Genomic DNA, 72,089 nt, shown 5'->3' with positions numbered 1-72,089 from the left:
CTACTTTGAGATTCACTTATGACAATGACCCATGTAGTGATCTCAATGCGGGTCCATCCAATACTTTGTTCTCTAACAAGTATTTATGATTATTGAATTATATCAACATATACATAATCATCTCATGATTATCAATCAATAATCATATCAGTTATATTTTATTATTATCAACATAATAATAAGTAACCAGGGATGATAATCATTATTATGTAGCATGCAAACAAATAATAATGATAAAACCTCTTTTATTAATAACCAAAACGACATACAAAAAGGTCCAAGATAATGGCCTAGGGCATATATACTAACAATCTCCCACTTGCACTAGGCCTAATCATACAAGTATTTAATACCCATAGACCTAGTGTGCTGATCATGCTTGACCTGTGAGAGAGGCTTGGTCAGTGGATCTGCAATGTTGTCATTTGTGTCTACTTTGCATATTTTGATATCTCCTCTATCAATGATCTCTCGAATAAGGTGATATCGCCTGAGTATATGTTTAGATCTCTGGTGAGATCTGGGCTCCTTTGCCTGTGCTATGGCACCGTTATTATCACAATAAAGGTCCATAGGTTTTGCAATGCTGGGAACCATTCCCAACTCTGAGATGAATTCCTTCAATCAGACTGCCTTTTTAGCTGCATCTGATGCTGCTATATACTCAGCTTCTATTGTAGAATCTACTACAGTGCTCTGTTTGAAACTTTTCCAACTATAAACTCCACCATTTAAATTGAATACGAATCCTAACTGCGATCTGAAGTCATCTATGTCGGTTTGGAAACTAGCATCCGTGTAACCACTTACAACTAGCTCGTCTTCCAATCCTCCATAAACTAGGAATGCATCCTTAGTCCTTCTAAGGTACTTTAGGATATTCTTAACAGCTGTCCAGTGACTTTCACCGGGATTTACTTGATATCTGCTTGTTGTGCTCAAGGCATATGGACGTCTGGTCTAGTACATAGCATGGCATACATGATAGATCCAATAGCAGAAGCATAAGGAATCTTATTCATTCGTTCTCACTCATCAGATGTCATAGGACATTGATTCTTGCTGAGATGAATACCATGAGACATGGGCAAGAATCCTCTTTTGGAATCTTACATGCTGAACCTTTTCAGCACTTTGTCAATATAAGTACTTTGACTTAGACCAATTATCCTTTTAGATCTATTCCTATAGATCTTAATACCAAGGATATATGCGGCCTCACCTAAGTCCTTCATTGAAAAAGAATTTCCTAATCAAGTCTTAACCTTTTGCAAGGTAGGGATATCATTTCCAATGAGTAATATGTCATCCACATATATGACTAGAAACACAACTGCACTCCCACTAACCATCTTGTAAACACAAGGTTCATCTTCATTTTTGTTGAATCCAAAGTCCCTGACTGTCTCATCAAAACGAAGATTCCAGCTCCGAGGAGCTTGCTTCAATCCATAAATGGATCTCTGAAGCTTACAAATCTTTCCAGAATTCTCAGGGATTACAAAACCCTCAAGTTGTGTCATGTATACATCCTCGAGCAAAAGTTCACGACTGTCAGTCATGAGAAATCCATATCTCTCAGGCTGATGACGTGTCCTATCAGATCTGCATGGGACTTGTGTCACCCTTTCAGTTTCCACAGCTATTTGTGGTTCTGGAAGTGGTTCTACTGGCGGTTCAATGCTCTCTTGTGGTGCTTGAGTTTCTTCAAGTCGCACTGTACTCCCACTGAATCTCTGAGAGATAAATTCCTTTTCCAAAAAGGTACCATTTCGAGCAACAAACACTTTGTTCTCTGAGGGAATATAGAAATAGTATCCTTTGGTTTCCTTAGGATACCCCACAAAATTGCACTTGATAGATTTTGGAGCTAGCTTATCTGAAATTGGGCGTTTCACATAAGCTTCAAAACCCTAAATCTTAAGGTAAGACAAACTAGGCATTTTCCTAGTCCATAACTCATATGGTGTCTTTTCAACCGCTTTTGATGGTACTCGGTTTAGAATGAATGCAGCTGTTTCCAAGGCATAACCCCAAAATGATAAAGGGAGATTTAATTGACTCATCATAGATCGAACCATATCTAATAAAGTTCGATTTCTCCTTTCAGAAACACCATTCCATTGTGGAGTTCCTGGAGGATTCAATTATGAAACAATTCCACAGTTTCGAAGATGTTCATCAAACTCTTGGCTCAAATATTCACCACCTCGATCAGATCGAAGCACTTTAATATTTCTACCAAGTTAATTTTGTACTTCATTTTGAAAAGTTCTAAACATTTCAAAAAATTCATACTTATGCTTCATTAGGTAGACATAGTCATACCTACTGAAATCATCAGTGAATGTAATGAAGTACTGATAAACTCCCCTGGCACTAATGCTTAGTTGGCCACATACATCTGTATGTACTAAGCCCAATACGTCTGAAGCCCTTTGACCTTGTCCAGTAAAAGGGTCCTTTGTCATCTTACCAAGCAAACAAGATTCACAATTTTCAAATGATCAAAATCAAATGAATCTGATAAACCATCCTTATGGAGTTTAGATATGCGATTCTCATTTATATGGCTAAGACGACAGTGCCATAAATATGTTGGGTTTAACTCATTTGGCTTAGTTTTCTTAGAAGTTATGTTATAGATATTGTTGTCTCTAGAATCATCTAGATCAAGGACATAAAGGCCATCATATGAATTTGCAATACAATAAAGCAAATCATCTTTATTGATGGAGCATTTCTTATTCTTAATAAGAAATGAAAAACCTTCATCGTCCAAAACAGAAACTGAAATAATATTCCTACTCAAATTAGGAACATAAAAGTAATTGTTCAAAACTAACAAAATCCCATTGGGCAACACAAGTTCATATGTTCCTACAGCTATGGCAGCAACTCTTGCTCCATTGCCTACACGTAGGTCCACATCGCCCTTTTTCAGTTTTCTACTCCTTTTGAGACCCTTCACATTTGTACAAATGTGAGAGCCACATCCGGTATCTAATACCCATGAAGTAGAAATAGATAAATTAATATCTATAACATAAATACCTGAAGTCGTAGTCTCACTACTCTTCTTCTTCTTGTACTCGTCCAAATAGAGTTTGCAATTTCTCTTCCAATGCCCTGGTTCCTTACAATGGAAGCAGATTCCTTTCTTAGGAACTATTTCCTTAGGAACTTTTACCTTGGATTGCCATTTAGGCTTGCCTCGTCCCTTAGGTCCATTACCACCTTTAGACTTGAGCTTCCCCTTATTTTCATGGGCTTACCCTTATTGACATTCAAAATTTGGGTAGGCCTTTTCTTGACATTTACCTCAGCTGTCTTTAGCATCCCATGCAGCTTAAGAATGGATTTCTCCATATTGTTCATGTTATAGTTCATGACAAATTGAGAAAAACTACTGGGTAAAGAATGTAGGATCAGATCCGTAGAGAGTTCTAAACTCAGAGGGTAGCCAAGTCTAGCAAGGTGATCAATGTAGCCTTTCATCTTCAAAACATGAGCACTAACTGAATCACCTTCAGCCATTTTGCAATCATGCAATGCAATGGTGGTTACCTATCCTGCCTAGCTTGTTGTTGGAAAGCCTGTTTGAGATGGACACTCATCTCATAGGCCTCAAGATGCTCCAGATCCTTCTGAAGTTCTGGGCACATAGTTACTAATATAAGACATCCAATGTCATTAGAATCATCCATAAGCTTCTCATACTTGTTCTTAACAGCATTAGTAGCATCAGCAGGAGGTGGTTCTGGGATAGCTTCATCAAGCACATAGGACTTTTTCTCTTGCTTGAGAACAATTCTCAAGTTTCTAAACCAGTCAACAAAATTAGTCCCATTTTCTTTTAGTTTATCCTTCTCAAGGATGGATCGCAGTGATAAGATGAAATTGTTATTAGCAGCCATAATTATCTACAAAAAATATGCAAACATAATTAATTTAGTAAATTAATATTGAAGTGATAATAATCTCCCACTAAAATACAACCCTCAAAATAATAATAATATTTTAGTGGGCTAACATCCATTTTCACCTAATTCTAAGTCAGTTTTGGCATGACGCTTAGAATTAAGTTATTTAGGTAGGTAACCCCTTATCAATTACATCTAATATAACTCTTAGATTATGAGGTGTTAACATCATATGTCAAATGCATGTTATACCCCATCTAATGCCTTAGGCCCAAAACTGTTTTGATAGCCTAATTAAGCTCAACCAAAATTAAATAAATGAGTAACTATTACTCATCCTATCTTACTAGGATAACCTAATGCACTTTACTTTGACAAAACCTGCATTTTGGTGATCTTAGTCTTGATAGGTATTTAATATATGGGTGGCATTAAAACTTAAAATTTTAGAGTGAGGGTTCAACTTTTAATTTTAATTATTTTGTCTTGCATATATATATTATAGCATCCTATATGCATATATATATATATATAGACAATAATACATAGTATCTCATACTAATATATGATAAAATAATAAAATATAGTAATTTAAATCTAATTTAAAGACTAAAAAGAAAATAATTTTAAAATTTATTTTCTTATAAATTTTTTTTTTATTTCAGAGGCAGAATCGTAATTTGGGCATCATCTTCTTCCTCGGGAAGAACCCTAGCCGCCACCCCCACTGTCGCGCAACCCGCCGACGCGCGACCCACCGGCGCGCGGCCCCCTGGTGCGCGACACGCCGGCGCACGAAGCGCGCCACGCCAGTGTGCGACCCACCGTCGCGTGACTCCTCGGGGGCGCCACTCACGGGCGCGCGACCCTCTGAGCGCGCGACACTCCCGGGTCGGCCTTGAAGCCCCTGTCCATCACATGCAGAACCGCCGGCGATGACCATCAGGCCAGCTCTCAAGAAGGTGACGCCGCCGACCATCGCATGGCGACAGCGCATTGCCGATTAGCGGGACGCGACGATCGGCAACACCATTGCCGATAGAATTCATGAAGGGAATCACGTTCCATCAGGCGCGCGACCCACAGGGATGCACGATCCACCGGGGCGCGAGACCCACCGGGCGCGCGACCCACGGGGCACGCGATCCACCGGGACGATGGTGGACGTGGCCCTGCAGTTGTGTTCTTCATCAACACGATTTGCAGAAATTTTTCCCTTTTTGTTTTTAATTAATTTAATTTTACTAACAAAAATTAAAATTATCTAAATGATCTAATCATTCAGCCGTAATTATCATGCCATTTTAATAAACATATATCACATATATAATATCAATCATGACATAATTAATTTAAACGAAAAGTACAGGTTGGCTCTGATACCACTGTTAGTGAAATCCCGAGATTGTTGCAACCCAAAGACACAGCGGAAAAATAAAATTTCTCTGATTTCCTTTCCCAGAATCCGAGTGCTTCGTTTAATTCTAAAGATGGATATGAGACTAACATGTTAATCTCGTTGAGAATATACAATGTTGGACTGATGGTGCTGCTTTTTCAAACGAACACCCTCTATGGTATCCACACGAACGTCTTCTATCTTTCTAGAGTGCTAGCTCTCTCAAAGATGGATAGATTATGTGCTCCGCAATCTGCAACTATTAGACTGAGTTTTCTCAAAACGTCGTCGTCCCCACAATTCGTAGTAGGAGTATTTATATATTTCAGTATTTTGTTTTCCACCAACTCTTTTCCTAAAAGAGTTGTGCTCAGAACCCACTATCACAATTTCGCAGATAATCAAATATCTTATGTGATAGAATCTTTTATCTGTAACACTAACAGATAGACCGCAGATCTTTTAAATATTATTATCTCATAATAATAAATAATTAATAATAATAACACTTTATTATTATTAACTATATTAATAATTAATATCAATAATAATAACACTTTATTATTATTATTAATTATATTAATGATTAATAATAATAACACTTTATTATTATTAATTATATTAATGGGCTTTCGACTTTTAACCTATTAATATGACATAGCACATCAACAACGTTCTTTTGTGTGTGACCCAATAGGCTCACATTAGTTGGCAATAGACCCAGTCCCATAAGGCCCATAAGTCATAAGTGGCCTCTAAAAAGACATTATGACTACCCAACTAATATGAGGATCAATAGTCCAATAAAGCCTAATAAATAGAACATGAATTAATCCATTTGTCACACGATATCTAGTTTGAATATAAGTCATGGTCAATGTCAAACTTATAATGTTCAAACTTATGATTTCTCGATCTCCAAATAGACTGATAAATTCAAATGATATTGATCACACTATCAATTCATTTGAGCACAGCCATGCATTTCTCAGTCTCACTTATCAAGGGGCCCAGAAGATATCTCTCTCATAGAGAGGGACAAATCATATCTTGATTGTTCATTATCCTCTACATAATTTCTATTATGCTCAATCATAACCTTTATGATTATCCGATTAAAGACAACGTTTGGTTATGTCAAAACATAATAGTCCTTATGTTGAAAACTATGACAATCTCAAGTCAAAGGATTAAGATATAACTACTTTGAGATTCACTTATGACAATGACCCATGTAGTGATCTCAATGCGGGTCCATCTAATACTTTGTTCTCTAACAAGTATTTATGATTATTGAATTATATCAACATATACATAATCATCTAATGATTATCAATCAATAATCATACCAGTTATATTTTATTATTATCAACATAATAATAAGTAACCAGGGATGATAATCATTATTATGTAACATGCAAACAAATAATAATGATAAAAACCTCTTTTATTAATAACCAAAACGACATACAAAAAGGTCCAAGATAATGGCCTAGGGCATATACACTAACATTTGGAACCCGAAGATTGTGCCACCTGTTGTTTAACTGTTCCCTGGATGATGGCACTAGCCTCCATCTTTCTGGCTGCATCCGCTATGGTGTGGAAACTCTCCCTCTCTGCTGCTAGGATCAAGGAGGAATACCTAGACTGAAGTCTCATGGTATACCTCCTGGCTTTCTTCTGATCTATATCATATGCTTGCCCCACATGCTGAAGCAACTCAAGAAACTTATATGTGTACTCATCTACACTCATGTCCTCCGTCTGCTTTAGCTGCTCAAATTCAACAACTTTCAGCTCTCTAGAACTGTCTGGAAACGCCCATCCAGCAAACTTATTTGCAAACTCCTCCCAGGATAGGCTGTCTAACCTTGGGTCCACATAATTTTTAAACCATTATCGTGCTTTCTTGCATTTCAATGTGAACCCTGCCATCTGAATGGCTCTACTTTCATTTGCCCCCAGCTCATCTATTATCATTTTTACCGTTTTGAGGTACTCAAACGGATCATCACCTGTCTTGAACTTGGGAGCATCCAGCTTTAGGTAATCTGTCATCTTTACCTTGCTCCACACAGATGAGCTAGGTTTAGGCGTTTGGATTTCAGGGGCTACAGGTTTTGTCGGTGGAGGAGGAGGTGCAGCATTCCCTGGGTTAGGGTTTGCTGTATTTGGGTAGAAGGGTGAGGGTGGATACATAGGGTACTGTGGGTATGGTGGGTAAAAAGGAGGATAAGGCATGAAGGAGGGATATGGGTTAAAGCTGGAGTAATCCGATGTACCCCCCATCGGATACCCTGGGCCCTGTGGAAAGGGTTGGATACTGTGGTGGGTAAGCAAAACCTGAGGCTTGAGTGCCTCCTTGTGACTCTCCCATATCCTTTTCTGACATACTCATGCCCAGACTACTATCTCTTCTCTGATCATCCTCCTCTGATTCCCTCACATCGGCTGACATTCCACCCTGAACTGATCTCCTCCTGCTCACATCAAAAGACCTTCTAGGGTCCCTTGATGTTCCTTCTCTGCTTGATCTATAAGACCTTGCTCTTTGCAGAGCAAGGGGAAGGGCATCCATGCCCTCATTCTCAAGTGGAGCTCCTGTCAATCTAGCGGATCGACGTGAGCCACGCATCCTGCTTCTGAAAAACAACATACATCATATAGCATTAGCATCATATGGTTCATATGGAAACACATGAACCTACATCACATACATCACATCATTAATGCACATGCATATAATCATGGCATTTCACATCATCATCAAGACAGGACTCTACATCCTATCCTAGTGGACATGATTTTTCCCTATTATGCTTGCCCTTCTATAATATCTATGAGCCCGACACTCTCTAGGTCCGACCATGTGAAACCTAGGGCTCTGATACCACTCTGTAACGATCCGAAAATCGGACTGCTACCGGCGCTAGGATCCAGATCGACTTAAGGTCGCCGAGACCCGTAGCAAGCCTACTATACATCCTGTACACCTGGTGAAATCCCATACATGATCATACATTTCCATAAAAACTTAAACTTTTTGTATACCAAGATTGACTTGTACATGCACCATAACTGCAAACATAAAACCCCTTACTGGAGCCCTCATCAAATGCTCCAGTTGGTTCAACATTTCATACATCAAACTTGGTTCAACATATATCATCATTAAAAACATTTCATAAAGATCATGTACAAAAGGGATTTACAACCAACATTAGGGCCAAGCACAATACTAATCCTCATTACATTACTTTACACTACATCATTTTACATATCATGTCCACTACTAGACTATTACATAACATAGCCATAGCCATTACCCTTACTGACTCCCTGAGCTATCTCTGATCCTGCAAACCTGGGGGTTAGGGGAAAGGGGTGAGCTACTAAAGCCCAGTGAGCAGAACAGTAAAAACAGTTCATTAAACATATGCCATCATGAAATGCATCACTTCACAAACAATTCACATCAAGGATGGACTTGTCACCAATGGCCCTCTACATAATCCAATGTGCCCGGCCCACAACGGGAGCTCCTCAGGACTTTCGCTTAACATATCATAACATAATATATCCATCTGTGCCAGGGGCGTAGAATGGGCCTCGACCTAGACTTCCATACCATACCATATCATATCATATCATATCAAGGGCCAATGGGTCATCCAACATCCATCCACATCAACATCATATTATGCAATGCGTCATATTCGTGAATTCTAATGCAATACAACCTATTACATACATGGCATTCATGATGCATGAACATGCTTAAAAGTTTAATTGTTTTAAAATAAAAAGAGTTGTGTTCTACTTACCTCTGGCTGACTCTGAAACAGCTAACACTGCTGGCCTCCTCGGTTCCTCAGGTCCGATCCTACACAGGTGGACTCAAATGAGGGACCAAACATACTCTAACATGACTCCAAACATCTCCCCAAAAACCCTCTAAAACATCATAAAACATGCATTGAAAACAGGCAAAGGAAGGCTGGTCAGGGGACTTTCGGCGGCAGGTTCGGCGGCCGAAGGTCCCTACAGATCCGAAAGTCAGGCACTTTCGGGGGCAGGGTTCGGCGGCCGAAAGACTTCACAGACCCGAAAGTCACTAACCTTCGGAGGCAGGTTCGGCGGCCGAAACTCCTCTCCAGAGCCGAAAGTCCAACTTTCGGGTGCGAGTTTAGGCAGCTAAAACTGCCTCCTCTAGCAGGTTCGACGGCCGAACCTTGCTTCGGTGGCCGAACCGGGATCCTCCTGGGTGGCAGAACCCGATTCTACCATCCCACATCCAGCCATCCAAACTTCCCAACACACATCCACCTATTCTAAAACATGCATAAACACATTTTCAAGCATATAGGGGCATAAAACTAGCCTATACCTCAACAAACATCACATTTAACATACATTTATCATTAAGCTAACATAAACACTAACATTTTAGATCTACTCTACTACATGCATCATATACACTTAACCCCTTTTAAAACTTACTTAAAATATATAAAAAGATGAGGATCTACACTTGCCTCTTGAAGATCGAAGGTAGGCGTGACCCAACTTGGAGATGAGGAGAAAATGAGCTCCGAAGGTCTCCACGCTCCAAAACTTTGATCTAAGCTTAAAATCTTCAAAAACAAGTTAAAACTCATAAAAACTCTGAGAGATTTGAAGGAAAACATAAAATCAACCATAGAGGGTCAAGAACTCACCTTTGCCCGAAAATGGAGAGAAAAACTCGTCCATTTTCGGATAGGGGGCCTTTTATAGGTGGTTGGCCAAACCACCTTCGGGGGTCAAAGGTGCTTCCACAAGAGCACCATGTTCGGTGGCCGAACATGAGGTTCGGAGGGCGAACATGAGGTTCGGCGGCCGAACCTGGGCTTTTCCCTCCTTGGTCTTTTCTTTCAAAACTCAATTTCTTTCTTCATTAAAACCATAAAAACATATAAAAATATTTTAGAAAATTTTTATTTTACCCTTCTAGAAGGCTCCGACGTCCGAGAAATTCCGGATTTCAACGGAGATTCCGCCGGAAGGTAGGAATTCCGATGCCGGGGTTTAGCCGGGTATTACATACGCCAGAACTACCAATCGGGTGTTAACCTCATTTCACAAAAAAGGCTTCAAGTCATTTGTTATTGCTCTTACAATCACTTCCAGAAATTCAAAACTTTTTTAGAAGGAAGAAGGCCCATTGTAGACGGGCAAGACTTTTTGACGAACGGCAAAGGCAGGATGGACTACAAATAGAGCGATTGAAGTCCGCAAGGGGAAAAATGATCGGAAGCTTGTCAGGACTGGTCAGGACAATAAAATGCTCGGAAGCTAGTCAGGGCTAGAGAATGTCCGGAAGCTTGACAAGGTGAGAAAATGCTCGAAAGCTAATCAGGAATAGAGAATGTCCAAAAGCTCGATAGGACTAGAGAATGCCCAGAAGCTCAGTAGAGCTGAAAAATGCCTGGAAGATCACCATGGCCATTGGGACAAGAAAGTCTGAAAAACTCGCTAAGGTATTACTATATCGCTCGGATCAATTTTGGCTAGGCGTTGGATAAGATCTTAGATCGGGCTGGTCAGTAGAGCGAGTAAGAAGAAAGCAAAGACAGTGCGCACTCAGCCCGGATAGAAGACTGACTTAGTTTGATGGACTGAACTAAGGCCGCACGGTTCCACTCAGGACATTCGGTATGATTTACACTTCAGGACCATGACACATTTTACAACCAAGCCACTAGGAGGGTATCTGCCAGGCTAACACCCTGGTGTCGGTCCTTATTAATAAAATTTTCAAGTCATGATCGGGTGTTAAGTTCAGTTTATTATAGTCACAAGGCAACGATCATTTATGGGCAAGAGCAGACAAATTAATGTGAGTATGGAAGGCCAATCTAAACAAGTCACATGCCTCAGATCATGAAGACAACTGTCACCTTTGAATATAAAGAATTGAAGACCAGCGGGAGATTTCTGATATTATACAATAATCACCTAAAGAATGTCATGTGCTGGCACCCGAAAAAATAGCCACATGGCAAGGGTATAATTAGATGATGCTCAGTCCTATCAAGGGAAAAGAAGACACGGACGCATCAGGATAGCCTCAGGTTAGTTCAACTCGTCAAGACTCGCCCTATCAACTACAGAGTGAGACTCTATAGGAAGGTACCATTAACAGCTACAATCTAACAGATCCCTTTCACACTTGTAATCATAGAATTCCCCATCAATTAGCCGACAAGATTCCTTATCAATGAGCCGGCCACATTATTACTGGATTTCTAGGAAATATTATAATTAACTCCACCTTCTTACTAAGAATCACAGAGATAAAGGTACACAATTCTTACATAACTACTCCAGTGTTCTAAGCTATTCTTATACTCATTCTATTCTCCATTTTGCTGACTTGAATGTCAGAGTGGCTACCGTAAGCACCAACTACCTCACTTTCTCTTTCTTGCAGGATTGACCAATTATAGCACAACTCCATTTCGGCCACATCATCAACTTTGTTTCAGCAACATCAAAAAGTATTTGAGCCATACTCAATAGTAAACCAAATTTAAATTATTATAATAAAGTTCATGCTTAAACTTTGCATTGGAAGAACACAATAGTTGAGAAACTCAAGGGAGAAGAAACAGGGGAGGAGGAGGAGGAGGCAGAGCATTTATGTTCATTACTTCTGTACTTTGCTCATCTCTTTGCAATTGAATAATGATGATACGAATCCTTAACAGAAATGATGGTCTGCAACTTGGGATCAAAAGGCCAAATTTCCTTAATCTGCTGTAAAAATTAATAGCATTTTTCATGTGATTTATGCTTCCTGTTATGCAAATGCAAGCAAGCCTTCAAACGACAAGAGCAGGAACTAGTTTCAATAATACAGCAATTATTTTTCATTTCTATACTGGGCAGGACAGATTGGTTACTTTAAAAAATCAAAGTTGTCAAAAAAATTCTATGAAATGGGCTAACAAATATTCATATGATAATTAGAAATTCGAGACTGAGTGGAATAATTATAATTGAGAAATCAAGGATAAATCCATGAATCAATTTCAACTGATGAGTAATTGAGCCTGGTAAACCAGAAGCACCATAAAAACACTATTATGACTGACTTCTGCAGGAAACTTAAAGGCTGTTCTGTGGGTGATTTTCTTCCATTCTTTTCAAGGCTTTGCACAATGATCAGCTGATAAAATCATCACTTGAACCATTCAATACAGACATTGGTTCAGTCAAGAGGGAAACTAATGATTGTGATGCATTCTTAACTTTAAAAAAATGAGAAATTTCATGCATACTCAATGAGCTTCTCTGTTGAATTCAATCACATACTATTAATAAGATATATAACTAGTGTTTAAAATTTATTCTCAATAAATTCCCTCATCTAAACATTAAATGAAATGACAACTAGACTCCAACAATTTAATCTACTAGCTAATCATGACTAGTATGAAAAATTAAATTAATAAAAAAAAAATCAAGCAATGCATCGAAGCTTTTGGAAGATGTCGCGAATGAGCCATCGTGCCATGAAGAAATAGGCCTTTTGAGTGGAATGTACTCCATCCCAACTCATACGTTCTTCAGGTTTTGGACAAACTGGCACATTAGGAGCTCCACAAAATCTTTCAATACTAAACTCATAATCTCCTCCACTCCCACAGCAAGCCTTTTGTAATGATTTGCTGTCAAATCCTGTTTAATTGAACCGTATAAGCAGTGTTAGTTTCAATTATGTAGAGTCTATGTTAAGTGATAGAGCTAGCTCTCAATATTTACAGCAATGAAATAATCACCTAGCAATCCAGCGGCTGCCTTTTGCAAAACCCACTTGTAAGCATTGTAGTAATCCCCATATGCTAAAGTCACGTGAGGATGCTCTTCCTGCAATTCCTTAATTGCTTGTTGGAGTAGCTCATTGTGATAAATTGAGAAGTTGTTGAGTCCTTTCAAGCAGTGAAGCTCATCATATGCATTAGAATCATTGGTGCGAAATCCTGTGAGGTATATGGGCATGCATCCAATTGGAAAATTTCCAGGAATTACAACTCGAGTAGCACCAAATCCAATGACTCTCTACAAAACAACATACGAAAATTTAGTGAAAAAAAAAACAAAATCATTGAGAGAAACTAATCAGTATTTTTCTTAAAGTAAATCAACTAACTTTGACAGCATCTTTGATGGCATTAACAACATTCGGTATCATGGACTTCAACTCATCAATGGTCTTGCCTTGAAATAATGCATAATTATAATCATTGCCTCCAATTTCCCCAACCATGAACAGAGATTTTTTATGTTTCTCAATGCAATCTGTCAATTATAATAAGGATGAAACATTAATTAAGCACATTCACAGTACATAAAGCTTATAAAATTAAAGAGCTAAAGTAATTTATAGTAACCTTTAGAGTTGTGGCAAGTTGAATTGAAATGGGTAGCCATCCAGTTGAGTTGTATGGAAAGAGAAGAATTGGTAACAGGGGCAATGACTCTGTTTTGTGCAAGAAATTCCACAGGCAAAGCAGTGGATCCAGCAACTGCAAAATTCACCCCATGTGTCTTGCTGGAACTTGCATTCAGATATGCATTCAGAAGGGGAACACCAGCTGATTTTGCTGTGAAAACATAAGCCAGCACATATTAATTACCTTCAACACAAACGCACACAGAGAAACAGGAGCATGAGTGGTGAAATAGTATTTGTCTTACCAATGAAATCAATCATGAGCAAGCCATTGGAGCATCTGCCCGTTGCATTGGAGTAAAAGTTTAGGCCATAGGGAAGCCTACCAAAAACAGAAGAAGGATCCTCCAGGATCAAGTTGCCGGTGTCAGATATTGAATCCCCAAGGTTATATATCGCCTCAAACTCACAAGCCTTGAGAAGATGAGCATTAGATGCAACAGGAAGAGCAAAAAACAAGAGACAGCAGAGAAGAAAAGGAAAAAGAAGTTTGCAGGAATCCATGATTGTAGTCTGGTAGAGAGTATGCAATCTAATAACGTTGGCTTTGGGAAACTTGAGTGAAAGAAATTGGTGGAAGCATGTTGTATATATAGCTGCAGAAGATTTAATGAGCAGTCCATGTAGAGTTTGATCCTATTTGGATTTGAAGTCCTAGAGCATTGCAGAGACTAAATTATGCTAACTTTCCTTTTCTTGTTATACTCGGACTAGGATTACAAGGGAGCAAACCAAGACCACGTAGTTTGAGGAATTTACTTCCCTGTATGACAAATATTCTTATTTTAAATTATTAACGTTTAAATTCGAAAATCAAAATATTTTTTTAATTTGACAAAATCAAAATATTGAGATTAAAAATATTAAGTTTTAAAAATAGAGAAGCATAATATGTTAATTTTGACATATTTTTAAAATACTAAATAATTAACCAAAATTTTTTCCATAAGGAAACTCTCCTTGAAATATTAATAGTAATAAAATAATATATTCATAAAATTATTTTAACATAAACCTAATATACCAACAATTTAAATTTGTTTTAATTGGATATTATTAAATAGGAAACCAACGTTTAAAACTAATAATATTTTTCAAAAGGTGGGAGCAAATTTAAATTATTACATAAAAGTTTTTAAATATATTAGAAAGTAATTTGCAGGGGCAATGGAGAGACATGCGCTTCCCATTGAAAATAACATTTTAACAATTTTAGTATTATAAAATCTATACTGATGCGAACTTTACTGTTAAAAAGAGAATACGAGGTTGGTGAGTATAACAATCACTCTAATATTAAAATTAATAAATTTAAAAATAAAATGAGCATAAAGAATTGTTTAAATTTTAAAATTAATTATATAAGAGAATGCATAAAGAATTATTTAAATTTTAAAATTAATTATATAAGAGAATGCATAGTTAATTTTTATATTATAAGGAGGTAGAATTATGTAATTAATTAATTGATAATAGCAAATTTTAATAAAGAATCGAAGATAATGATGTTGAGGTTTTTTTCTCACTAATAAAACTTTACATCAATTTATCATATTTTTATTATATAATTTTATTTTGTAGTAATAAATAATGATTATGTAACATTAAAAATAAAATGTAAATAATAGGTTAGTTTGTTGGTATTTTTTATTTTTTTATTTAAAATCATGGATCAATGGGATTAATTTATTGGTACTATTTTATTTTTAATTTAAAAAATTTCAAGTTTAAATTTTAATTAAAATCAATGTTAATTTATAATATAATTTTGAAATTTAATAAAATTTACAACTTAATAAATAGTATATAATTTAGAATTTGAATTTTTATTTTATTAATAAAATAATTTTTCTGTTTAATTTTATTATTAATTAAAACTAAAAAATTAAATTATTAAAAAAATGATATTTAAAAAAATTAAATTATTATAATTTAATAAAACTTTTAATAAAAATTATTTTGTTAATAAAAGAAAATCTTTACGATCCTTTACTGCATATAGAATTTTTTGTACAATGTAATATCTCACAGGGGCAAAATTTTTAACCCTTTCCTTTCTTATCAAGTCAAGTCTAAAGAATATTTTTGTAAATTATGACTAATATTAAAAATTAAATATAATTAATATTAAAAATAATAAAAATTAAAATGTGAATTTTGTCAAAACTCCAACATTATATAAAAAATTACCTTAATATTAATTATAAAAATTTCTGATAATTTTTATATTATTATCTTCAAACTTAGAATATTATAGCCGTAATTTGGAAAAAGAAAATAAAAAAATAAAGAACCTCATTGGACCGCACGTTCTGGAAATTCTCAGGAGGGAGACTGGCGAGCGTGCTGCGCGACTTTCTTCAATTCAAGGCGTCTCTATGTTTGACTTTGCACGTGCAAGGTCAAACCCTCACTCCTAATAAAACATGCCGTGTCTGTAATACAGTCTCTACTATTTAAAAAAAATTAAAATAAAAGGTTACAAGTTACATTTGCACAGCTGCAATTACAGTACCAGCTGTAGAACACTCAAATCGAATCGATCATACACATCTCTAAGCTAACAAGAATGGAATCTACCAAAGCTTGTTATTGCTTTTAGCCCTTTTCATCTATAATCATGTTTTGGTTGGTTGGTTGGTTTGTTGGAGAGTTAAAAGGAAAAGGGAAAGAAGCTGATTGAGCAAGCTTCCTTTTTTCATTTTTTTGCAACAATGAGTGTTTCTTTGACTGTCATGACCTTTAATCTTCTTGAAGATCAGCCTGAAGATAGCCCTAATTCTTGGGAAAAGAGGAGAGATTTATGTATAAGTGTTATCACTAGTTATTCCCCTGTGATTCTTTGTACCCAACAAGGTTTGCTTTACCTTCCCTGTTCGTGTCTGATCTTGTTTCTTGTTGCTTTTTCCTTTGAATGTTTGATCTGGATGTCTCTTCATTTGTGTTTGGGAAGACGGGTTCTTCTTTTCTGCTATTTTCTTCGGATTTGCCTGGGGATTTCTTAAGGTCGATATTGGGTTAGAATTAGATTTTATTGTTTGTTTGTCTTTGGATATTTGTGTTGACTGTATTTCGATTGATGATTGATGTTAATAGTTTCTGTTGTTGTTTCTTGTTCATCATTTCTGCCCCTGATGTTGTTTTGATGATTCAGGTGTGAAATCGCAATTGGATTATCTTCAACAGGGCTTGCCAGGTAACTTTTTTTTTTTAAATAATTCCAGTCATCGTTTTTCGTACTGATAATTACAAGTTTCTTACTGCATTCTCTAGCTAGGCAAATCTGCTTCAAGGAAGACTGTGTTTATGTATTCAACTCCTGGGTTGGTGACAGGAGGTTAAGGTGCAATCAGATGTTGGTAGTGAATGCGTTTTTTGTTTTGGGATTACAATAATGATCTTGTATACCTTTTTTTCTAAATATTATCAAAATGATAATATTCATATACAACTACGATATGGAATCATTTAATTTCTCTTGGTAACCAAATGCCTTTTTCATCAGGTAGTTACTATGATTTGCGATTAGAACTTTGGGGCTGTTGGTTGCTTGATTATTATTATTATTATTATCTCAAAGCTTGCCCTCAAGGTTCCTAAGGTGTATGCTTATGGGCATTCAGAAGAACTATCAATGTTGTATAGCTCATGCCTCATCCAATAGACATAAAAAATTATCAGGGACATTTTCGCTTGTATTTTATTCTCAATGCTATGTAATATTTGAGTTTGATTACCCTATATTGCTTGATATCATTACAGAAGTTGGATTCACTTTTCCAATTATGATATTATTTGTGCATTTGTGCTTTTTGTATTGTTGTTTTTCATTATCCAAGAGGGTGCAATGTTAGAAGCACTCTCTTGCTCTTATGAATCCTGAAACTAGGTATTGCGCCTTTTTTTTTTTAAGGTTATGATCAATTTGGAATATCAAGAAAAGGATCTGAAGACACTTCAGATGAACACTGCACAATCTTCTATGACAAGGAGAAGGTATGAGATCTGTTCCTTTCTAGTCTGGTTGAGCATTCATCTTGCATTTTTAATAAGATAATCAGGAAATTTGGACTTCTTTCATGTACTTTGTTTTTTGAATGAAGGTAGAGCTGCTAGAAGGTGGAACATTTTGGTTATCAGATTCACCCTCTGTCCCTGGAAGCATGTCATGGGGTGCAGAAGTTCCATGTATTGCAACATGGGCTATATCCTTTGAAGTTATGACTATTACATTTCCAAATATTAGATCATTTATCTGCTGAGTACCCCTGCCCCCAGTTTTGTGTTTGTACATTATCTTATGATTTGTTTCTTTGACATGATGTCCACACATTCCAATTAAAAGGAGTTGAGCCGCCAGGCTTTTCATTTCAGATAGTGAATACAAATATGGATGAATTCAGTCCTCGGGCCCGTAGAAGAAGTGCTTTACTCACATGGCAACACATTGCATCCTTACCTCCAAGTTTGCCAGTTGTGTATTGTGGAGGATTTAACACGCAAAAGGAATCAACTACAGGACGTTTTCTTCTTGGGAGATCGAGGTACTTTTTGGAATATAAAAGTGGATAGAAACTTATATATGTACATATTGAGATCAACGGCATTTAAATCTCTGATGCTGTCATTGTACACTTGTCATGGTTATTGAAGATTGTCCTTGTCTAAGGCTCCATATTCATGTGTCAAGTTTGAACCCTTTTCTCAAAAATTTTGCCATTAGCATTAAACAATTAACTGAAGTAACTACATAATACTTTCTTTTCTTTTTCCAACAATGAGATGCTTGTATTTGCTAAATTCCCATGGTTAATGATGGAATTACAATCCGAACTCCATTTTCTTTTCCCATTGATTGTTGGTTTTGTTTTTAATTTTTATTTTATGCTTTTTGGTTCAGAAGAGTGGGAGTAGAAGTGGGGGAAATAATTTTAGTTCAGAAACTGGACATAGCTGTCTTGGTAATTCAAACTTCAAACTGCAGTTCTTTAGTGGTTCTCTATCTCAAGTCCTCTCTGTTTGTTACCTATCAGCAGTTTAATACCACAATAGTGCAATAGTCACCCTAGCTAGTCTCTGTAGCAGGGATAGATTGCTGTATTTATGATGTTAATTCAGACCATAGTTTTTCAAATCTAGATCCGAATCAAGAATCGAAATCATTATTACATGAATTGTGAATCAAATCGAATCGTCTAAAAATTCCAAAAATAAATTAAAAATAACATATGTTCTGAAAATAAGTAAAAAAATATATCATAATGACATTTTAATAAAAATAGAATTATGATAGCGGTTGTCGAAGCCGTCAAAAATAAACCTATTATCAATCAACAAATAAATTTGCAGATAGTGGCAATAGGGTCGAACCACAGGGATTTGACACCAAATATCTTCCTAATAATGACTAAGGCAAGTAAATAGCAAGTAATTAAAAGAGGGGGGTTTGATTTGAAGATGTACTAAAGCTAATTAACAATAGAAAGCAAATAATTTAAAGATGAGTAAATCAATAAGAGAAAAGCTTCTAGTTGAAGTATGGATCTATTTCAGATTGTTTAGAATTGATTATTGATTCTTTAACACTCCTATTTATTTCAATAAATTAGTTTAGGATGTGGAAGACACTTCTCACAATCCAAATTCCTCCTTAGTTCTAGTTTGATTAGGAAACGTTCGCTAATCAAACACTAGTTAACAAGTTGCCAAGGAACGTCCTTGGGGCTTTTAGCATCGAACAACTGTTAACTGCATTAAGACTTAGAGAAACCTAATTCTAACCTTGCCAACCGCGTGGTCAAGTTTAGATTATGCAACTTGATTAAATGTGTGTTTAAATAATCTAAGCAATTACGGACCTAAATTATTCAAACAATTGTTACTCAAGCAATTAAAAGCAATAGGCCTAAATTGATTCTAAAAGCAAAGCAACAGTTATAGAAAGATCAAATTGCATAAATATTGAAAGTAAATAGAAGTTTAACAATGGAGATTTAAATCTCTCAATTCATCACAAAACTGAATTTTCCAACTTCAACTAGAAAGGAATGAATTTAGCCACTCATGGTGGACAAAAATACAAAAGAAATAAGAAAGAAAAGGAGACAAGCTGCTGAGATGCTGATCAGAGGTTTGGATGCTGCCCTTATATAGCTGGAGAATCCCAATTCCAATTTGATTAGGGTTTTGAAATCTCAATTTGATTTGGTCTTCTTTGTAGTCTTTGATTCCTCTTTGGATTTTGTATTTGATTGAGAATGGAACTCTCTAAGTGAAGGGCGTGGCTCTTGGGACTGATCTTGTGGTGTTTGAAGTGGATTTGGACTTCTTTTCTTTGAATTTGGATTTTCTGCTCTTTTCCCTCTTCTGCTGTCAATTCCTGCTGTCAGTGTGATCGAGGCGGTGATTTGGGCAGATCGCTGCCCCGATCGCTTCCTGTGAATCAGTCCAGTTTTCAGCTTTCTGTTTCTGCTTGATTTGGGCAGTGATTTGGGAAAGTCACTGACCCAATCACTTTTCTGTCATTTTCTGCACTTTTTCTTCAGTTTTCCAATTTCTTTCTTTTCTGTAAAAACAAAGTAAAAACCATAAATTAAGCTAAAAATTGTGTAAATAAGCAATAATAAATATAATAAAAATGTGGCTAAATTATGCTTGATCAAATACCCCCACACCTAGCTTTTTGCTTGTCCTCAAGCAACAAATAACTTAGTCAATCAAGCTCCTTTTTCTTTTGAGCCTAAGTACCACTTAATCAGCCCCCCTAGACTCCTAAATTGAAGTATCACAGTATAGAGTACATGCACCAAGGTTGTTCTTCTCTTTTCCTTGTTTCCCCTTACCTATCATGGTCAAAGGAAAGGTTTTTGATTCAATCATGCTTATTCTCTTTGTATAAGCTCAATGCAACCTCTAAGAGTGACTGGCCCTTCTTTGAGCATTTTATTTTATTTTATTCAGCAGCACTTTTTTATTCTTGCCTGAAAAAGTCACTAACCTTTTTACGCGAAGGTGCATATTGGTGATACCCACCCCCAGTTACTCAGTTAGTCACTTGTTCAAGTGGCTACTAGCTCTGTTCATAGCTTATTTGGCCATAGGAACAGGTTTTATGATTTGTGCTTTTGTGCTGGTTTTTCTTTTTCTTTTCTTTTCATGACAGTTTGGGCAATTCACCTCATAAGGAGTTACACTAACTTTTTATTTGCATGTATTTATATTTTTATTTCCCTTGACCAATGCAAATTTAGAGATTCAATTCAAGAAAAGAACTTCCAAAGTGAAGGTAGCACACTATAATTGATTCAATTTAGGCTTAAAGGGGTGGAAAATCAATGGGGTCATGAGATAGGAAGCTCTTTTAACCTTGTTATCTATACTGAGTAGAGCAAAAGCTAAGTCAAAATTCTGTGTGTGTGTGTGCAAAAAGTGAAAAATGTGTGAAAAATTTTGGTGTGTGTTTATGGGGCAAAAAAATGCAAAAAGAAACAAAAAGAAAGCAAAAAGATAATGTAAACGAAAAAAAAAATATAACCTAACAGTAAATACCCCCACACCTATCCCAAACATTGTCCTCAATGGTTAAACATTTATATAAAAAATTTAAGAAGGAAAGGGAAAGGGACTTCCTGGCCTGGGGGTGATTTGGCCAGTGATTTGGGCAAATCACTCGCCAAATCACTGTCTGTCATGGTGGTGGGGCAGAAAATGGTCCACCAGCAGCTGCAGCAAGTGCTCTATATGCTGCATTCTGTCCTTGATTCTGGTGAGATGAGCCTCCACCAAATGGTCTTGAGGTGCCTTTTATGTCCTCCAAGGTCCACCCAATTGCTTCTTTGTGCTTCCTCAACACCTTTAGGAGTTTTTCCTCTTCTCCTTGGCTAAGCTGGTTAGAAATAATTACTGGAAGTGTATTTCCAGCTCCCAAGTAGGCATATTTGAGGTGTTTTGGTAAGGGCTTCAGATCTGGTGCATTTTCTGTCTGCTGGTTTGCTTGCTGTCTGCTTGCTGATGGGGGCAGATTTGGTGTTGATTTGGGCAAATCATCTGGTGATCTGGGCAAATCACTATCTGTCAAGTCTGTCTGCTCCAGTGACTTGGGCGAGACGGGGTCTGTTTGCTTAGGTGATTTGGGCAAATCACTCGCAGAAACTGCCCAAATCACTGTCTGGTCTGTGTCTTTTTTGGTGCTGGTGTTGGTGTTGTCCATTTTTTCAGATCTGCATAAATCAGCATTAAGTGAGTTATCTAGATCAAAATCAAAGATTTCTTGACTTAAATCATCAATAACATCAAGGCCATAAACAGGAGAAACATTATTGGGGAATTTCATGGTATCATAAACATTAAATTTGATAATCTCCCCTTCAAACTCCATGGTTAATGTGCCATCATGCACATCAATTTTTGTTCTAGCCGTGCTCAAGAATGGTCTTCCAAGTAGGATGTCAGAGGTGATGTTGCCCTTATCCTCCTCCATGTCAATCACATAAAAATCTGCTGGGAAGACTAGTTGGTCAACTTGTACCAACACATCTTCTAGGACTCCCTTGGGGTAAATAACCGATCGGTCGGCCAATTGGATTACTATGCTGGTGCCTTTGAGTGTACCTGCATTCAACAAGTTAAAGATGGAAAGTGGCATAACATTGATTGATGCCCCAAGGTCGCACATGGCCTTCTTTATCCCAACGTTGCCTATTTTGCATGAAACAGCGAACATTCCTCTATTCTTGCATTTGGTGGGAAGTTTCCTTTGAATGACAGCTGAGACACACTCCCCCACACTTACCTTTTCATGTTCAGCAAGTTTCCTCCTATTGGTGCATAGCTCTTTGAGAAATTTAGCATACCTTGGTATTTGTTTGATAGCATCAAGTAGAGGTATATTGATTTCCACCTTGCGGAGTGTCTCAAGTATCTCTTTCTCTTTTTCTTTTTGAAATCTTGCAAATCTTTTGGGAAAGGGGAGAGGTACCTTGAATTTTTCTGCTGGTTGCTGTTTCTGCCTTTGACTGGACTCTGCCTGATCTGTTGATTTGGGCAGATCGAATTCTGCCTTCTCTGGCGATTTGGGCAGATCACTGCTGGGCAGCTCAGTCTGCATGGCGATTGGGTCAGTGATTTGGGCAGATCGACTGCCCTGATCACTTTCTGGCAGATTCTCCTCTATGGCCTGTTTCTTCAATTTCTCAGCCTTGCTGTCTTGCAGCTCTTTTCCACTCCTCAATGTGATGGCACTAACATTTTGTCTTGGATTTATCTCAGTTTGGGAAGGTAGCTTTCCTTGTGATTCAAGCTTACTCAAGGATGAAGCCATTTGTCCCATTTGTTGCTTCTTTGCTGGTTGTTCAGGAGCTGTTTCAGTGGTGTATGTTGTTGGTTCAGCAAGTGCAACAACTTCTGGTTCAGTTGTGTCAATTTCTGAGGTTGCTGGTGTTTGGACAGCAACAAGGGATGCAATGGTGGCAGATTCAGCACTTGCTGATTTTTGGACAGCAGGTTCAGCAATTGCTGGTGTAATTGTGGAATTTTCAGTAGGTATAGCAGCAAGTATTGCAGTGTTTTGTGCACTAAATAAAGTAGCAGATGAAGCAAATTCAGCAGCTGGTTCAGCTTCAAGTGTAGTGGTGATTTGTGCAGCAGACTCAACAGCTCGGTCTGTCTCTTGGGAACCTTCGTCATCGTCCTATAGATCTTGAAGCTCTTCCTCTCTTCTTAATATGTGCGCGTTCACTGAGTTGACCGCTTGATCTACTTGCTGTTGGAGAATTTTTCTAGAAATTTCCAATTTCCTCACCATCTCTTCAAGTTCCATATTGGAGTTTTGAGGTGTTGCTTGGGCTTGATAGTTTTGGTAGTAGTTAGCCCTTGCATAGCCATAATTCGGGTGGTCCCTCCAACATGGATTGTAGATATCAAGGTAGGGATCATGTCTTGGCTGGCTATTGAATCCTCCAAAGGCATGTGCTTGCTGGTAATCCTCATAAAGTGTAGGACATGGATCAGTTGGGTGTCCTACATATGTGCAAATCTCACATGGTCTGATTCGCTGAAGTTGTTGAACTTGTCGAGCTTGACCTATACCATAATTTCTCACAATAGAGGTTAGTTCAGAAATTTGAGAAGAGAGAAAAGACATACTTACCGTAGCCATGCTTGTAAGGTCTTGGCAGTGCGTTCAATTTCTGGATAGTAAAGAAGAACTTCTTTACGATCAGCCCTGGTCATAAAAGGAAAATACGTTAGTTAGATCAAATCCTCGGCAACGGCGCCAATTTTTGATAGCGGTTGTCGAAGCCGTAAAAAATAAACCTATTATCAATCAACAAATAAATTTGCAGATAGTGGCAATAGGATCGAACCACAGGGATTTGACACCAAATATCTTCCTAATAATGACTAAGGCAAGTAAATAGCAAGTAATTAAAAGAGGGGGGTTTGATTTGAAGATGCACTAAAGCTAATTAACAATAGAAAGCAAATAATTTAAAGATGAGTAAATCAATAGGAGAAAAGCTTCTAGTTGAAGTATGGATCTATTTCAGATTGTTTAGAATTGATCATTGATTCTTTAACACTCCTATTTATTTCAATAAATTAGTTTAGGATGTGGAAGACGCTTCTCACAATCCAAATTCCTCCTTAGTTCTAGTTTGATTAGGAAACGTTCGCTAATCAAACACTAGTTAACAAGTTGCCAAGGAACGTCCTTGGGGCTTTTAGCATCGAACAACTGTTAACTGTATTAAGACTTAGAGAAACCTAATTCTAACCTTGCCAACCGCGTGGTCAAGTTTAGATTATGCAACTTGATTAAATGTGTGTTTAAATAATCTAAGCAATTACGGACCTAAATTATTCAAACAATTTTTACTCAAGCAATTAAAAGCAATAGGCCTAAATTGATTCTAAAAGCAAAGCAACAGTTATAGAAAGATCAAATTGCATAAATATTGAAAATAAATAGAAGTTTAACAATGGAGATTTAAATCTCCCAATTCATCACAAAACTGAATTTTCCAACTTCAACTAGAAAGGAATGAATTTAGCCACTCATGGTGGACAAAAATACAAAAGAAAGAAGAAAGAAAAGAAGGAGACAAGCTGCTGTATTTTTCTGCAGAATTGTTGAAGATGAGATGCTGATCAGAGGTTTGGATGCTGCCCTTATATAGCTGGAGAATCCCAATTCCAATTTGATTAGGGTTTTGAAATTTCAATTTGATTTGGTCTTCTTTGTAGTCTTTGATTCCTCTTTGGATTTTGTATTTGATTGATAATGGAACTCTCTAAGTGAAGGGCGTGGCTCTTGGGACTAATCTTGTGGTGTTTGAAGTGGATTTGGACTTCTTTTCTTTGAATTTGGATTTTCTGCTCTTTTCCCGCTTCTGCTCCGATCGCTTCCTGTGAATCAGTCCAGTTTTCAGCTTTCTGTTTCTGCTTCATTTGGGCAGTGATTTGGGCAAATCACTGACCCAATCACTTTTCTGTCATTTTCTGCACTTTTTATTCAGTTTTCCAATTTTTTTCTTTTCTGTAAAAACAAAGTAAAAACCATAAATTAAGCTAAAAATTGTGTAAATAAGCAATAATAAATGTAATAAAAATGTGGCTAAATTATGTTTGATCAAATTACCATTTATATAATTAGAAATATTCTTCATAAGAGAATAAGATGTATGTATTATATTATATAGTCTTATGTTATAAATTATGAACTTTAGAATTGCAAACAATAGTTATCATTAATCATATACTGAAATTCTCATTTAAATTTGATCAAATAATTAAATAGTGAAAAGATAACATATTATAATATTATTAATATAAATTATCATAACTTGATAACTATAATTAGTTAAGTAAATTAAGTAATTTACTAAAAAGAAAAAGAAAGAAGAGGGAGATATAGTTGATTGAAGAAAAATAGCTAAGGAAAGATTTTATATACGCTTTTTTATAGCAAAAATTAATAAGATCTTAAATTTTGAAAATATAAAATCTAACAAACTCTTAATAAATAATTAATTAGATCAGGTGAAAATTCAGTCGGTTCATATTGATTCATTGATTTAGATTGAGCCACAATTCATGTAACCTGTATATTTGGATTTTTAAGATGTAGAATCGAATCGAGAATTGTAAGATTCATGTACATTTGAGATTCACCCCATAGATTCGAATTGTAAGATTTTAACAACAGTGATTTAGACCAATCCTTCCTCTCTCATGGGAAAACTGAAAGCAGGAAAAGTGCTTGATTTACAAGAGCAAACAAACTTCAATTATTATATATATATAATTGATAATTTTATCTCACTCCTTTTAGTAATTGAATGTTGCTTAGAAAGGCTGATGGCCATATGGTTTATGTTCGTCACTAGGTCATGAAATTCGGAAAACTACTATGAATCAACTCTTTGTTCCTAATGAAGCTGAAACAGAAAGGAAATTTGTGATTTTTGTATATGAAAATCTTTAGTATTTTGAGATATGATATTACTGTGGGCAAACAATAGGGATCTTCTGTTTTATTGACTTGTTTCTTTTCCAAAAATCAGAATTTGGCTTGGGTTGTGAATGTTTTGGTTGGAAAGCCCTAGATTGGGAGCTATTGTTGGTTTCAGAAGGCTTATAGGATGTAATTGAATGGTACAAGTACTATTGTCAACTTTGTAAAATGAAAGGAGGGTTTTATTTGGGGGGCGGGGTGGGGGGGGGGGGGGGGGGGGTGTGGTTGAGTTGCTGTTGTTTTGATGTTGTCTTTCCATTGAGCATTGGGCAAGGGAAGATTGGCTTATGGTGAAATCAACTTTACTTGGAAGACAAATCTTCCAAGGCATTTCTTTGGAAAGTAGCAGTGCGAGGATTCTAGCTTTTAATTGGTAATCTCCAGAAGAGAAGAAAGATCATAGACCTCAAGACAGTTATGAGAGTTGGCTTGCTCATGTAAATGTGAATAGTTACTACTTGGGAATTTGCATAGAAAAGGAAGTGTGCTTGGAGGTGTACCTATGCTTGTATATGGGAAAATAATGCGTGACCTTGACCCTCCTGACATTTTTCTTATTTAGGTTGTGTGAAGAGCAGAAAGATTAGGACATTGGAAGGAGAGAAGGGCTTGCTTCATATTCTTGGATAGATGGACAGCAAACAGTAATTTTTGGATACATGAATATTCTTCACTTCTAAGATTCATTGTCTTGCAAAAAATTTGCTTTTATGTGGTTGTCACCCTCATGTTAGTACACATCTTTTCATCTACTTAATCAGAACAAAGAAAATGTAAATAAAAATAAAATTGATGTTGAAGAGCTCCAACTTGAGGGCAGGCATTGCCAAATCTAAATAAAAAACAATGCTCCAAATGCAAAGAAAGTCATTTTGCTTTATCTTGTAAAATGCTGAAAGTTTTTCCCCTTTCTCCTAGAAACAACTGAGTGATTGCTCGATTGTTCTGAGTTTTAAATCTAAATGAAAAATGGTTTTCCCTGCTGAATGTGAATGCTGCCTCTCTGAATTTTGTTCCAGAGAGTGATTATACGTGTTCCTTTTCCCTTCTCCTTCAGAGAGCACGGTGTGGTGGGTGACATGAGGGACGTGTGGCCCAATGCCCGATTGAGGAAAAATGCTTCCCTCATTCACACTTATCATGGATTCAAAGGTAGTATCTTGCCATTTCTGTTTAGCTCTCATAGCATGATATAACTATTCTCACTCTGCTATCTGTTGCTGTCAGGTGACAAGCAAGGAGCTCTTGAATTCCTCAAGTTGATCTTGAGAGCACTCTGCCTCTGCTGGGACCGCCAAACTCAGGATTTACACGTAGATTGGATTCTTTTTAGAGGTAGATCTCTGATTCCTGGTATGTGTGAAGTGGTGAATGATAATATTGACGGTTATTATCCTTCCTCACACTATCCAATATTTGCCGAGTTTATGCTTCCTCGCACTGTGAGAATGCTTGAACTGCCCCCAAGTCAAGAAGATAACTAAACTAAATTTACTCCTGATTTGGGGCTGACCCATTTGCCTCTTCTTCCTGTCTGTTCTTTAGTATTCAAACAGTTAAGATCATTCATTGATTGTTGCGAGTATTTAGGCAGCTATTTCAAGCACAATGTTTGATCTGTCTATCGAACAATTTTCAAGTGAATGTGTTTTGGTTCTGCTTGTAATCTATAGCTGTGTAATCTTATCTGCCTACTTCCCCTTGAGAAATTATGGAGGGGAAGATAAGTTATTTATGAAGTTTTATTGCATGGCAACATTAAATTTGAGTTGGCTCTTTTCCCATTCCATTAGAAAAACATGTTATTTGTATATGCCTGTTTATTTCGTGGAAAATATTTTTTCAGAATTTTTTTTTTTGTATGTTTAGAGCATTTAGGTAATTTGGTTAATAGTAAGTATTTTACTTATACATGGAAAAATTAAATATTTTTTTAAAAACAATTTTTTAAAAACAATTTTTTAAAAGAATAATTAAGATTTAACCTCTCCAAAACATGTTATAATAACAGAACTTCGGCAGCTGCTCATAGACATGTCCACTGTTTAGTTTAAGACTTGGAACCGGAATCTTAAATTAGGGAGGGCAGATACGATTTTTCCTCTGAATCTGAATGGAAATTAAATTTGAACTGAATAGTTTGAATCGGCAGTCCAATTTGAGCTTGATTTGATTTTTTATTTTTAAAATAAATATGTTTGAACAAGTTAAATTATTTAGTTAAATTATTAAATAATTAAATTTAAATTTTATTTTTAACTTGTAAAAAATATTTTTTACACTTAAATGTAATATTGTTATTTTTATATTATATGTAATATTATTTTACTTTTTTATATCATATAAATCGATATATTTTATATAATTTATTTATTCAATAAAATATATATTTAATAACATTTAAGATTTATATTTATTTTTTATATTTTATTTAAATTTTTTATTTTTAATTTTTTTATCTTAAAATCGGAATGAGGATTTATAATTTAAATTTAATTAATTAAAATTTAAATTTAATTGAATTAAAATTGAAACTGTAAAGAATTAAAATCGTGTTTTACTGTTTTTAAATGAGAAATTTACTGTTTAGTCTTTAATTTTTAGAAATTTATTAAAATATTATTTTTTTTTCGTTAACAAAATAATTCTTTTACTGTTAAAAATATAATAAAAAATTAAATTATCTTTTTTTTTTTCTTGACGTCTCCTCTCTTTTAAAAAAGAAAGAATTATTTCGTTAACGAAAATAAAAAATAAAAATATTTTTAATAAATTTAAAAAAATATAAAAAAATTTTAATAATTTTTTAAAAATATATAGACTAACATATTAATAATAAAAACTAAATAAAAAGTTTTGTTTAAGAGTAAAATTAAATTTTAAAAATTCTCTCATTTATTTATTTTTAATAAAAAAAATAAAAAAACTATTTTATTGATAATGAGAAAAAATAAAAATATTTTAATAAATTTTTATAAATAAAGATACCAGCTTGTTAATAAATAGAGACTGAATAATAAATTTACCTTTCTAAATTCAACCGGTTTCAATTCAGTTTGAAATATACATTGAACCGCTGGCTCCTAACCGGACCAGCCCATGGCCACGTCTAGCTTCTCACATCGAAGTTGGACCCATTTAGCCTTCCTTCATTCCCGTTTCAACAAAACACACCCTATTAAGAGGCGTTAAATAGGAAAAGCAACCCTAAAATGTATATTTATTTAATTTGTTTGTCAATATTGCATTTTTACTTTTACTATTTATTAAAAAACTATTTTTAAAATCAAAAAACTGAAAATTATATTTTTCTTTACAATTTTTATTGAATTATCATTAAAAAATTTTAACTTGTATTTCATCAATTAAATTCATATTTTAAATATATATTTATTTAATTAATTTATAAAATATATTTGTATTTTATTAGTATAAGAGAAATTTATTATATTTAATTAATGTAATATATAAAAATTTTTTAATTTTAAAAAATAAATTAAAATATCATTTAAATTTTCAAAGATATAAAAATTAGTACAGTTATTTTAGTCGTTAAATATTTTATTATTTAATATTTATAATATAAAAAACTCATTAGTTAGTATTTCAGTTTTATAAAAATATCTACTAATTAATTTCCCCATATCGAAAGCATTTTAAATTTTTTTGCAATAAAAATTTTCTATTTAGTTTTTATTATGTGAAAAAATTCATTAGTTAGTCTCTATATTTTAAAAAATACATTAAAGCATTCTTAAAATATTAAAAATATATTAATTAGTTCTTTTATTAGTTTTAACTATTAAATTTTTACTATTTAATTCTTATAGTAAGAGAAAATTTATTAGTTGGTCTCTCAATTTTATAAAAAAATCTATTAATTAGACCTTTTATACTGAAGATATTTAAAATTTTTTTGTAATATTTAACAGTTAAATTTGATGGAGATATTAATTAATAAATTTTTTAAAATTTCAGAATATTTTAATGTATTTTTTGAAATAAAGAATTAATTAGTAAATTTTTCTCTATTACAGAAATGAGATAGTAATTTTATTTTTTCATAATACTTAACAGTTAAAATTAATAGAATGACTAATCGGTAGACGTTTTTAAAATTTGAAGTATATTTTAATATATTTTTCAAAACTAAAATACTAACTAATAATTTCTTTTATATTACAAGAATTAAATAATTATTTTTTATTATAATATTATATACTATATAAATATAATTTATTATTTATTTTTATGTTTAACTATTTATAAAATTATTTATATAAGTATTTTATTATTAAATATGTTATATTTACCATAAGAAAAGACTTCTAATTAAAATAAAAGTGAGGCATAATAATAATATGGTAAAGAATGAATTAAATGTATACATACTCTTTTACTATTTCTAATTCTATAATGGATTGATGATCTGAGATCCAATAGAATAGGGTTTTACAAGGGTTTTGTATTACTGAATAAGGCTTAAGCTTTCTGAGGAGGGGACTCCTCTTTTATACATTGTCTTGCTTGCTGGTGACGTGTAAAAGTCTCTCCAGGATTGGGCCACGCGTCTCTGCCATGCGGATTCGGAGGTACTAGGGTATCAGCCGCCTGCTCCATGCGTAACGGCATCTGATTCTCCTCATGCGTACGTTCGAGCGGATCTGCCAAGCTGTCTGGTGAATATTTTTCTGGATCCTGGGCTGGGCCGAGAGTTGGGCCGGACGCTAAGCCTGAGTGGAGAGGGCCTGCTTCGTGTGGGCCGGGCCGGCTTGAGTGAAGAAGATGGGTCGAGCCCGGCTTTGAGGGTTGGATGAGCCAGGCATGTTATGTATATCAGGTGTGCGGGCCTCTATGTTATGGGCCTTGGGCTGTGGTCAAGCCCCTGGCCCGGGGTGAAGGAATCCAGCGGTCATCAATTGCCCCTTCACCTTCTCGGCAGTTATTGCTCCAACTGCCGAGGGGGTGAATACCAAGAACTAGTATGATCGCGTCTGTTCGGGTTCAGGTGCCTTAATAACATCCTTTCATCTTTCAGTCGTTGCGCAGCTTCTGAATTCTATCTGCTCTTTTCTCTTTCTGTCTTTTTTCTATTCTTCTTGTCCTCTGCCGCCTTTGCTTTTTTTTTGTCATCATTATCTGGACATCTCCTTTCTTTCCTTTCCCGTGAATATCTTTTAAGAATCTGACATCACTGCTTAGAGTCTAGTGTAGCTCTGCCCCGTGCTAAGTCCTCAGGCTCCGAGTATATATCAGCGCCAGCTTTTCTTCATTCTTGAGCCTTCTGTTGAAATGAGAAATTCTTGTTTTATCTGTGGCAGGTCTATTCGACACCTTCTTCAAACAGATTGCCTTGTGCCCCAGAGGTTTGCTTTGATTTTGCTCTTATCATCTTAAGGGAGAACTGTTTCTGACTTGTCCCTGTTTTGAAACTTTTTGCAGTTCCTGAAATAAAAATGGGTCAGTTCAAAATTCTTGAAAATTTGATGTTACCTCTAAGGCGTCTGGATGGTGCATTGAAGATCCTTCTAGTATGGCAGTCGAAGGGTGGGACCATTCGGCAAGCTGCTGAAACTGCTTTACCCAGGTCGTCTGGCCGGCCTCCTCCTCTGCTTGTTGTCCGGGCTCCAAAGAAGTTCTGGGCTATTGAGGGGTTCGCTCTAACTTCACCTTTTTCCGCAGAGAAAAAGGGAATTTCCTCGATGCCCCTGTTGTCCTCTTTTGATATAAATGGGAGTGGCGCCGGCGCTCAGCTTGTTGTTCTTTTTGATGTGAAGTACCAATATTATTATTCCCTTTGGTGTGAAGTACCAGTATTATGTGAGACTGGGATCTGCTGCACTCAGTCAAGTCTCCAGCGATTTCTTCGAATGTGTACTTCGCGATCTCTTCGGGGCCATAGCCCGAAGACTTATGTTTTTCATGTGTGGTGCACGGCCGGCATACAATATCTGAGCTTGTTCGAATGTACCGTGCATCACATTCGGGTAACCGAACGTTTGCCCAGGGGGACAGTGAGAAATGCTTATGGGAATCAACTTGTTCAGTTCCCCTATAATAGCGGGACAGATCTTGGCCTTTTCTGAAAAATTCACATTCCGAGCTGCGAGAAGTCCTCCGAACTGAAGACTAGAATAGTAGGGTAGGTGATAATCGTAGATGATGAAGTATCTGGATATGTAAATCCTTTAAGGATAGTCTTTCATCCCGTAGTATAGGCCTTTGTAACGTGCTGTAATGTACTTTTCTTTTAATGAAGTTCTTGTTCTGCTCTCATACTCAAGTTGTTCTTCCTTTTATCATGTGTGAAATACTTTAGATTGCTCGTCTTATAATTTTAACCAACTGAGCTCTGTCCTGCTTTTTTCCGAGCTGATCTAACCATATCTGCGAGCTCTGATGAGTTGAACTCCGGATCCACTTAGCCAACTGGGCTTTCAAGTTTTCGAACTGGACTGTCTGACCGACCTGTGAGCTTGGTCTTTACTTCGATGAATTGAGCTTTGAGTCTCCTTCATCCGGCCGGGCTCTCAGGTCATGTTGTCCGAGCTGGACTAACCGACCCGAGAGTTCTGTCTTTGCTTAGTGAAATGAGCTCTGAGTTTCCTTTAGCTGGCCGAGCTCTCAAGTCATGCTGTCCGAGCTGGACTAATCCAACCTCTGAGCTCGGCTTCTGATGAGTTGAACTCTAAGCTCTCAGCTCTGTATGATCCCGAGGTGCTCTTGGCGCCTCTTTCCGATCTCACATCCTTTGTTTAATAACGATAAATCAAATCTTATAACTTTTTAAGTGATGAGCAAGTCTGACCTTTATCATGCTCCCATTTGCTTGTACTTTTGAGTCTTTTCATGACTTGCCCCTCTGTTTCTTCGGCATTTACCATAGGGATGGTAAAGTAGTAGGCTAAGTTGCTCTAACTGATGAGTTGGGCTTGTATTATGTGGATGGCGAATGGGCTTTTAAATGATGGGCTGTCATCGTGTACTTGGCCCTTGATAGATGTAGATAAGCCCAGCGATCATCCTTTTGCCCTTTTACCGTCTCGTCGGTTATTACCTAACCGTTGAGAGGGTAAACTTCGAGAACAATTAATGATCGCGCCGCTCCAAGACAAAACTGTTCAGATCAACGCCCTGCCTCATAATTGCCTTTCTTTTCGAATTCCTTCTGTCTTTTGAAGAACTAGCTCTTGTCTGCTCTCTGTCTTCCTGCAACTCCTTGTACAGTTTTTCATCCCATCGTGTTCTCAGGTACGCTTCCTTGTTCTTCCATGGCAAGTTCAAAGCTTCCTGATGTTTTTGACCTTGAGTCGCATATTACACCTTCCAACATAGCTAATCACATTTCCCGGAGGCTTTTAGATACTCCGTTGTATCTTATTCGAGCACCTCTTCCAAATGAGAGGATAGTTCTTCCTTACCCTCCCCCTCCTGGTTTGGTGGATCCCCAAGAGGTTCGTAGCATAGTGTTTTTCCTGAAGCAGAGAGAATTTGGTCTACCGTTTCCTTTTACCCCTTTCTTTGTTGAGGTCTTTGAATACTTTGGGGTAACTCCTCGAATGTTATCCCCAAATTCCATTTTATTCATGTCCTGTTTCGAGTCTATCTGTCTGGGTTGGGGTTTCGCACCTACGGCCTGTCTGTTTGTCACTTTTTTCCGCCTGGTTAGGGCGAAGCAAAACTTCTATTACTTTTCCCCCCGTAATGGGCTATCTCTTCTTACGGGCTACAAGGATTCTATAAAGGGATGGGTAGAGAATTTCCTTGTGGCGGAGCTAAAACTAGGGTCCTGCCGATCGTGGGATGTGGACCTAAGGTGGGGGGAGATCTTTCCGGGCTGTAACGATCTGCCCGAATTGAGTCTTATTGAGCAGGTCGGGCTGCTTCGACTGACTTCCGTTGAGAGGAAGTATGATGTCGAGAAGTGTATGTTTGCGTCCAACCTTAGGGATATCCGGGACACGGGTATAGTGCTTTGTCCGGCTATTCTGTTTCTTCTTTGCTCATAATATCAGGAAGTATGCTGACTCTTTATAACTTCTTGTTTCTTGCAGCTTCTGAGGTTAGAATGGATGGCATCAAATTCCCCAAGAATCTTGACCTGTCTCGGGAGAACATGCATGCAATTTTTGACGCCTTTGGGGATGGGCGTTCTGTAACTGAGATTGCTGCAGAGCTGGCTCAGGCCGCTTCCTCCAAGAAGGTCAGCCGACCTCCCGTCAAAGCTTCTTCTCGAACTTCCAAGCCGGGCTCTCGTAGCACCAAATCAACTCGGCCATCTAGCCGTGATGGGTCGAGCTCAACCTCGACGCCTGCTGAAGGGTCTAGATCCGTTCCAGCCTCCTCAGAGGTCATGAGGGAAACTTCCCTAGCTATTGTGGAGCAGACCCAAGTTCTTGAACAAGTGGAGCGGGGTGCTGCCCATTCTACTGAGGGGGTGTCAGGGGGAAAGTCTGAGTCCCCTGTTGAAGACAAGGAGACCTCTGGGATAGGGATGGAGATCATCGTCCTAGAGGATCAAAGCCCAGAGGTTTCTGCTAAAGGTGCCCCTGCCCCTGTGAGGACTGAGCCTGAGGGATCTGAGGGCGTCCCATCAAAGACCGGGGGCAAGCGTCCGACCCCTTCTGGAACGCCTGCCCCATCTCCTGCTCGGAAGAAATCCAGGACTGCTGCGGGTCCTTCCCCACCTCTTTCTCCCATTGGTAAAGGGAAGGGTGTTTCTGCTGTTCCTTCGTCGTCCCCTACTGACAACGTTCTGAACCTATCAGGCATCACTTCTGAGTCTCCGGCCACTGCTGTTGCCGCACTTCTCCCGGAGCGGATGTTCGGCGGAATAACAGAGGCTTCGGATCCTCGTCTTCTGGCCCTGACTGGTCACTTGGCCAGTTCTACCAAGGAGCAGGTGTCCTTCCAATCTCGCTCTCGTGAGGAGCTCGGATCCACGATTGGAGAAATGCTTCTGATGGTAAGTTATTTTTTCACTTCTCTTTGAGTTTGCTTTGTTTCTTTTCTTGACAATTGTTCTTCCGTACTAGGTGTTAGGCCTGTTTATGGAGGTGGATGCCCGTGACCTCTCTCTCCGGGAGTCCGTGGACCGCCGGATCGAGGAAGCGCGTCGCGATGAAAACCTGACTGCCACCAGCGACGCGAGGGGCCACCTGGCAGCCGCCCGGGAGCAGATCCAGTCTCTCCAAGTGGAGTTGCATTCTGCGCTGGAGGCCTCTAAAAGAGCTGAGGACAGAGCGGCTGAGGCGGCAGATCATAGCAAATCCCTGGAATCAGAGCTGTCTCGTACTCGCAGGGTTCTCCAGGAGTCCGATGAGAGGGCAGCTGAGGTGGAAGCTCGTTGTGTAGAGGTTGTAAAGCAGCTGTCCTCTATGACAGCGGCCCTTCAGGAGAGGGATGAGGCTGTAAGCCAAAAAGCTGAGGTCCAGCGCCAATATGAGGCCTTAAAGGCCGATTTTGAAAGGCTTCAAGCTCACCTGAATGAGGTGAGGGCTCAGAGGGAAAGTGCCCTAGCCCGGGTGGAGGTCCTTGAGCAGGAATTGGGCACAAATTCTGAACGTATCAAAGATCTGTCTTCATCGGCTGAAGAGTTCAACCTTCGCCAACAACAGCTAAAAAATGAAGTCAGGGCTTTGGAACGTAAATGTGCAGCCCTGCTCGAGGTGGTAAAGTATGCCGAAGGGAAGGCTCAGCTAAAGCGTGAACAGTGTATAGCGGAGTATCAGGAGTCTGATGAGTTGAAGGTTAAAATTGAACAGGCCTGTGAAGCTCATCTTCAGGACTACAAAGACTCTTCTGAATTTAAGGAATTTGTGGCTGAGGCTTGTGAAGAACATCTTGATGAGTATAAAGCTTCTGGTGAAATGAAACAGGCTATCATTGATAAGGCCTACCGCATGTATGTAACTGGCTACAATCGCGGTTTAAGAGAAGCTAGACAGGCTCCTGATATTCCTTTGGCCAAGCTTCGTAGGCGCGAAGTGGACTCAGATGGCGAGTCAGTGCTATACGGGGAGGATGATTTCCCTTTGCCCCGAGGAGATTCTCGGAGGAACATAGACCGGCCAGCTGAGTCTTCTTCAGGGGAATCCGAGCTAGGATCGGAGGAGGATGATCCTGATTCTGAGAAAGAAGGCCTCCACCCTGGGTCAGAAGTTGCCCCTACTATTAATGTTGAGAGCTCTGGCCCAAGGGACACCGAGCTTCCTTCGGAGGTGGCTGTAAATAGAGATAATGCAGGCGAGGGTGTTCTTACTGATGTAAGTCCTTTAAGGACTATTTATCCTCCTGCCTCGCCGGAGAGATAAATTGTAATAGTCATTAATGAAATATCAGTTTCCTCTTTTTTGTTTTTCATATTTCTTGAAATTTATCTTTCGTATTTGTGATGTAAACTATATATTTTCATTCATAAGCTCTGAATTAATCCTAAGTTGCGAGCTCAGCTCTTAGCTGATAGTCTGAGAGATCAAATCTCGTACCTTTTTAATGGCAACTATCATGTCAGTTTTTGGCTTTTAGTCCTTCTTTCTTGGTTGTGACTTTGTATATTTGTTCCAGATAAACTGATTTAGGCTTTGATTATAGCCTTTTTATCCTCCTAAGGATTTCTTCATTTATGAGTCCTTCTATGGAGGGAGCTCGGCCTTTCTCTTTGGCCTTCGTATCTTGATCTTTTAAGGATATGAGTCTATCCGAGCTGGGAGCTCGGTCTTGGGCCTTTGATTTATGAGTCCTTCTATGGAGGGAGCTCGGCCTTTCTCTTTGGCCTTCGTATCTTGATCTTTTAAGGATATGAGTCTATCCGAGCTGGGAGCTCGGTCTTGGGCCTTTGTGAATATCGGTCCGAGCTGGGAGCTCGACCTTGAGTTTTTAAGAATATAAGTCTATCCGAGCTGGGAGCTCGGCCTTTTCTTCGAAAGCCAAAGTTTTGGCGTTAGCGTCTTTTTCGAGGTCGGGGCTTCTTTAGCTTATTAGGCCTTGTACCTTTTTCATAGGTCGGAACCTGACTATCCGAGCTGGAAACTCGGCCTTTTTCTTTCGTACCTTGAATTTTTGCGAAGATAAGTCTATCCGAGCTGGGAGCTCGGTATCCTTTTTTTTATTTTGTTTTTTTTTTTTTGTTTTTTTTTTTTAACAGCTCTGGGCTCTTCTCTTTCCGAGGTCGGAATTGGATTTTATAAGTTGTCCCTGTGGTGTGGGGAAATTTTTCATTTCGGGAGGCTCTTAAGTCCTTCACCGACCTATTTTTGATTCTAGGAGATCTTACGGGATCCTGGTTTTCTTTGAATTTCCGGGACGACCTCGGGGCCTCGCCGGTTGTTTTTTGTTTCCAGGAGATCTTACGGGATCCTGTTTTTCTTTGAATTTCCGGGACGACATCGGGGCCTCGCCGGTTGTTTTTGACTCCAGGAGATCTTACGGGATCCTGTTTTTCTTTGAATTTCCGGGACGACCTCGGGGCCTCGCCGGTTGTTTTTGACTCCAGGAGATCTTACGGGATCCTGTTTTTCTTTGAATTTCCGGGACGACCTCGGGGCCTCGCCGGTTGTTTTTGACTCCAGGAGATCTTACGGGATCCTGTTTTTCTTTGAATTTCCGGGACGACCTCGGGGCCTCGCCGGTTGTTTTTGACTCCAGGAGATCTTACGGGTTCCTGTTTTTCTTTGAATTTCCGGGACGACCTCGGGGCCTCGCCGGTTGTTTTTTGGTACCCGCTTTGGGGTTTTGTACAAGATTCAGGCTCATTGGCCTTACTGTCGCTTCGTCATCTCGGCTGGTTTTGTGCCTAACTGAGGCCTTGTTTCATAGGATCTTTTTATGTAGAACGTTATTCATAAAGATAATCAAATTGTATAAACAATTTTTATTTACTCATGTCTGTCAAAATACAACGTTTTTCTTTACGAATATTTCAAGGAAAATACCTTTTTAGGTGCTGGATGTTCCAAGCGTGGGGCTCGGGGTTTCCTTGCATATCTTCGATTCGGTATACCCCGGGCTTAACCACTTTCGTCACCTTGAATGGACCTTCCCAGGTCGGTGCTAGCTTGCCTGCGGCTGCTCTTTTTCCTGTAGCTTCGAGGTTTCTTAAAGTCAGGTCTCCCACCTTCAAGCTTTTTTCTCTGACCTTTTGATTGTAATATCTTGCCGCTCGTTGTTGATAAGCAGCAGTTCGGACTTGGGCTTCTTCCCTAACTTCTTCAAGAGCATCTAGGTTGCTCCTTAATTTGTCCCCATTAGCGTTCTCACTAACGAATTGAACTCGATGAGTGGGGATCTGCAACTCAACTGGGACTACAACCTCTGTGCCATAAGCAAGTGCAAACGGGGTTTCTTGAGTGGGCGCTCTGGGAGTGGTTCGGAGTGCCCATAGAGTGCTATTGAGTTCTTCTGCCCAATTCTCCTTTGCGCCATCCAGCCGTTTCTTTAATCCTTGAAGGATAGCTCTATTAGTGACTTCCGTTTGGCCATTAGTCTGAGGATGAGCCACGGAGGAGAACTTATGCCATATGCCCATGTTCGTCGTGAAGGCTTTGAAAGTGCTGCAGTCGAATTGTCTGCCGTTGTCTGAGATAAGTACTCTTGGTATGCCAAATCTGCAGATGATATGTCCCCATACGAAATCTATCATCTTGCGAGCTGTGATTGTGGCTATTGCTTCTGCCTCTGGCCATTTCGAGAAATATTCCACAGCCACCACTACGAATTTCCTTTGCCCCGTAGTCTTGGGGAAAGGTCCCAGGATGTCAATTCCCCATTGTGAGAAAGGCCATGGACTGGATATGCTTGCTTGAGGAGTGGCAGGGGTCCTGATGGCATTAGCAAATCTCTGACATACGTCACACCTCCGGACAAACTCTTCTGCTTCTTTTTTAACAGTGGGCCAGTAGTATCCTTGCCTGAATATTTTGTTAGCTAATGTCCCTGCTCCCTCGTGAGCCCCACATAGGCCTCTACGTATTTCCTCCATTACCTTTGCAGCTTCTTCCGGACTCACACACCGGAGCCATGGGCTGGACTTCCCTTTTCTGTATAAAGTTCCCCTTATTACTTGGTAATTGGCAGCTCGAGCTGCTATTTTTTTGGCTTCAACTTTATCTTCGGGGAGTTCGCCCTTTTCCAAGTATCTCAGGTATGGAGTCATCCAAGTTGGGCTCTATTCCACCTGCAGTACTGTGTTTGTCTTCTTGAAAGCAGGTGTGCTGACATGCTGTATGTATACTTCATCAGGGAGCTGCTCTAACTCTTCTTTGGTCAGTCGGCTAAGCAGGTCTGCCTCCTCATTTTCATCTCGAGGTATCCTCTGAAATCTGGTAATAACTCCTCGGCTCGTGAGGTCGGCTTCCATAGTTTTTACTTTATCGAGATAACTCTGCATGATGGGATCTCTGGCTTGATATACTCCCGTCACCTGGTTGATCACCAGCTGAGAGTCACTATTCACCTCGAGGTCGGTTACCCCTATTTCCAAAGCTACCAACATTCCGTTCACCAAGGCTTCATATTCGGCCACATTATTAGAAGCTTTGAATTCTAGCCGTAAGGCATAACATACTTTAAAGCCCTCCGGCCCCTTAAGTATTATCCCAGCGCCACTGCCCTCAGAGCCTGATGCTCCGTCTACATATAGCTTCCAGCTGGACTCTTGGGAAAGCTCTCCCTCTCCTTCTTTTCTTGGTATCTCCGAGGATGATCCTTCCTTCTCCTCGTTGAATGAGCATTCTGCTATGAAGTCAGCCAGCGCTTGAGATTTTATAGCTGTCCGAGGTCGGTACTCCAGACAGTAAGGGCTGATTTCCACGGACCATGCTAACATCCGTCCTGAAGTTTCCGGCCTACGTAAAATCTTCTTTAGGGGTTGATCTGTCATCACAACTCCTTGGTGGCCTTCTAGATAAACTTTGAATTTCCGGACTGCCAACAGCAGGGCATAAGCCGATTTTTCTATGTTTGAATACCTGACTTCGGTATCCCTGAGCACCTTGCTGACGTAGAAGACAGGCTTCTGCTCTCCTTCTTCCACCCTTACTAGTACTGCGCTGACTGCTTGCTCTGAGGCTGCCAAGTATATCAGGAGTTCTTCCCCTTTTATGGGGCTGCTGAGCACGTGAGGCGAGCTGAGGTATTCCTTAAGCTCTGTGAAGGCTTTTTGGCAGTCTTCTGTCCATTCAAAATTTGGAACCTTCCTCAATTTTTTGAAAAATGGCAAACACTTTTCTGCCGACCTTGACATAAATCGGTTAAGCGCCACTACTCTCCCAGTTAATCTCTGGACGTCCCTTACACAGGTTGGCTCTGGCATATTCAATATGGCTTCCACCTTCTCCGGATTGGGCTCAATGCCTTTTCCACTCACCATGTATCCCAAGAACTTTCCTCCCCTGATGAAGAAAGCACACTTTGCTGGATTCAATTTCATCCTGTATTGATCTAACACCCCAAATATCTCCCTTAAATCCGTTATGTGTTGTTGAAAAGTTGAACTTTTAACCACCATGTCATCCACATACACTTCTACATTCCTGCCGATCTGGTTCTTAAAGATTTTATTCATTAATCGTTGGTAAGTTGCCCCGGCGTTTCTTAATCCGAAGGGCATAGCTCTGTAGCAGTAAGTCCCGTCTTCAGTTATAAATGAGGTCTTCTCCTCATCCGTCTTTTCCATTGGGATTTGGTGGTAACCAGACATAGCATCCAAAGAAGACATATAATCAAAACCGGCCGTTGAGTCGACCATCTTATTAATATCGGGGAGGGGGTAACAATCTTTAGGGCAGGCCTTATTCAGGTCGGTAAAATCTATACACATCCTGTATTTGCCATTGGCTTTTTTGACTAACACAGGATTTGCCAACCACTGTGGGTACATAACCTCCCTAATAAAGCCTGCCTCTTCTAGCTTCTGCACTTCTTCCTGGGTAGCCTGCTGCTTCTCTCTTCCCACTACTCTCTTCTTTTGCTTTACTGGTCTGGCCTCGGGGAGGACATTCAATCGGTGTGTCATCACTTTGGGGTCAATTCCCGGCATGTCTGAGGGCTTCCATGCGAAGGTCGGCGCGTGACCTCGGATCAGGGTCATGACTTCACCTTTTTGTTCTTTGGTGAGGCTGGCATTAAAACTGAAGACCTTGCTTGCATCTGCTTCTGATAAGGGGAAAGTCTCCAACTCTCCGACTGGCTCTGTCCGGGCTTCTTTTGTTTCATCTCTGACCTCCAGAACTTCCGAGTCAAGTGCTTCTCCAGTTGAGCTTGGCTCTGTTACTGTGGCCAAGTATACCGCCCTTGCTTCTTCCTGGCTGCCCCGGACCATTCCCACTCCTTCTTCCGTTGGGAACTTGAGTGCCAAATACCTGATGCTAGTGACAGCTTCAAAGTTGAACAACGCCGGCCTCCCCAAAATCGCATTGTAGCTCAGTGGGAGTTTGACCACCAAAAACACTTCATGATGGGTGCGAGCTCTGGGTGCTTCTCCCAAGGTAAGGGCCAGCTTCACCTTCCCTTCTACAAGTACCGGTGCTCCTCCGATCCCTTTGATGGGTGACTGGTCCCGAACCAGCTGTTCCTCTGGGATTTCCATCTGCTGGAAAACCCGGTATGGCAATAAATTGACCTTACTCCCATCATCCACCAGAACCTTCTTCACCCGAAAATTATGAATGACTGCTTCAATGACAAGCGCGTCATCATGGGGCATCTGAATGCCCTGTGCATCTTCCGAAGAGAAAGCGATGGTCATGGGAGAGTGTTCAACGATCTGCATAACCTCGCCATTGCCGGTCTCCCCTTCCCGGTTTCTCTTCTTTCCTCGACGGTTCATCCGTCCTCCAGTTCCTCCAACAATCATATTAATAGTCCCACTGGACCCATCATTCACTGGTCCAGCTCCAGTTCTCCTGGGCATCTGGGCTGCCGGACCGGGTTGAGGCCTCTGCCCCTCCGGTTTCTTCACAAAATTTTTGAGATGCCCCCTTTTTATCAATCTTTCAATCTCCGCGATTAACTGAAAACAGTTGTTTGTATCGTGGCCATGCGTCCGGTGGTACTGACAATACTTGTCAGGATTCCTCTGATCTGCTTCCGACTTCAAAGGTTTGGGCCACTGGAGAAACTCCTTATCCTGGACAGCCATGAGCACCTCGGCTCTGGACGCATTTAATGGAGTCGGTTTCTCCGGGACCCAAGGAGGGAGCACTCTTGGTTCGAGAACCCGAGGAGGAGGAGGCCTTTGATCCCTTCTTTCCCAGGCCTGCTTGTACGGCTCAGGCCTCTTTCCACGCTTCTTCTCGTGTTTCTCCGACCTCCCCTCCTCCGGGGCTTTCTCTTTTCCTGCCACCCCTTTGGCAAATCTACTCGTTACTAAGGCGTCATCCTGCCTTATATACTTTTCCGCCCTCTTCATCAACTCGGCCAGTGAGGTCGGAGGTTTCCTGCTCAGAGAACCAAAGAACTCGGCAGAGGTTGTTCCCTTTTGCATGGCCTCTACCGCCCTTCCTTCGTCAAGCTCGGGAATCTGCAGGGCCTCCGTATTGAAACGGGCGACATACTCTCTGAGGGATTCACCAGCTTTTTGTCTCACTGTTTCCAGATAGCTCGTCTTCCTATCTGCTGGCACCCCGGCTACGAACCGGCTAATGAAGCGGGTGGCAAGGTCTCCAAAACTTTTAATGCTTCCGGCCTCCAGGCTGTTGAACCATGCCCTCGCTGGTCCCGAGAGCGTTGTTGGGAACACCTTGCACATCAGAGCATCTGACAGAGTTTGCAACTCCATGAAGGTCTTATAGTTCATGACATGCTCTCTCGGGTTACCAGCCCCATTATAGGCCGCCATCGGCGGCATCATAAACTTTTTGAGAACGGTCTCCTGCTGCATTAACTTTGAGAAGGGAGAAGAAGTAGGCAAGGAGGTTTGACTCTGATCTTTCTTACCGAGCTCGGCTAGGAGCTGCTCCTTCAACCTTTTCAGCTTTTGGTTCATTTTCTCGTCTTCCGGGCTGGATCTTTTTCCCAAACTACATTCTTCCTCCTCTGTTTCAGTTCCCGTTTCCCTGGTTGTTTCAGCAGAATAGTCGTCCACCTCTTCATTTTCTATCAACTCTCTTGCCCTTCTCCCATGGATTCGGGCCTCCGGTTCTTCCTCTTCTCCGGCATCGTGGTTGTTAGTTTGGAGGCGGGCAGAGGTAGGTTGGGGTTCATCGGTTCTAGGTTCCTCCACTACTGGGAGTGCGTTTACTGGGGTGCTAAGTCCCCTTTGTTGCATTATCTGCCCCAACCAGTGAGCAGTGGTTTGTAGCTGGAGAGCCATGGTTTGAATGTCTTGGTTAGATAGGGTCATGGTGGGAGTATTCCCTGCCAAGCTTGGCGAGGGATTAAGAGAAATAGGTGTTTGGTTATTCAACGTTGTAGGGCTAGAAAAGGAGAACTGCTGCCCCTCTTGGACAGAGCTCAGGTCATTTGGAATATTAAGGTTACTTTCTTGGTGGTTTGCCATCGTGGATCTCAGTGGGTTTTGAAAGTGAAAACTCCGGTGATGAAAAGATCTCCTTCGTTTCCCACAGACGGCGCCAATTGATGATCTGAGATCCAATAGAATAGGGTTTTACAAGGGTTTTGTATTACTAAATAAGGCTTAAGCTTTCTGAGGAGGGGACTCCTCTTTTATACATTGTCTTGCTTGCTGGTGACGTGTAAAGGTCTCTCCAGGATTGGGCCACGCGTCTCTGCCATGCGGATTCGGAGGTACTAGGGTATCAGCCGCCTGCTCCATGCGTAACGGCCTCTGATTCTCCTCATGCGTACATTCGAGCAGATCTGCCAGGCTGTCTGGTGAATATTTTTCTGGATCCTGGGCTGGGCTGAGAGTTGGGCCGGACGCTAAGCCTGAGTGGAGAGGGCCTGCTTCGTGTGGGCCGGGCCGGCTTGAGTGAAGAAGATGGGTCGAGCCCGGCCTTGAGGGTTGGATGAGCCAGGCATGTTATGTATATCAGGTGTGCGGGCCTCTATGTTATGGGCCTTGGGCTGTGGTCAAGCCCCTGACCCGGGGTGAAGGAATCCAACGGTCATCATGGATTAAATTAAAAATAAAGAAATATATATTTTACCATATTAAAAAATTGAGGTTCCTAAACTATAGATAAAATTGTCTTTCTATTTTCGTATTTATATAAAAGGTTGACAGAGATTTTTCTCTCTCTCTTTACCTATTAATTTCGAAGAGTATAGTTGCACGATTATTAATTTTCTAATGATATAATGAATTCAATTAGCTTTCACTTCAAATTATATATTTTGATAATTTAAGATAAATCATGTATGGTTGATGAATTCTATAGTTTTCTTAAAAATGAAAAGTTCCTTAAAGAACTCTTGTTTAAGCAACTAATTAGTTGATTTTATTTTTTATTTATTAAAAAATTATTTAAAAATAATTGGAATTAATAACTTAACTTTATTCTGCCGTTTAGCAAGTGTAATTCGAAAGCAACTAGAGTATTTTGAGTAACACACAAAGGTTTTATTTTTTTTTTAAATAATATTTTTCAACGAAAAATTTTAAACAAATTCTTACACATACATTATTTTTTAAAATTAACAATGATTAAATTTTTTTTTATTTTAAACTTGAGAATCAGAAAAAAAAATTAATTGGATTAAAACTTCAAAAGTTTTTAATTCTAAAGAAAAAGGTTATAAAATTTTTTGTACTTGTAAATTTTATCAATCTCCGTAGATTTTAATAAATGGGTAATACTACCAATATGTTTAGAGAATGCTATAGTATTGATATAAAAGTTTAAGTTAAAAAGAAATCCCAAATGTCATATATATAATTATAAATAAAATATTAGTAAAATGCACATTTTAGCATTAAAATTTGGCCCGCTAATCAATAAATCCTTAAAGCTTTTTTTTTTTTTAATCTATATAAGCCTTTTAAATATTAAAAATTAAAAGTAAATATTAATTAATTATAAAATAATAATTTTGATAATATAAAATTATTAGATAATGGGTTGATCTTTTAATCATAACAATTATATTTTATTTTTAAAATAAAATTAATTTTTATTATCAAAATTAATTTAAATTAGTAAATAAGTATGTAAATTTTAGGATATACATAAAAAAATTTAAATTTTAATATTAAAAATTATAGGATAATAAATAATAATATAACTCGAATAATAACAAATTAATTTTTAATTAAAAATATTAAAATAATTATAATAATATTAAATTATTGGATAATAAGTCTTAATTTATAAACTTAAAATTATAAAATAATAATTAAACTGACTATCAACTATAAATAAAAAAAATCTAACAATTTTAATATAGCCTAAAATTTTTTTATGTAATTATAAAAGATTAATAATTTTAATTATATAAAATTATCATATAATAAGTTGTTGCTTTAATTATTAATTAAATAAATATGTAAATAATGAGATGTATATATATATATATATATATATATATATATATATATATATATTAAAAAATAAAATTTTGATATAAATTATCAAAACAAACACATTTAATTATTGATAAATTTTGAAAAATAATAAAAAAAATTAACTCAAAATTATAAAAAAATAAATCATTACCGTAATAGATTATAATTTTAAGAAATAATTTAATTTTAAATGTTAATAGTTTAATATTTTCTAAAAATTAATTATATGCATATATTGTTAATTATAAAATATTAATAAATTTAGTAATATTATGTTATAAGATAATAATTTGTTGTTTATATTATTAACCATTATATTAAAATTTAAAGTGAATAATAATTTTATTATTTAAATTAATTTAAAGTTAGTAAATAATTATTTTAATTTTAAAATATATGTAAATGGTAAAATAGATATTTTGAGACAAGATTTTTAAAATAAATTTTAATTTTGATAATATTAAATTGGTAGATGAATGCTTTAATTTAAATAATTGATTATAAGGATAATAAAGTGATAATATAATTTATTTAAATGATAATAGTAATTTTATATTTATTTAAAAATATTAAAATATTTAAATAATAGTTGTAAAATTAAATTATAAAATAAAAAGTTTAAATTTATAAAATAATAATTATAAGATAACAAAGTAAAATTCTAATATATATATATATATGTGTGTGTGAAAATCAATAAATTTAATAATATTAATGTTATTTTTAAAAAATAGAATAATAAAATAATCATATAATTAATTTTTTATATATTTAAAAGAATCATAAAAAATATATATCCGCATGAATTATTTTTAATGTGTTAAATTAAGTTTTAAGATAATTATGATAATTTATTTATGATTTTTTATATCTCTCTTGATCAAATTATCAAACATTAATATCTTATAAAAAAATATTATATTTAAAAAATTAATTAATATTAAATATTTTCTTGATCAAATAAAAAATTTAAATTTTTTTAATACATTTTTATGATTTTTTAAATATTTTTATATAAATTTATTAATATATTTTATTTTTTAAATTAAAAGTAAATAATAAAAAATAATTTATTTAAATATTTTATGTAAAAAACATGTTTCAAGCACTAGTCATTTACAGGAAATAAATGGAGTTTTTTTTTAAAAAAAAATCATTAATTATTTATTTTTTTAATTACATCTTGAAATTTTAGGAATGGAATGGTTATAATTTTAAAATTATTTTAAATATAAATTAATAGTTGTGTTTTGACAATATAACGAATATATATAATACGAGTTTAAGTTATTTCATATATTACTAATAGAGTGATTAAATAGCATTGTTAAATATATAATTAAGTAGTTAATAATTAAAAAAATAGAAAGACAATAAATTTATTTTTTAAAATTGAGAAATCAAATAGTTAATTTTATTAAATCTAAATAAATAATATTTTTTAAACCTTTTTTTACATTAAAACAAATTTCTATCTTTATGCTTGAGAAGAGTTTATTTAATAAATATTAAATATTAATTTTGTAATATTATGTTTTTTTAAATTAAGACTCCATTTATTTAAAAAATAATAATAATTTGTATTTAAAAATATTTTTTATAAAAAATATTTTTTATGAAAAATATTTATCAATGAAATAATTTATTTTTTATTATTTAATTTTATTTAAAAAATAAAATTTTTATATAAAAATTTTAATAATAAAGTTATTTTCTTTGAAATAAAATATTTTTCGTAAACTAAATTTTTAAAATTTTTCAAACATTAAAAATATATAAAATATTTTTTTAAAAAATACTTTTCGTGAAATAAAATTAAAAAGAAAAAAGAAAAAAAAAACTAGTTTAGCATTGTTCACATGAATGTCTCATTATAGTTTAATAGGATATAAGTTAGAAATCATCTTTGAATAATTAAAAAAATTGGATTTTCTTTTATTTTTTTAAATAAAAATAGTAAAAGATTTAAATAAATTCTTATAAAACAGTAAAAAACTTTTATTCCATAAAAATCTTTTAAATTAAAAAGATAAAAATTGGGATTAACTTTATTTAAAATGACTTTTTTCCACAGTAAATGATCATTTGTGACTAATTAAAAAATTATTAATTATTAGGGAATCTTTACCGCACGATGAATCGAATCCCCAGATCCTACGGCAAACAAGTAAAGACCCCAACGGGATGCATTCTAAAATCTCCCTACGCCAATTCCCAGGGGAGAGTGGCGCTTTCTTCGTGCCACTATAAAGAAAACAAAAGCCCAACGACGCACCCACCATTACCAGTTTTCTAGAGAGAGAAAGCGCACTGGTCTTAGAAAGGGAGAGACAGAGAGAGAGGGTGTGAAGAACTAGAAGACCGAATTTTGGTGGATCTAGATCCTGCGCTGTGTGCTGCTATGGCGGGAGGGTCTCTCGCATTCAAATTATGGATCTGCGTCTGTGCTTTGCTCTTTGTCCATTCTCATTGCTTCTATCTCCCTGGTGTCGCCCCTGAAGATTTCCTTGTGGTAATCACATCTCTACATACGTTTGATTCTCTACCTATCTATATCATTTCATCTGTGACTCTTGTATAGTTATAAGCGGTTTCCGTGATTCCATAAATAAATGAATTAGGGACAGATCTTATTTTTTTTCTTTGACTCTGCTCTACATGGTGTTCAATTCCTGGATCCAAGCGGCATGCCATTTTTTTTTTTCGTTTTATTGTCTTTGACCTCTTATTTTGGTTTGTTGTGTGTGCATAATACGTCACTTTATCTTGTTATTTACTGTGGCTTTTGTTGGGATCTATGTTGGTTTGCTGGGTTCATTGAGCTATCAATTCCTGCTCTTTTTGATATCTTCCAAATTTAGCCAAACTTTGTATGACTATGATGATCATGATCTTAAGTATTGCATGGGAGCTGGTTATTGGGAGTTAAACGGTGGAATATGAATGGAGGTTAACTCGTTAATGATGTTTGTGAGTTATTTTGGGATGTAAATGAAAGTTAGAAAGATCAAATATTTAACTATTAATCTCTGAGTGCTTATTTTTCTTAACCTATGATTTGGGGTTTAAGGGTGATAGGTAAAGATTTTAAAGTTTTTACCTCCATTAACGTTCAATTTTCAAGGAACTTCCAAACAAGGTGAAGTTGATTAGCCTCTTTTTGCATTCCACTCTATACCCTTCCATTGCCCATTAATTTTCAATGCCATGCTTGTAAATCTCCATTTGCTTCCATTAAATTTTATGAATTACTGTTATTTTTGTATCTTCTGAATGTATCCAAATAGTTGTTGTATTTTGGGCATAGATTGTTGTGCAAATATATACATATTTTGGGGATTGGGGGTGGGTGGGTGGGTGGATTTAGATGTACAAATCTGAAAGTTGGAAGAATAATATTGGTTTAATTGGTGAAAAATCATACACATTTCCGAATGAGATAGTTGTATTGAAAAAAAAAAAAGTGTGATCGGGTTGCCTGGATAAGAGGAAAATAAGAAATATAAAACAAATATATTGGTTAAATAAGCTTGCTCATAATGTAATACCTTAAAAAAGAAAGTTCCAATTTCACAATATAAAGACATTTTCAAAATTTCATTATATATCTACTTAGAGGGTGTTTGTCTTACAGTCTTAGAAAATCAGGTTATAAGCTCTAATGACCTCATTTTATAAATTTTTTGGGCTTATAAACAAAAAAAATAAAATGGTTGGAGGAAGCAATTTTTTATTTTAGTACTTATAAGCACCAAGCTTATAAGTTAGTTTGACCAAGTCTTTTATTATACTACTCTCATTTAATTTTAAAATTCTATGTTTAGTCGATTACCTTATTAGGCACTTTTAATTTTTTTTAACCAAACAAATAATTGCTTGAAGTTTTAAATGCTTATTTAAAACTTAAAGCTGAAATTAGCTTATAACCACTAGAGCTTATAAAGCTAATTTTCATAAGTTAAGTCAAATACCCTCTTAGCTAAACATGTTGGTCTCTCTTTTTCTCTTCCCCTCCAACCAAAAGTAAAAGAAAAAGAAAATCTGTTTATAATCTTCTATTATGTATTGAAATAAGGAACTGTTGAGTGAATTTTCTTATTCTTTGGATCTTAAATCTATTGTGTTTCATTTTACTTTTTGTATGTTTGCTTAATCCCAAATGCATTAACCTTCTTCTTTAATGGCTATAATTGGAATTTCTGAAATGCATTTACCTTCCTTTTAATGACCAAAGTTGAAGTTTCTGAAATTAATTTGTACAGGTTGTACACTGAGAGGATTGTGATTTTGTGTTTAAGAGCGGATTCATAAAATATTTGTCCTCCAAAATTTCTGAAAGCTTTCTACTTATGATTGTCACAAATTAAATTATAATCAAATTGCTTTAGATCGTTCACCAATGTCGGTAATTGACAATTATACAATTCAAACAATTTTGTATTCAATTAAAAAAAAAAGAAGGTAAACCACTTTGATCGGTTAAGAAGTACGGTTATTAAACTCAAATTTTGTTTTGATCTAAAAGGATGAAATGGATTTTCTTTTATTTTTCTTGGTCAATAACTGCAAAAATTACAAATTCCAACTATTGATTGATTGATAAGAATTGTGTCGCGACTTAATTTGGATTGAAAATCTATTAATATATCTTTAATGGATAAAAAAAAAAATTAGAATGCCTTTTTGAGATTTGAGAAAAGATATATTTATGTGTTTGCTATCTAGTGATGTAGCAAACAAGCTGTTGTTGACATGGTGAGTTGCTGACTTAATAGTAATACTAATTTGGTTCTGATTTTATCTGCTGATGCAGGGGGATGAATTGAAGGTGAAAGTAAACAAACTGGCTTCTACAAAAACACAGCTTCCTTACTCATACTATTCCCTTCCTTATTGTCGTCCAAAGAAGATAGTTGATAATGCAGAAAATCTGGGGGAAGTTCTTCGTGGTGATCGCATTGAAAACTCTCCTTATGTGGTAAGCTCGTGGTCTTAAATAATTTTGTATTGCTATGGTATAAGATCATGGCTATTGCATGGTTGACAGAATTTTTCTTTTAATCTTTTTATATTGCAGTTCAAAATGAGAGAACCACAAATGTGCAAAATCTTATGCCATATTACACTTGATGCAAAAACTGCAAAGGAATTCAAGGAAAAGATAGATGATGAATATCGGGTGAACATGTGAGACATTCAATCAAGAATCTTTAGTGATATACATATATTTGTATTTTAAAACAGCAAATAGCATTCTGTTGTAACTTGTGTGGTAATTTGTGTGATACATTATGCTTTGTTTCTTAACAGGATCTTGGACAATCTTCTACTGGTTTTCCCAATTCCAAGGCCTGATCAGGAAAATTCCTTTGTGTATCAACATGGTTTTCATGTTGGTCTCAGAGGACAGTATGCCGGAGTAAGTGCTGACCGATCATGTCCTGGCTTCATTTTTTATGAAAACTTTGCTGTGCACTTATGCAAGCCATTCTTATTCCTTTATATGCATGATACTTTGCAGAGCAAAGAGCAAAAACATTTTATTCACAATCACTTGGCATTTACTGTCAAATTCCACAAAGATGCTCAGACAGATTCTGCCAGGATAGTTGGATTTGAAGTAAAACCATTCAGGTTGAGTTTTATGATTATTTGCTATATTGGTCAAGTTGTGTTGAACTTAGTTTTTGATATGATCGTCTGCTTCTTTATGTTGAGATCTATCCTTTTTTATGAGTTTAGTGTTAAGCATGAGTTTGAAGGTGAGTGGAAGAATGAGAAGACCCGTTTAACAACCTGTGATCCCCATGCAAAACGATTAGTCACCAACTCAGAAACTCCTCAAGAGGTTGAGGATAAGAAGGAGATAATCTTTACATATGATGTTGAGTTCCAGGTTGTACTTCATGCCCTTTAGTGAAGCATTTAACTTTTTCTGGTTCAAAGCTCCAACTGTGACTCATAATGCTGAGTTTCTCCAATTTTCTTGTGCCTTATTTTCACCTTGCAGGAAAGTGATGTTAAGTGGGCATATCGGTGGGATTCCTATCTTCTGATGTCTGATGATCAGATCCACTGGTTTTCTATTGTCAACTCATTGATGATTGTTCTTTTCCTTTCTGGGATGGTGGCTATGATCATGTTGAGGACATTGTATCGGGATATCTCCAAGTACAACCAACTGGAGACCCAAGAAGAAGCCCAAGAAGAGACTGGGTGGAAATTAGTGCATGGGGATGTTTTCAGGCCTCCATCTAATTCAGATTTACTCTGTGTCTATGTTGGAACAGGGGTTCAGTTTTTTGGGATGATTCTAGTTACCATGATATTTGCTGCACTAGGATTCCTTTCTCCTTCAAACCGAGGTGGACTGATGACAGCCATGCTTCTCCTCTGGGTATTTATGGGCCTGTTTGCTGGACACACTTCAGCTCGTCTCTATAAGATGTTCAAGGGGACAGAATGGAAGAAAATCACTCTCAAAACAGCCTGTATGTTTCCTGCAGTTGTCTTTGTCATTTTCTTCATATTGAATGGTTTAATATGGGGTGAGAAATCCTCTGGGGCAGTGCCATTCGGAACCATGTTTATACTGGTCTTTCTATGGTTTGGTATCTCAGTCCCACTTGTCTTTGTTGGTAGCTATATCGGTTTCAAGAAGCCAGCAATTGAGGATCCTGTGAAAACTAACAAGATACCAAGGCAGATCCCAGAACAGGCCTGGTACATGAACCCAGCCTTCTCTATCCTTATTGGAGGCATTCTCCCATTTGGTGCTGTGTTTATTGAGCTCTTCTTCATCCTTACCTCGATATGGTTGCATCAATTTTATTACATATTTGGTTTCTTATTCATTGTCTTCATCATCCTCATCATCACCTGTGCCGAGATCACGATTGTGCTTTGCTACTTCCAGCTATGCAGTGAGGACTACCTCTGGTGGTGGAGGTCATACTTGACTTCAGGTTCCTCTGCGCTTTATCTGTTCCTTTACGCCACTTTCTATTTCTTCACAAAGCTTGAAATTACAAAGCCAGTGTCTGGGGTGCTGTACTTTGGGTACATGCTGATCGTTTCGTACGCTTTCTTTGTGCTGACTGGTACAATCGGTTTCTATGCCTGCTTCTGGTTTACCAGGCTCATCTACTCATCAGTGAAAATTGATTAATCCATGGATCATTGCTTCTTTCTGAATGGAATGACCAATTTGTTTCCACATGATAGCGTGCATTATTTGGACAGGTTCGGAGATGTTGGATATTGGTACCTCAAGAATTACCATTCGGGTTCAGTTTTGAATTGTTATATCATAGGAATTTCTTTTAGCTTTTTGATACAGGTTTTAGTTCTTGCTACGGTTTACTTTCTGTCATGTTCTCTGTTTGGTATTATGACACTGAGGGAATTGTTGAGCAATCACCTTGTCCCTCCCTGTTATAGAAAAGAAAAACAATTCTTGTATTATTGATGCTAGTTTATGTTCATTTCTATTTGGAGGTTCCAAAATATTGGGAACCAAATAACATGTACTTCTTTTGTATAAAGAAAATGTAAGGCCATATTCTGTTTAGTGATTCTGCGGTTAATTTTCACTTACCAGATTGTTTCAATTCATCTCTTAATCTCAATTTGGACTGCAAAAATCTCAAATTTCAATTTTATGTGTAAAACGTTCTTGCCTCTTTTACCTGGTTTTCAGTACCTTTGTTATATTTTTTTTTTCTGCAAATCGGAAACCTCTTAGCAATCCATCAACAGATATCCAAGAATTTTTTTGTTTTTTGGCTTTGCCAAAGGTAATTCATTAAAGGTGCAGAAACCACAATATAGGCTCAAGGTCTCATAGAACAATAGACTTGCATTGTAGTTCAGAAGCATACCCCAAGCTCCTGCATGACAACTCAAAAAACCCCATTTCAACCCCCCATAGTACATAAACCCTAAGCTAACAGAAAATCCGACCCATATAGTTGACCTGTTTTCAGTAAATCCACAAGTCTGGAACCTTCTACCAAGGATCAGGGCTTCCTAGGGAAAAATCACTATCCAAACTAGTGGCAACCGACTATCTACACCAAGCAGTGGCAGTCCACAACTACAACACCTCCTCAAGATCATCGCCATTAGAAACAGAGACGAGAAAACATGCAAAGCATTTCCGGACCAAGACTTGGAACAACCGATATAGAGCAAAAAGGGGGAACCAGCAGCTTGGCGGAAGGAGAGATAGAGCTCCCGGTCATCTTAATCTCTTATAGACCTTAAGGACCGAGTACCCAACCTGGTAGTACTGTGAGTGTCCTAAAAAAATATCAAACCTAAAACCAAAGAAAACTTGCAAGCTAAGAACCAGCACCACAGCCAACACTAGCAAAGCAAGGATTTGCACCAATTAAACGGAGATACGTCACATGCATGGCTATATCTCCTTACTCGAGCCTTAGAAACCCTCTCCTTGAGGAATCGGCTAGTCATAGAGCAATAGAAAACCAAAAAGATATGTTCAACTTACTCGGAGGTGGGGAAGGAGAAACCCGCTCTCCGGATGGAAGAGACTGAGATCGTCCCTTGCCTCAAAGGGGTAAGAGACAACTGACTGAAGTGGTAGAAATAAGAGAAAGAACCTCCGGATAAAGCCAAAACGAGAGGAAGACTCTTTCTCTGACAAAAAAAAAATTTAGAGAGAAGGATTTTTTTTCTGATTCTTTTGTACCTACCTATACATTTTCAATCCAAGAAATTCACAACAAAGGGATGTTTATACAATAATTCTTGCAATTGGTAATACCAATACAAGTACAAATTCATAACACAAAAAGAATAATTCTTATTGAAATGAAAAGATTATTTATACAAAATTACAATTAAAATTCATAATGATTCACAAGAGATCCAAAGCAAAAATTCAGCCCATGTGCATATTTGACGCCAAAAATTATAACAATTTAGAATTAAACAACAAAAACCCATAATAAAAATCTAAAACAATAATGCCTTATCAAATTCTTAGCTTCATTGTCGAGCGCTCTTCTGATGGCCCTTTTTTATCCTCAAATAAGTAATGCTTGTCATTTCTTTTCTGTTTTAAAGTTTTCTTCAGAAAACATGGTACTCATTGGTCTTGATTTGTTGCACTTCAATACTTCTCTCTCTCACCACCGAGCGGCAATCATGAAGCCTAGAAGGAAAAAACCTTTAGATCCGTAAAAGAAAATTAAAAAACACACAAAAAAAAAAACCAAATATTAATAGGCATAAAAAAAAGGTAAACTGTAGTTTAGTCCCTCTGGTTTAGTGAAATGCAACATTTTGTCCCTCTGTTTTAAAAAACCTTCAATTTAGTCACTGTGATTTTTAAAAACTATGCCATTGGTCCCTCCCGTTAGATTTTCAGTTAAATCACCGTTAATTTTAATTAAAAGACAAAAATACCCATTCTCTCTCCTTCCTCTTCCTCTTCTTCTTCTTCTTCTCCTTTCCGATCTTCTTCTTCTTCTCCCGTTAGGTTGTTGCTTTCATTAGCTTATTTGAGGAGGAGGAGGAGGAGGAGGAGGAGGAGGAGGAGGAGGAGGAGGAGGAGGAGGAGGTCGGGAAGAAGAAGAAGAAGAAGAAGAAGAAGAAGAAGGAGATCGGAAAAGAGGAGAAGAAGAAGAAGAAGAAGAAGAAGAAGAAGAAGAAGGAGATCGTAAAAGAGGAGAAGAAGAAGAAGAAGAAGAAGAAGAAGAAGAAGAAGAAGAAGAAGAAGAAGAAGAAGATCGTGAAGGAGAAGAAGAAGCAGAGGAGGAGGAAGAGGAAGGAGAGATAATGGGTATTTTAGTCTTTTTAACTAAAATTAACGGTGATTTAACTGAAAATCTAACGGGAGGGACTAATAGCATAATTTTTAAAAATCACAGTGACTAAATTGAAGGTTTTTTAAAATAGAGGGACGAAAGGTTGCATTTCACTAAACCAGAGGGACTAAACTACAGTTTACCCAAAAAAAAAACATACAAGTCTCCTCATCTTATAATTTTTATTTATTTTACTTTTTTATATATATTAAAAAATATAATTTTTTTATTAATTTTTTAATTATATTTATTTTAAATATATTAAATTTTATTAAATATTAAAAATTTTTTAAAAATAAAATTAAATAAAATTGTAATAATTAATTTATATATTATTATAATTAAAAAAAATAATTTTAAAATAATAAAAAATAAATAAAAATTATGAAATAGAGAATAATATTGACACCTCGAAAGAAAAATATAAAAAAATAAATAAAAATTATGAAATAGAGAATAATATTTTATCGTAAAAGAAATACAGACAAAAAATAAATCGATCAATTTTGAATGACTAAGAAAATAGTTATGAATGACTAAGAAAATAGTTATAAGACTTATTTAATATCGAAGTTTATCTACTTGAATCATTGTCTATTGATAACAAATATGAAATTCTCTCTTTAATATCAAACTACTCTCTCTATTATTAGGGTTTTTTTTCTTAAAAAAAAAAAAATTGTTCTCTCCCTGTAGTGGGATTGGTATGCGTTTTTAATATTTGATGTGCATTTTGGCAATCACAAAATATAATATGGATTATTGACTTATCTAATTTACCTTATATTCTTCTATTTATATTTACTGATTTAAATTCTTCTACAAATTATAAAAGTAGTTTTTTCTCTATAAATAATATTACATAAAGGATTTTTAATTATCCAAAATGAAAAAGAATAATTTATTACCTAAAATGTTATTCTTCTCTATGTAGATCCTCCTTATACAGAAGATTACTATTGTATATGAGTGTACTTTTTTTTTCCCTCTATTTAAAAAAAATTAAATTGTACTAATTTTCTTATGCTCATTAATAAATTTTCAACTTTTCTATAAAAAGTTAAATAAAACTCACCACGTTTATAATTAAAATCTCAAATTTATTTCTATCACTAGACTTTATTTTATTATTATTAAAATATCTCTCTGACTTTGAAAATATTATCAAAATATCTCTCAACTTCAAAATTAATTTTATATTCGTTTATCAACTTCAAAATATCTCCCAACATTAATTTTATCTTAACAAAAATCTCTAAAAAAATTAAAATTACCTTTTCACGAATATGAAACTATTCGTAAAATTGAAAGATATCTTGGTGACAATAAAATTGAAGGATGAACATGAAATTATTCTTAATGTTGAGGAATGAATGATATAATTTACCCTAAAGTAAATGTGTCTATTTTTCTTTCGTAACCATTCTAATTTTAGTTTTACACTGGAGACAACATAGGCATTTTGAATGCATCATGCAACTTCCCTGCTTAAACTTTCAGCACCAACTTTTAAAGCTGTCAGCTACCTGACATTTGCAGATCTGGGGCACATAAGAAGATGAAGATATTGAAATGGGTCACAACAAAGATATGGAAAAATTGGTGCCAACCAATTCCATGTTCCAATACTATTAGCTTACTGATTGTGTACAATACCAAATATACAGATGTCTGTCTGATGAAAGGCTGGACTGGAGGAAGAAGGAAAGTTGAAAAAAGATTTATAAAAAAAAAAAATTCAAATCATCAAACCTCATAATTCAATAATAATTCACATCTAAACAGCTACGCGATTTTCAAGGGAGGCCGAGCATAGATAACCTTTTCGTCTTGCACGGTCTAGAGAAAGGATCCATCAGCAAGGCTTGATTTCAAATCCAATGCTCAGAAGAGTTCGGGCTGACTCCATTGCCTTTTCCTTCTCACCTCCAACGTCCAAGGTTTCACTGGTTAATTCACCTTCCTTTCCGACAGACCATTGCGTTGAAGTTACTTGGTTCTGGAATGTATCAGTTTTCTTGGGCTGCAAATTGTTCATAGAAGCAGGAGCAGCAGCAGCTACAAGGGGAGCACTCGGCGGACCATGTCGCTTTTTGGGTACTGGCATGTCATGATCATGTACTCCCTTATATGTGATCACGACTGCGTTTGTGTTACCTACTGCTGTTTCAATGTGTTTACGAACAGGACACCCAGCGGATGTGCATCTATAATAGTTCCTGCAAAATTTGTTTTGAGGAATAAATAAGAACAAAGTAATAGAACTCACAGGGTGGATTAAGTTTTGGTAGTAAATTAGCAATTAGAGCTTTCAACTGATTGTCATCCTGGAAGCTACTTCCTCGCTCCAATTAATCAGGTAATATACGAAAAATTCCGACATAATGTAACCTTCACTTTTATCGGGAATGCTTCTCAAAAATAAAAGGTTTTCTTATCTACCAGCTCTGATTTAGCATTGTGGATCTATATGGCCAACACTCTTGCATGTGACTTCAAGTTTGCCGTACAATTTGCATTGAACAAGGAGGAGCACAGTATTTGGTATAAGTGATAGGAATGTAATTAACTCGTGACCCATCTAAGAACAAGAAGACCAACATGCAAAGGTCATGCTGCAATCACAAAGGAGACAATACTATCTCCACTGTTCATCATCTAAAAATCATGAGGGACTTGAGTTAGTTCTAAACACTCGTTAATACTAATTCCCTTATGTAATGAAAGCCATCTTTCACAATTATATGAGACACAATTCTTCCCTAAAGCTGTCTCACAAATATTATCCAAATCATAAAGCCAATACTTCAGTTCAGACACTTTCTTCCAGCTAGAAGCCAACTTCGCGAATATCATCTTGGTATCTAAAGTAAATGACATTATTCTCCACTGCTCACTCCACAAGTCACAAGTCACCAAGTCTACAGCTCCTCATAGTTCACTCACCAACATTCACTTGAACCATTACTCAATTGTTGCTTGATGTCCTCCGAGGGACTAACATCTATGGAGCATGACATAACAACTGATCAAGCTACATAACCTACTACAAGAAGGAACACTTTGACTTGCTTTTGAATCTCTTTTCCTTTTCCCCCTTTTTTCCCCCTTGCTAGTAGTGAGGTTTGAATGGCCAAGGCTACCAATTGAGTTTATCTTGATGAGCATATTCCAGTTAGGTAAGAGGAAATCAATAGGAAAACCTTAGGATTAAAGGCATGACATCTGTAAGCAATTTGACCAAGCAAAATGAATTTCAAACTTTGAAAATATGCATCCATAAATATGTGTGAGCTAGAAAGAAGGCGTGAAGGACACTGGGATTCCAGCCAATCATAATTACCATGGAACTCTACAAGATTCAACTATTAGCACATGAATTTGAACAAGTCAAACATCAGATGATCAGTTCATAATTTGCCTCATCAACTTTTCATAAAAAGTCATTTTACCCTTCAACTTTAACTTTATCCTATTTACTCTTTCAACTTTCAAATTGGTAAAATAACTTAATTCCTAGAACTGACATATGATATTCACGTGCTGCCACATCATAGAGATTGTTATGAAGGCTGCCAAAGAGGGAGGCCCAAAACCATTTAGAGTATATTCTAGAAGGATATAACAGAAATTGATGACTCAGCAGCAATCAATAGAATAGGCTACCTGTAGGATATAGAGAGAATGTTTATAAATAAGACAAGAGAATGTTTATAAATAAGACAAAAGAGGATGTAAAAGGCATGTTTTGTGAGTATAGAGAAAATCTCATATTGAGAGGCTGGTAATTTTCTAGAAATACAACCCTTGTTTGCGGAGTATTGGCTATCATCCTCTTCTTCCTTTATTCCCTTCCTACTTCTGTTGTGTATTGTTCTTTACTCTATCAAATTGATCCTGACCTGCAGTCGTTTGTCGATGCCCAAAATCAGAATGGAGTCTTGTGTCGATCAAGTAGAGAGGAACACCACTGTATTAGAGGATACTTTCAAAACTTTTCATCTAGAACAAGCAGCTTGGCAATCTGAACAAGATCAGCGATTCACTAAGCTCGAAGCGGTGCTCACATCCTTCATTCAAGGTAAGGCCATCACGGTAGAAGATTCCACTGCTTCTCCGTTACCATCGGTTGCCATTTCCACCTCTCCTCTTAACCCACAAACCCAGGCCATCCTTCCACCACTTCTTCCACTGTTTTAACAGACAAAGTAGAGATGCCTCTGTTTGACGAAATAGACCCAGTCGGTTGAATTGCTCGTGCTGAGCAATATTTTGAAATTAATCAGACAACAAAGGCCATGAAAGTCCCTGTTTCTTTGATTGCCATGGATGGTAACCTCCTTCATTGGCTCAGGTGGTTGAGACAACATAAGCCTGATCTTACATGGCAGCAACTCACTATTGAGTTACTTCTAAAACATCGAATTGAAGCGTTGGATAATCCCTTTGAATATTTGGTCGCTATCCATCAAACAAAATCAGTGACTGAGTATATTAATGAATTTGTAAGGCGTTCTTCCCAGGTACCTCTGTTATCTAATGCTCATTCTCTAGAATATTTTTTGAACAGCTTACATGCGGAAATCCAAGTTCGCTTACGTTCTCATGAAATGCAAGATTTATATTTGTTATGAGAATTTCCAGGGAGGTGGAACGTGAGATTGAATCTCACCTGGGCTTGCCACTTTCTCAACTGGCCTCCTACTCATTTCAGTATTCAGTTGGTTATCAACCTAAGACCTCAGCCCAGTTTCTATCTCCTAAGCCTTTAACCGTTGTGGAGCCCAAACTAGGCCCACAGCAGAGACCTCAACCTTGCAAGGATTCTCAACCCTCACGACCACTCGACAAAAACCAGAATCACACACTTCCCATCCGTTCTCTTCCCCCACCGCTAGCCAAATCCTCATTGTCATCCCTTTGCCCTTGTACCACTCGCTATTATTCTCATCATGAATACCAAGAGCTCCAATCTAAGGTCTTTATTTTAAGTGTAAACAACCATACCCACCCTTGCATGAATGCCCCAGTAAATCCTTGTAAGCCCTTATTGCTGCTGAAGATGAGGGTTCGGTGTACGAAGGCAAAATTGATACTCTTAAGACTGATGTTCCAATGCTCTACCCTTTGATTATTGATGAAGGCCATTTTTCTCTTTTGGAATTGCCGTTGTTCTCTATTGCGGGCGTTACCCACTCTAAAACTATGACGTTCTGGGGATCAATGGTTTCCCTTCCCATCATTGTTATGGTGGATAGTGGTGCTTCTCACAATTTTATCTCGGACAAATTTGTGACTTCTTATCATCTGCCGGTACATTTAACTTCTCTTTTTTCTGTCAAATTAGGGGATGGTCGATGAGTTATTTCCATCGGAATTTGTCACAATCTCAAATTACAAGCACAATCTTTGACACTGAAGGCAGATTGTTATGTCTTTCCCTTGAGTGGTGTTGATTTGATTTTGGGGGTATCATGGCTGGAACAATTAGGGGATGTTCAGGTCAACTGGAACCATATGACAATGTCCTTTCTCTCTGGGGGCACTCGCATTACCCTTCGAGGCGATTCCTCTCTTAGTTGCACTCCCTTATCAACACAAGCTATTCACAAGACCCTAGATGTCTCCTGTGCTGCTCTTCTCTGGCAGATACCTCCATCCACAAAAAGCCTAACATTAGGGTTTTCGATTGGGGGAAAATCTTCACCCAGATATTTTGACACTCTTCTCTGAGTTCGTCCAAGTCTTGTCTGAGGCAACTTCTCTCCCTCTCCACCGATATGCTGACCACCACATTCCTCTGAAGCCAGCACAGAACCTATCAGTATTAAGCCTTACCAGTATGGTCACAATCAAAAAGATGAGGTGGAGAAACTGGTGCTTTCCGCAGGAATCATTCAACCTAGTTGTAGCTCCTTTTCAAGCCCTATTCTGTTAGTTAAAAAAAAAAAAAAAAGGACAGCAGCTAGCAATTCTGTGTGGATTATCGTCAACTCAATAAAGCCACCATACCTGACAAATATCCCATTCCAGTCATTCAGGAGATGCTGGATGAATTACATGGAGCTCGATATTTCTCAAAATTAGATTTGAAATCTGGTTATCATCAGATTCGGGTAGTTATTGATGATGTCCATAAGACGGCTTTCCATACTCATTCAGGTCATTACGAATTTCTTGTTACGCCATTCGGCCTCATTAATGCACCGGCAACATTTCAATTTGTTATGAATGATGTGTTCAGGCCCTATCTACATTGATTTGTGCTGATGTTTTTTGAGGATATCTTGGTTTACAGCCCCACCTGGGAATCTCATGTGCAACACCTACGGATAGTTTTGCAATTACTTCAGTCCAATCAACTCTATGCAAATCTGAGGAAGTGTTCTTTAGGAAAAACTTCCAGTGGAATATCTGGGTCACATTATCTCTGCCAAAGGTGTGGCTATGGATCCCTCAAAAGTCTCCGGTGTGTTGCGTTGGCCTCAACTCAAAACGACCACCTCCGTAAGAGGATTTCTCTTATTAACAGGCTATTACTTATGTTTTATCCGTCACTACGGACAAAATGCTCTTACAGCCTTATTACGAGAAAGAGTCAATTTTAATTGGGGAACAGAGGCACAAATGGCTTTCGACCAGCTCAAACTAGCAATCACTTCTTCCCCAGTCCTGCAATTGCCGGATTTCACCAAACCATTCATTCTTGATTGTGATGCTTCAGGGTTCGGGGTGCGCCCTCGTCCTAATGCAAGAAGGACGACCTATTGCATTTTTTAGTAAAGCTCTAGCCACCAAAATGCTGGCCACTTTCGCGTATGAGTGAGAACTAATGGCTTTGGTCTTGCTGTGAATCATTGGCGCCCCTATCTAACTGGCAAAGTCTTTATGGTCCGCACTGACCAGCGCAGCCTTCGTCATTTACTTGAGCAACCAATTACTACTCCAACACTGCAGCAATGGCTTCCGAAATTATTGGGCTATCGTTTTACAGTGGAATACAAGCCTGGTATCTATAATAAGGTCGTAGATGCTCTATCCCGTAAGGAAGATGATCACTTCACTCTGTCTGTTCTCCCTTTTCCCACTTGGTTGGACTGGGACTCCCTCAACGTTGACATATCTAATGATGCTAAACTCCAATAGATAATTTCTTATTTGAAACAGAATCCTCATTTACCTCCAGTATGCTATTATTAATCAGCGGCTCTATTTCAAAGGCCGCTTGGTGATTCCTGCCGCCTCTCCGTGGACTCGCAGGCTTATTTCAAAATGTCACTCAACTTTGATAGGGGACCATTCTAGGACATACCGAACATACCGCAGGATCGCAGCGTCCTTTTATTGGGCTGGGATGATGAAAATGGTAACTTAATTTGTGGCTTCCTGTTTGATTTGTCAACTTACCAAGTACGATACTTAGTCACCAGCGGCTCTTCTATAGCCCTTACATATTCCACAAAACATCTGGGAGGATGTTGCTCTTGATTTTATCATCAGTTTACATCGTCTAAAGGAATTGATTGCATTCTGGTTACTGTGGATAGGTTATCCTAGTATGGCCACTTCCTTCCCTTAAGATACCCATTCACAGATGGTTGCACAGTTGTTTACAAGGGAGATTATCCGCTTGCATGGTATTCCTAAAACTATGGCAAGTGACTGGGATCCTATCTTCTTAAGCTCCTTTTGAACTAAAATCTTTAGGTTACAAGGTACTCAGTTGCGGTTTTGTTCCGCCTATCATCCACATAAGTATGGACAAACCGAGGTCCTCAACAGGACCATTGAATTGTATTTGCATTGTTTTTCTTATGAATAGTCAAAGACTTGGGCCAACTGGTTGAGCTGGACAGAATTTTGGTATAATACATTCTTTCAAAGTGCCGCTGGTAAAACACCATTTGAAATAGTTTATGGTCGTCATCCCCCCTCCGTTACTCAATTTCTGCCAGGAGAGACTCGAAAAGATTCTGTTGCTGCTACACTGGCTGATCATGATGAAATAACGCGATAGCTAAACAACTTGCATAAGGCCCAACAAAGAATGAAGAATACTGCTGAAAAGAAAAGAAGGGAATTAGAGTTTCAAATTGGTGATTTATGTTTTTCTCAAACTTCGACCCCATTGACAACAATCTGTGGCTTCTAGAATAAATCAAAAGCTGGCTCCCCGTTTCTATGGTCCTTTTAAAATGCTTGCCAGAATAGGAGTTATTGCTTACTGGCTGAAAATGTCTGCATCTTCTCATATTCACCAATTTTCCATATTTTTCAACTCAAGAAAGCCATTGGAGATCATATTCCTAATCCAATTTTACTAGCCGAACTAGCTACTGAAGATCTGCCTACGGTGGTACCCGAATCTGTTCTAAATACTCGCACCATCCAAAAACATGAGGTTCCAATTCAACAACACTTAGTTCAGTGAGAAGGACAATCTATTGAAAATGCCACTTGGATTGATGAATCTGATTTCAAGGGTCAATTTCCTTCCTTCAGCCTTGAGAACAAGGCCACTTCTCTTGGGGAATGTATTGTTACGAAGGCTACCAAAGAGGGAGGCCCAAAACCATTTAGAGTTTATTCTAGAAGGATAAAAGGAAATAACAGAAATTGAAGACTCAGCAGGAATCAATAGAATAGGCTAGTTGTGGAATACAGAGAGAATGTTTATAAATAAGACAAAAGTGAATGTAAAAAGCATGCTTTGTGAGTATAGAGAAAATCTTAGATTGAGAGGCTGGTAATTTTTCAGAAATACAACCCTTGTTTGCCGAGTATTGGCTGTCATCCTCTCCTTCCTTTATTTCCTTCCTACTTCTGTTGTGTATTGTTCTTTACTTTACTAGGGATTAAATTATTCAATAATTAAAAACTAAAAAGGGTGATACATACACTCTCTCACTTTGTAGAGAGTATTGGCTATCATCCTCTTCTTCCTTTATTCCCTTCCTACTTCTGTTGAGTATTGTTCTTTACTCTACCAGGGATTAAATTATTCAATAATTAAAAGTTAAAGAGGGTGATATGTACACTCTCTCACTTTGTAGAGATTAAATCATTCAACATTTAAAAGTTAAAGGAGAAAATAGGATAAAAATAAAATTGAGAGGGTAAAATGACATTTTATGAAAAGGTGAGGGCAATTATGCATTTAGCCTTCTTTCAATAATACATCTCCTCAACACAATGAAGTTGTGAACCAGTTGATTAACTTTCTAACTGAAGTTCCTGTGCCAGATTCAGACTAGCTCAGAAGAGATTTTGCACTATGTCGGTCATCTCAGACAAAGAGCAGGTATGCTATAACTCTTATCATCCAAATGGCACAGAAGATGAGCAATGAAGTCAGCTGACACATTTACAGAAAACCTTTTAAATCTAACTACCCAACTACTATATCTCTCTAAAGAATAACCATTCAAACACTTCCAAAAGTCCATTTTAGTGCACTACTTTTTAGGAACCTCAAAGAATTCAATCTTCTGAGAAGAAGCCAAGTTCACCTTAAAAATTGTAATAGAAGATGGACCATGATACAACTCCTCTGCCCTTGTCTCTGCAGATAGACAAGAAAGGGAACTCATCCCCAAGGACCCAATAAACGTTATCTAAGAAAATCAAAGGACCATTTCCCCAAAACATATAGAAACATTAACATTCTATAGCAGCACAAGATATCAATCAAATGATGAAGCCATCAAAAGGGTAAGGATACAAAATATTGGACAAATAAAACATTTCTAACTGGTTTAGTCAAAACCAACACAACACAGTAGTTTAAATATGCAACCAAAGAATATGATCTTTAAAAGCATGAGTCTGTATCAGAAGAAAGCAGAAAAGAAGGAAGGATGAGGGGAGAGAGAGAGCACTATTAACATGAGCATTCACAAATGAGTATGATAAATCAATTTCCTCTTATTTAAATATTAATTTTCTTTTCCTCTCTTATAAATAAAAAAGAACCATAATTCAGAAGCTACAGAATTCACCCTTACAATACATCTTAAACAGTGTTATCACATGTTAATAGGTATTAGCTAAAAATTTTCAACCATGCAAAGAATAAATGAAGAAACAAACATGCACCTGGGATGGGGATTTCCCTTCACCATCTTTTGTCCATACTTGCGCCATCTGTACCCGTCACCTGAGATTCCCACATCCCCTGCTGCATGCACAACAAATTTTGGTTTCTTTCCAGTTTTTATGAGAGTATCTGAACATTCTAAGTTCTCCTTCTTCACTCTGGTCAACAAGGAGCAAAAATATTAAAACTAAATGATCTCAAACGGTGCCTTTCCACAATTAAATTGAAAAGTGTTAACATCACATAAGAAATTCAATTATGAGAAACCTTACCTCCGTTTTGGTTCAGGCTCACTGATATGCTCCTCTTTGATTTGAATTCTCCCATTCCCATCAGAACCACTTGAACTCTGCCGCTTTTTCTCAGGACTCATGGGTGTTTCCTTTATAGGTTCTTTTGGCAATGTGGCCTGATCTGAATCCTTGAGTGTGCTTATTGGATGTTCTTTTAAACTATTGCTCATAACAGGTGCAGATGATAATGCAACCTTGATTTCTCTGGTGGGGTTATTCTTTCGAGGTGGATCATGACTGTGGGTTCCTTTATTAACAATCTCGATCACATGGCCTGAATGGTCTGCACATTCGATCTTTTTGGCAAAACAGTCAGAATATGTGCACTTGTAATAACTTCGAGAACCTTTAGGACTCTTCACTTGCTTCTGACCATATTTTCGCCAGCTGTAACCATCAGGAATACGTGCTTTCAAAATGGGAACAGAGAGACTTTTAGGATCAGAAGAATTTTGTTGATCTGCTTCTTGTGCGGATACGTTATTAAGCTTTGATGGTGACTGCCTTATTTCTGGTAATGTTGGACTTGGAGCAGACAATATAGGTTGTGTAACAGAAGTTGGTGAAAGCTCTGACAAGGAAGTTGGGCATAGAGAAGACTGAATCTCATTTTGGATCTGAGCCTCAGCATGCCGGGTAGTTAGATTTCCCAATACTTCATGCCCCTGGACATTAAAAAGAACACATACAATGACAACATTACATTCATTGAAAAACTATATTTCACTAACGCAGACAAAAGCTCATGCATATGGTACAATGTTCTCATTCAGGATAGATCACAAAAGTATACAGATGTATCCAGACTCCAGAAAGAAGATTAGTAAATGCATAGAGTAGCAGTTGACTTGTCAGAGTGTAAGGCTTGTGCCTAAGAAACAACAGTGTATATATAAAATCTGACATATTGGTATTACATGTTCTACTTGCAGACAAACAAAGCAAATAGGAAAAGAGAAATTAACAAAGTAATGAAGAGAACAGATTATGAATAAATTATTGTAAAATATAACTGGCATGGAATTTAGAAATGCATAGAGTGCAGCGAATGACTTGTCAGAATGTAAGGCTAATACCTCAGCAACAACACTATCACATAAAATCTGACATATTGATATTACATGTTTTAAAAACTTGCAGATAAACAAAGCAAATGCGAGAAGAGGAGAAATGAACAGAACAAATCATCGCTAAATTATTGTAAAATACAAGTAAACTGCTCTTTCCTCTCCAGCTAAATTACTAAAATAATTGACCTATAAAGATAAGGGCCTAACCTACTAAATTGCTATGTTACTTAGACTCAGGTATGAGTATCAAAAATGAGTAAATATCCCCGTGTCTGACTTATCAACTTTCTAAATAAAAAAATGCAGGGATATGGATCTAAAATTCTAAATTTAGACATGATTGCTTGGATACGTTATGTTATACAAAATAAAATAGAATAAACAATATAAAATTATGTAAGAATATATAGTTTAAATAGATCATCAAATGCATCATTCAAAATACAACTATTTTCTATCTAGAGGAAAATAATGCTCTGTTATCCATGCTCTTCATCTTGAGAGAAAAGAGTGCTCTATTAACTATGCTTTTCATCATTAAAGACCTCTGTCACTCAAGTGTCTAATTGCATGAATGTGTTAGACACATTTTCCATATTGTGTCCCATGCCATGTCGTGTCAACATGAGTATGACACGGGAAAATCAAGAATCGGACTAGAGCCAAATTTTCATAACAAAAAAAATAGACCAACCATTTTTCTGACTTAAAAGTAAAGTATATTTCTCTTTACCTTTAACATCTCTAACCTATATCAAATTGACCTAGAAGATGCAACTCATACACACAAGGCAACTCAGAACTTCTTTCAAGCCTTTTTTTTTTCTGAAGTTGCAAAAATTTTGTTATAACTCAGCATGACGATCAAGATAAGGAGTCATCTGAATTTTGATATAGCAGGAACAGTAAAACCTTCATTTGACTATAGAATTTTGATTGTGCTTCATAAGAAAGGGTAACTAGCTAGCCGGTAAAGACTCTAAAATGTTAACTAGTCTGCAAAGATTAAATAGCTTTCAGCCAAAAATTCAACAAGTAAAATGCTGAACTGAAGTGGGATTTCAATAAACTCTCTTATACACAAGAAATTAACTGCATGATGTTAACATCCCTGAAATTCCATGCATTTGAGCTTCTAGATTTATATTTGTTAGAGACAGGGAGAGAGAAAGAAAGCATCCACTGTAGCTAGGAGTCACGCTTTGGTCCTATATCTGGCGACTAACATGTAGTCCTCTTACAAATGCACTTGAACAACCTTCATACAACTGTGAACCAAGGTGTTGAACTTTCCAAAGGCTAGGTTACAAAATATAAACATAAAATTGTGAACTTGGCAATTCATAACGTGTGAGATTCCACAGTTTTCTGAGGGCCAGAGGAGTGTTCTCTACTGTACACAGCCTTCCCCTAATTTAGGCAAACAGGTTATTTCCATTACTCAACCCCATGACCTTCAGCTCAGTGGTCACAAAGGAGCAATCCTATTGTTGCATCAAGGCCAACCCTCATAGAACATGTTATGGCTTTCTGAAATAGGACAGTCAAAGTATAAGAAGCAACTAGGCCGGGCCTCAAAGAATTCCTTTTTCTTTTTTTTTTTTTTCTTTTCTATTTCTCACTTTACCATATGAGATGATTGCATTTTCATTTGGGCTAATGAAAGCTGAAGCAGTGAAAATCAAACAATTTTTTTTAAAATAATATATATAATAATAATTGCAGGGTTATATATATCAATTTTTTCCCCAATTCAACTTCTTCAGCTCTCAATTTTTTTATTATTGCTGATTTTTTTTTCCCTATTCATTAACATCTCGAAGTTCAGTAGCATGTACTTGAGATCATTTCAACCAAATCAAAATTTTGCAGCTTTTTTTTTCTATATGCAGCCAGTCATAACTATTCTAGAAGAAAATAGCTCCTAAGAGCAGAACACTGTCACCAAGCATCCTCTGACGCATCAATTCTTAAATTCCATCTAACAAACAATTTTTTTTATGCAAAGACTAAATAAATGTAGAATAAGTGCCATACATATAAAAACTTCTCTCAAATTCAAGCAAACATATTTCAAACAGCGAAAGCATTAAATTCGCAAAGAAAAAACCACAGAACCAAAATAAACGAATGAACCAATCAACCAGACAGTATAAATGACTAAGCCAACTCTCTAACCTTAAATTCAGCTTCCACATGCGGTTCCAAAGCTGAATTATCCCGCGAACCTGCAAGATCACCAGCGATCACTCTCAAACAAGCCGAACCTAAATGAACTAAACACACTCTTTCCAAAAGAAAACCTACCAACACACTGATGGTTCTCAGATAATATCTGTGTGGAAGGTGCAGCTACTAAGCCTTCCAATTGTGACTCCTTCAACTCCTCCACTTGAGAGGTCGATAACTCCACGTGTTGAGAATCAGGTAGTTGCTGTAACTCACTGAGTTGACTCTCTTCCTCTTCTTCCTCGTCTTCTTCCTCTTCTTCTTCGTCTTCTACTTCTCCTTCTTCTAGTTCTAAATTGTTGTCGTTTTGTACTTCACTGTGCGTTTTCTGGTTTTGTTGTCGTTGGAGAGCTTCGAGGCTCTCCCTCTCAGCCATGGCCGATTCTCTCTGAGAGAGTAAAGTTTTCAGAACAGTTACAAAAAGTATGTTTTTTTTCTTAGTACAGTCCGATACAGAACCCGATAAATTGAGACCCGACACTGTTACTTATTCGGTTCGATTGCGGGAATCGAATTATGCGTATCGCGGAGAGAGAGAGAGGGAGAGAGATTGGGACTAGCGAGTGGTGGGGGTATATATGTCTTTGACTAGAATTGACTCAGGTGGTTTTTTGGTTGAGTGGGCGGGGTAACGGATGCCGTCAGTTTCTCCGTTGCTTTAGGTGAGGGCACGATCGGCGTGGCTTTTGTTGACTTGACGTGTTCGGTAACGGCGCAGGTTGCCGTTTGTTACTTGTCGCTTTGACTCTGACATCGTGACCATTTTGTCGTTGTTATTTTAATATTTATGCCTCTCTTTTTTTATTCTATTTTAAAGTTTTTTTAAAATAATATTTTAAAGTTATTTTATTAAAAAGTAAACTAATATGTGATTGGTAATTAACTAAATACCTTCGCATTTAATAAAAATAATATTTATTCTTTATTTTTTAAAACACAATTCAAATATTTATATATTTAAAATTAAACTTTTTAGTTATTTCATTAAATAAAACGTTATCAATTTATTTTAATATTCAGTTTTATATTATTTAATTTTTTAATTTTAATTATTCATATTATTTAATTTTATTAATTAAAATTTATAAAATATCCATCATTAAATTTACATTTACTGGTTATAAAATATAAATAAAATATAATTCACAAATTCAAATATTTGACCGTAAATCTTCTTGTCTCTACCTAAGATCCTTCTTCTCTCTACCTAAGATCCTTCTCTCTACCAATAATCACATGAGTTTCTTTTCTTTGCTCTGATATGATTTATTTTTAAAAAAAAAATTCTTACAAAATCAGTTTCTTAAAAATAATTTTTTTAATTAAGAATTTCTTTATTTTAAATAAAAAATTATTAAAAAAATTAATTTAATTAATTTCTTATGAAATTCTTAAATTCAAATGGATTTTGAGGCAACCCAACTGGCCTTACCAAAATCCCTCTTCTCCAATTTACAATGGCTTCATTCTTCATGGCAGTTGAAAAATTTAATCTTTTTCAATGGATATAGAAGAAGTATCTATTTTATATTTTGGGTTATGTTGTTTTCTTTGAGATTAAATTATTTTGCAGGTATTTGGCTACCCCTCGCTTTTCATGATCCCACCAGTTCCTTCATCAACTAACAACCCATCCCCATAAATTGATGCTAAAATTTATTGCACGCACAAATTGCTCTAATTTTGGTGTGAAGTTTGTCGCTCAGGGTCCAGATTTTATTTGAGGCAGGAAAGGAGGCCAGAAAGAAGTAACTGCACTGCAAATAATGCGGATAGGACTCTTCAGCGGAGATGAAGAGGGGTATATATGAATCAGGTTGAGCAATTCAAATTGAATTTATTAAAATTTTTGTAAATTCAAATTAAACTGGAATTTTAGCTATTCTGATTTTCAGTCAAATATCATTAAAATTCGTTTAGCAAATAAATTGAATATTATTTATTAAAAATGTTTAAAAATTGAGTTTGAATTTTATTTATTTAAAAAAATAAATTGAGATTAAGTAAATTTTTATAAAATTAAAAATAAATAATTTACTAATAATTTAATTTATTTATACACTTAAAAATTTGAATCTTTTTATCGAACAGAATAAAAAAAAAGGAAGCTAAAAGAAAAATACGATGTTTTTTTAGTCTATTTTTATAATTAATATTAATAATATAAAATAAAAATTAATATTTTATGAATAAACATAGAAGAAAATATGTATCACTTTATTTTTCTAGACATGAATTTATTTAACTTTCAATGTTTACAAATTCAATTAGTTAAAAAAATCATGAAAAGTATAAATTTGAATTTATTTTCATTGATAATTTTTAATATATATATTATAAATATACAGTTTAATGAGACTTATAAAATATTTACTGGAGCGTCGATACATTTGAATCGAAAAATAAATTAATAGATTTGAAAAAAAATTAATAGAAAAAAAAATGTAAATATTTCATCAAGATATCACTTAAAATGTAATCAATATTTTTATAATGCTTGGAATGAGGAATGGTAATCTGCAGAATTATCACTTAAAGCAAACTTTAATTAAGAATTTTTTAGAATTATTTTAGGCCGACTGAAGATGTATTTTGGCTGATTCTTTACTTTTAAAAATAAATCTAAATTCACCCCTAAATCAAATAAGTCTAATATTAATTTTGTGGATAAATAATCCTAATTAAAATTTTTAAATTTAATTTGATCAATAAATCAATAAAAATATAGAGTTAAAGGTTTAACGTTCGACTGAATCGGAATTTAATGAGT

At 36.6% G+C, this 72,089-nt stretch overlaps 4 protein-coding genes across 4 annotated transcripts; 2 read left to right on the top strand and 2 right to left on the bottom strand.

The window, feature by feature from the left end:
- Positions 1 to 12,829: 12,829 nt before the first annotated feature.
- Positions 12,830 to 14,368, bottom strand: LOC110631111 (GDSL esterase/lipase At5g03980). Its single transcript, XM_021778827.2, has 5 exons — positions 14,068 to 14,368; positions 13,761 to 13,973; positions 13,520 to 13,668; positions 13,149 to 13,428; positions 12,830 to 13,047 (listed from the first exon to the last, which is right to left on the bottom strand). The coding sequence occupies exons 1-5, from the start codon at positions 14,324 to 14,326 to the stop codon at positions 12,830 to 12,832; spliced, it is 1,119 nt and encodes a 372-aa protein (XP_021634519.1). The 5' UTR covers positions 14,327 to 14,368.
- A 1,924-nt stretch (positions 14,369 to 16,292) lies between these two features.
- Positions 16,293 to 28,111, top strand: LOC110630761. Its single transcript, XM_021778328.2, has 7 exons — positions 16,293 to 16,678; positions 16,977 to 17,018; positions 17,736 to 17,818; positions 17,926 to 18,027; positions 18,152 to 18,366; positions 27,394 to 27,488; positions 27,564 to 28,111. The coding sequence occupies exons 1-7, from the start codon at positions 16,537 to 16,539 to the stop codon at positions 27,818 to 27,820; spliced, it is 936 nt and encodes a 311-aa protein (XP_021634020.1). The 5' UTR covers positions 16,293 to 16,536; the 3' UTR covers positions 27,821 to 28,111.
- A 19,909-nt stretch (positions 28,112 to 48,020) lies between these two features.
- LOC110607379 (transmembrane 9 superfamily member 8) lies at positions 48,021 to 53,368 on the top strand. The gene is made up of 7 exons (XM_021746478.2): positions 48,021 to 48,310; positions 50,612 to 50,776; positions 50,876 to 50,985; positions 51,109 to 51,217; positions 51,320 to 51,432; positions 51,541 to 51,694; positions 51,809 to 53,368. The coding sequence occupies exons 1-7, from the start codon at positions 48,200 to 48,202 to the stop codon at positions 52,964 to 52,966; spliced, it is 1,920 nt and encodes a 639-aa protein (XP_021602170.1). The 5' UTR covers positions 48,021 to 48,199; the 3' UTR covers positions 52,967 to 53,368.
- Positions 53,369 to 57,210: 3,842 nt separating this feature from the next.
- LOC110607380 (probable WRKY transcription factor 32) lies at positions 57,211 to 69,773 on the bottom strand. The gene is made up of 5 exons (XM_021746479.2): positions 69,398 to 69,773; positions 69,269 to 69,318; positions 66,000 to 66,685; positions 65,727 to 65,885; positions 57,211 to 57,850 (listed from the first exon to the last, which is right to left on the bottom strand). Exons 1-5 carry the CDS (start codon positions 69,693 to 69,695, stop codon positions 57,487 to 57,489), a joined length of 1,557 nt encoding a protein of 518 aa, XP_021602171.1. The 5' UTR covers positions 69,696 to 69,773; the 3' UTR covers positions 57,211 to 57,486.
- Between the last annotated feature and the right edge of the window lie 2,316 nt (positions 69,774 to 72,089).

The sequence above is a fragment of the Manihot esculenta genome, chromosome 14 (assembly GCF_001659605.2).
Source record: "Manihot esculenta cultivar AM560-2 chromosome 14, M.esculenta_v8, whole genome shotgun sequence".
In the NCBI taxonomy this organism is placed as follows: Eukaryota; Viridiplantae; Streptophyta; class Magnoliopsida; order Malpighiales; family Euphorbiaceae; genus Manihot; species Manihot esculenta.
The sequence above is the reverse complement of the archived record's forward strand: the minus strand, read 5'-3'. Positions and strand labels throughout refer to the sequence as shown.

Bases quoted from the DNA above. Each gene is read 5' to 3' on its own strand.
- LOC110631111 (XM_021778827.2), bottom strand. From the start codon at position 14,326: ATGGATTCCTGCAAACTTCTTTTTCCTTTTCTTCTCTGCTGTCTCTTG. The intron at 13,974-14,067 runs GTAAGACAAATA...ATGTTTTCACAG, and splicing joins GCTCATGATTGATTTCATTG to CAAAATCAGCTGGTGTTCCC. The intron at 13,048-13,148 runs GTGATTATTTCA...TCAATTAAACAG, and splicing joins GGCAGCCGCTGGATTGCTAG to GATTTGACAGCAAATCATTA.
- LOC110607379 (XM_021746478.2), top strand. From the start codon at position 48,200: ATGGCGGGAGGGTCTCTCGCATTCAAATTATGGATCTGCGTCTGTGCT. The intron at 51,218-51,319 runs GTAAGTGCTGAC...GATACTTTGCAG, and splicing joins TCAGAGGACAGTATGCCGGA to AGCAAAGAGCAAAAACATTT. The intron at 51,695-51,808 runs GTTGTACTTCAT...TTCACCTTGCAG, and splicing joins CATATGATGTTGAGTTCCAG to GAAAGTGATGTTAAGTGGGC.
- LOC110607380 (XM_021746479.2), bottom strand. From the start codon at position 69,695: ATGGCTGAGAGGGAGAGCCTCGAAGCTCTCCAACGACAACAAAACCAG. The intron at 69,319-69,397 runs GTAGGTTTTCTT...GTGATCTTGCAG, and splicing joins TGAGAACCATCAGTGTGTTG to GTTCGCGGGATAATTCAGCT. The intron at 66,686-69,268 runs GTTAGAGAGTTG...TTTAATGTCCAG, and splicing joins ATGTGGAAGCTGAATTTAAG to GGGCATGAAGTATTGGGAAA.
- LOC110630761 (XM_021778328.2), top strand. From the start codon at position 16,537: ATGAGTGTTTCTTTGACTGTCATGACCTTTAATCTTCTTGAAGATCAG. The intron at 17,019-17,735 runs GTAACTTTTTTT...TTTTTTTTTAAG, and splicing joins TCTTCAACAGGGCTTGCCAG to GTTATGATCAATTTGGAATA. The intron at 27,489-27,563 runs GTAGTATCTTGC...TGTTGCTGTCAG, and splicing joins CACTTATCATGGATTCAAAG to GTGACAAGCAAGGAGCTCTT.